This window comes from Xenopus laevis, chromosome 5L (genome assembly GCF_017654675.1).
Source record: "Xenopus laevis strain J_2021 chromosome 5L, Xenopus_laevis_v10.1, whole genome shotgun sequence".
In the NCBI taxonomy this organism is placed as follows: Eukaryota; Metazoa; Chordata; class Amphibia; order Anura; family Pipidae; genus Xenopus; species Xenopus laevis.
Window position 1 is genome coordinate 24,415,856 of NC_054379.1, and position 72,089 is coordinate 24,487,944.

At 41.7% G+C, this 72,089-nt stretch overlaps 1 protein-coding gene across 9 annotated transcripts; it reads right to left on the reverse strand.

The window, feature by feature from the left end:
* Window positions 1-4,722: 4,722 nt before the first annotated feature.
* On the reverse strand, window positions 4,723-31,644 carry vegfa.L (vascular endothelial growth factor A L homeolog). Of its 9 annotated transcripts, none has more exons than XM_018261604.2 (9): window positions 31,153-31,644; window positions 23,527-23,578; window positions 19,572-19,768; window positions 17,813-17,889; window positions 17,575-17,607; window positions 13,575-13,622; window positions 10,138-10,275; window positions 8,594-8,690; window positions 4,723-7,264 (listed from the first exon to the last, which is right to left on the reverse strand). In XM_018261604.2, exons 1-8 carry the CDS (start codon window positions 31,216-31,218, stop codon window positions 8,636-8,638), a joined length of 666 nt encoding a protein of 221 aa, XP_018117093.1. In that variant the 5' UTR covers window positions 31,219-31,644; the 3' UTR covers window positions 4,723-7,264; window positions 8,594-8,635.
* Between the last annotated feature and the right edge of the window lie 40,445 nt (window positions 31,645-72,089).

The following is a 72,089-nucleotide window of genomic DNA, read 5'->3' on the forward strand; positions in this document are numbered from 1 at the left end:
ACCCAGTTAAATCTCCCAGGACCCCTAGCTGCACCCTTTAACTGCCAAACCCTCTAGCTGCACCCTTTAACTCCCATGCCCTCATCATCATCATCAGTCATCTCTCAGTATTCCATTTGAACTACATAGATCAACCCTGTACCATCACCCATCCTTACCTACCCCTGTGTCTCTCATAATTCTTCTCTGTACCCCCTCCATACTGATTTACTAAGAACCTCATTGTGTTTCCTTCTACCTTCATCCCCTCAAATATCTCTTCTGGAAAAACCTGTAACCCATATATGTACCTCATCCACATCATAAGTGTCCCAGGCAATGGAACTAGACATCACTAGTGTCTCAGACAACAAGACTAGCCATCACCAGTGCCTCTGGCAACAGAACTGGAGATCACTATTGTACCAGACAATAGGAATTGCCATCACCAGTGCCCCTGGTAACAGAACTGGACATGAGTATTCCACCAGACAACAAGATTAGCCAAACAAGTTTCCTATAGTGAGTATTGAGTCTCTAATGTTAGATTTCAACATAAAAATTAGGGAAGATGTGAGTTCTCTCCCCCCATGAACCCACAAAACTCTCGTCCGTGGGTCTATAAATCACTTGTGATGGGTGTGTCGGGAATTTTAAATATCAAAGTGATTAACTGGACTTCCCTCCCTTGCCACCGGCCAAATTGTGTCCGCCAGATATCTTCCCTTTAAGCTACAGTTACAGGAGGCTGATCCTTGGCCTGTGGATAAATGCACAACTAGACATTTTCATACCAAAATCCTCTCTGTGTATCTGCACCAAGGCCAACACAGTGCCTTTCGCTGCAGACACAGGGGCCAGTGTAGGCCGCAGATTGACCGATTCTCGGTATGCAGATAGCCGTGTCTGGTATTAGAAGTGAGGCTACTCACGGTTGTGGTGGTTGCACACCCATAATGCCTTGCAGATTGGAATGAGGGGCGCAGAAAGAGGAAACCTATGTATAGACTACAGAGCTTGGAGACCTGGTTGTAACCCTAGAAATCTGGAATGCATGTCTGACTGAAAGTGAATAAGAGTTTGGCAGCGAGAGACAGTTGCACACAATCAGGTCTAATGGCTACTTTGTGTCCACTGTCCAACATAAAATGGAAAATTAAGTGCAACTTGGAGTATTATCTGCACTGAATTATATGTTGCAATATATAGAACCCTACCTAAATGAGGGGATGGAGTGTATGGTCATTACCTTACTGATAGAAAGGGATGCAAGGCCTCTACCTTACTGAGGAGACAGGGTGCATTGCCCCTAGATTACTGTGGAGACAGGGAACATGGCTCCTACCTTACTGAGGGAACACGGCCCCTACCTTACTCAAGGAACAGGTTGCAGGAATGTGGAACATGGCCACTACTTTACTCAAGGAACAGGTTTCAGGTCCCCTACCTTACTGAATGGACAGAGTGCAGAGCTCCTACCGTATTATGTGAAAATACTATTAGAGAATATTCCTCTTAGTGTTGCTTCCAAGAAGAGATGTTACTTGAGTTCAGCTCACATTGAGATGAGTTTTCAGTGCCATAGATTGTATGTAGATTCCTGTTATTGGAATCCCACATTGTGGGCAAATCATATAGACTTCCCTGCAGCAGTTGTGGGTACTGAGGAAGAGGAGAGGCAGGTTTAAGTGTATAGGCTAGTGGCGCTTCCATGTAACAGCCCTGCTTTATATTGGTGACACAATGAACATTATAGGCCAGTGAGCCACTTGTAACCCAGCCTAAATCTCACTTATCCTCTAATCTCACCCTATCTCTGATGCTATTTGCTCCCCATGAGGCTGTTACACCATGCCAGTACGTGTGCCAATTGACCTTTCAACATAAACTTGTTTCTTGCCAACTCACAAAAGTGTCCCCTGCTCGGGCCCTAACATGAACTGCCCTAATAAACTCTCACACACCATACACTGAGCTATAAAAGGTCAATAAATACGCCTCGATAAGAAGGTAACTGCTGCAATGTTTGCTTATAAGCCAGTCCTTACTTAATAGGCCAGGTCATTGCATTCTTTGCCATTAACAAGCCACCATCATCAGATTAGACTGACATAAAAAAAATTAGTTTTCTCATTTATTGTTTTTGTTATTGTTTTAGATAAAAAAAAAAATAGTTGATGTCACAGGCTAACAAATGAAACCTTGATAGCTTGTTAGATATACTTTGTAGACTAATGAGGTAATCGAAATTTTATGAAACGATATACTACAAGTAAAGCAAATATACAGTACATATATTCATCTAACAAAAGACGCCATAATCTGTGGTTCACAGCCCCCCAAGCAGACAAAGGGATCCATGCATTCATTTTCATGACAGTTTTTAATAAAAACAATAAGCAACAGAACATTTTAAATGATATATTTATACTTTAGTTTAAAAATAAATATTTCTAGAGGATATTCTTAAAAGAAAGTGTTAATGACTTTTTTTGTATCTTTTTACAATTACAAATCAAAGCACCAATAAATAAAGAGACAATATTACAATTAAAAAAAAATTGTTAGGCACAATTATTTCATTAATTTTTTGTCTTTTTATTACTTTATTTACAAAAAAAAAACTAGTTCTTCCTAATTACACAAATATACATATATGAATCCCCCCAGCCCTAGCAGAGCTCTAGAAGCAAGGGGGCTAATGATTCAATCTATTGGTTAGTAAGATAGTGGTAAAATAGTCAGTAGCAGCATTAATGTACCAATCAGTTCCATGGAACCGCTGCACGTTCACATGCCTTGGCCAATAGCAAGCGACACCAGACATCCTTGCACCAGAGGGGGGCGTCCCTGGTGCTGTGGGAGTATTACACTTACAGGGCATTTATATCTGGGAATTTGTGGATAAATTAATAATTTTCACAAGAGGTCGTGGACACAAGAGGTCAGAGGCTGATTCATATACAGGTAACTCCCGTCATGCTCCCCATGGTACACCATGCTCCAGTTTGGCTGCCTCACTTTTTGCCAAAATATTTATTGCAGACCAGTTTTGTGGTTTTTCTTGGCATTCTAATCTGCCCAAACCAAACCAAATCCCATCTATAGGCAGAACCCAATTTATATACTACATACATGACCTCTCCTATACATGGTCGTATGGGGCCACTGCATAATAGACACATCCTTTCTTTCCTCCAGGTACAGCACCCTTATCACCTTATCATTCAGACAAAAGGCTGGGCTTTAGAGAAGCCCCAGGTACAGGGGAGTCCAATCAGGAAGAAAGCCCATACACTTGCTGGCAGGTCCCTTCTCACCTGTAGGACAATTCCACCCGACCAGGCTGCTTGATTCTCCATTAATGCTGCACAAGACCATTTATATCCACAATAAGTTTGAATGGACCAGGTTCTCATGTCTATGAGCTCTAGTGCTGGAGAAGTACAGAGGCTACACTCAATCTCACACATAACACCACCCTTAGTAACGCTATGATTTACTCTTCCAAAGAGCTGCAAATCACCATTAAGCACACTTGGTTATATTCTTTCTGCTTCCTAATATGCCTGGGATGCCTTGCCCTTTGTGCCTCTACAGTGACTCGAGGGATAGATGCCCCCATGCCACCACTTGGGAAGTGGCATGTGGCACAAAGGGAAGGAATGTGGGTCATTCCTATGGATATTTAAACCACTGGTTGGGTTGCACGGCAGTGGATATTAACATTCAGAGGAGACGTTATTCATTGGACTAGAGCACTTGGTACAATGGACCCCCCAAGCTGCACCAAGACTTGCTGTTGACACCGTTGGCTTAGAAGCATCAACCAATCATAACAGTAAATATAATGATTTTTGGGCTACATTAATTAAATTTTTACATTACAAAAACATTTCAAGTTTCTTTCATGGAATGGGCTTGTTTTATATATATATATATATATATGTGTATGTATGTATGTATGTATGTATGTATGTATGTATGTATGTATGTATGTATGTATGTATGTATGTATGTATGTATGTATGTATGTATGTATATATGTATATGTATATATGTATATATATATATATATATATATATATATATATATATATATATATATAAAATAGGACATGTCACTCCTGTAGGGCTAGGGGAATTTATTTCAACAGAACAGACTTTATGAGTCTTTATATTTTACACAATCGAATAAATCATCTGTTTTAGAGAATAAGTAGCTTTTTTTTGGGCCAGGAGATGTATAGTAAATTTTTGTGAGAAAAGGCTCTGTCAGTACAATGTGGAACGCAAGACACGAAATGGCATTTTGGTGCTACTCGAATCGTTTATCTGATTCCACATTATGGATTTCACAACACCCCAATTACTAATAACACTAGGGAAAGGTTTCTCTATTAAAGCCAACAGAAAAATGGAGATTTGGGGAAATTGCAGGCGGAGGGAATTATTGCCTTTAACTGGTTTGGTTCCTGTGGTACCAAGACAATCCATCCTACAACACTTTTGTGTGTCATGCAAAAGCACTGGGTTACTAGTAGTAGGGTGGAGTCCTGCAAAGCCCCCCGGTGCAATGAAATGTGTAACAGGTTTCGGCACAGAAGGTGAAGTCGATGAAGGAGATAGAAACCCATGGATCTGTGAAAGCCTCCAACACTAAAACCCATCTGCCTCAATGATCTTGGTGCCTCCCAGTACCCCAACCATAAGAGAAATGAAATGACCACCAGAGAGAACAGATAAAAACATCAAACAATTTATGAAATTCTTTTATAAATAAGCTTAAATTTAAATATGACAAATACTGAACCCTCCCAACACTTGATATTAAATTACCAGCATTAACATTAAATAAAAGTATGTTGTGATGCACTGCACTGATGTATACATATACACACACCCTGCCGCCTGCTCGTGGGAGAACCCAATGGATCATGATCAGTGTTGGGAAATGGCTACTATTTACATTAGTATTGTAAGTTCAGATCCGCACAAAGACACAGGATCATTAGGTTGTGTATGAACTATAGCGACACTCTCTCTCTCGCACATACACACACAGGTCATTATAAATATATATATATATACACACACACACACACACGAACATCCACACGTACAATCCCATTCAATGGAGGACTTGGTGCATTCCTGAAATAGTCTTAATCAGACAAATCTACTTAGTGCCGAATTCTCCACCAACGCAGGACTCTGCCCTGAGCTACAGCTTTTGGATAAACTTTGCCCACATTACAGTAGTTTCTTTAATGATAAACTCCTCAAACTATGAAAGGCACTTACACGTTTCAGGACCCAGTAAAATGAATTCTCAGTATTTGGCACAGGGGGATTCATTGGAGGATACAAATTTGTTAGGAAGGGTGCAGGCAGCCAGGCACAGCTTGCTTTGTGTGTGGAGGGAGTTAAAGGACTTGTTAGAAGTGGGGGAGCCATATTAATGCAACAGAAATACATGGCAAGTACACAAGTATGAAAGGGCATTAACTCGTTAAAAGTACCTCCCCAAAGGCAGAGCTATGAATCTGTTAGGCTGATGCCACACCACGCTTTATAAATGCAAGTGGAAAAAAAGCTGATCCGCTCCCATCCACTCCATGGTATAAGTGAATCCCGGCCCCCCTGGAATTGACTTCCACCAAGGAGCAGATCAGCTTTTTCTCCACTTGGTTTATACAGAGTTGTGTGGCATTAGCCTTAGCGAAAGGGGCTTTAAGTAACACTGATTAATGGTAGATACACCCTGCTATATTCTCTTAATATACAGACAGATACCCATAATGTTCGGCTGCAGAGGCTCATGCTCAGAATATCTTTAGATTCGTTTGGCAGACACTGCTTTTTTCTTCATTCCAAGCCTTTTGCTGTGAAACAAGCAAATCACCACAGGTAGTGGTGTTCACACGGGTTTATTTTGGCTGCCCCGAAGTGCAAAAACAAGTGCTGGTGACCTCCCTAGGCTGCATATTCACTAACCCTCGCTCGGCTAGCACATAGAAGGCATGCTTGCTTAGGTATGTTCAGAGCCTGAAATAGTATCATCCCAACAGGTGTATGTGTCTGTATACATGAGTTACAAACGCAAGGTTACAGTGAATATGTCTTCAAGGACTCCAGTGACACCACAAAGCAGAAAGCCGCAGGACTCAGATCTCTATTTTATGAGCATTGTTTTGATTTAAATATATATATATATGTGGTGCAGGGACAAGGTAGCTACAGATTCTCAGACAGGCTTAGCCAGTCCTCGTTCTATCATTTGATTAACTGCAACTAAATTGAGAGTCTGAAACCTCACCCACTGGAAGGCAGCCTCACTCAACACAGGCAAGTCTCATTTGAAGGAAAGTAGACTGCACTCACTATGAGTGCATTCCACTTGCATTACGGTACTTCCACTCATTATGAGTGAGTCTTCCTCAATGAGGTGAGAATGAATTCATTGTATCAGTTCCACCAAATGGCCTTTACTTTACAGCTCACACCCTGTTCCCGCTTTTCTCCTGGGTTTCCATGTTGTGCAAAGACAACAGAGATAACATGGGCACTGGCTATGCACGTGTCTGATAAACTGGAGCCAAAAGGTCATAGAATGTCTAATATTTATCATTACTCTATGTCTCTGTCATTCTTGCAGAGAGCATCAAAATAAAAAGCCACAAGGACAGTGTTCCTTTCTGCGAGAGAATGGGCTTTAGCTTTGCAGTACTCCAAATACACAGATGATTAAGTACAGTATCTAAGTCAGTGAAACACTCTCGGAACCTTTCCGAGTTCTTAGCAAGTTGCTCGAGGGCACAGACACCTTATATTCTTTACAGCAGGGTGAATTTTAGAAGGATGGAAGCTTGCTGTAGAGCAGGTCTAAACCATTCTCATAAGCAGGAGATATCAATGGAGCACACAATATCCACCGGTCATTCGAAAAGGTTGTATTGCTAAAATGCAAATTCGATGGAAAAAAATCTTATAGTAAGAGAGTTCATTGTCCCAAGACGTCTGGTTAAGTATATGTGTCCTTGTGTACAGATTTTTAACTGATATTTCTCCAGAAACAAAAGATGAATGAAGCCCATGGGGTTCGTGTTGCTTGGTGTTTAGCAGCATTAAACATGTGGAAGAAAAGGAGAATCTGTAAAGGTGTACTTGTCCTGTCCCTCTTCTCGGAATGCTTAAAACCAAAGTGCTGTGCTGAGTACCGATCCTTCATATCGACTCTGTACTTAGTAGGCAGGAAGTTTCTCACCGTCGTGGCTTTTCACATCTGAGCACACATTGAGGGAGAGGAGAAAAAAGATCTAATTACACTTCAGTATAAAATAAGTTCACAAATATCTTACTTATAAAAAAACCCCCACACATTTCTTTATATAAAAATACCAGAAACCTATCCATCGCTGGATAAGAATGGAAGACAAAGAACATCTAAGGACCAGAGAATGTGAACATTGTACAGACTAATGGGACTACACACTAGTGGGAACAAGCTCTTCGTGTTCACTAGGAAGATACTCATACATGCCACTAAGCTTCTGACATGGATCCCTGTGGCATGTATGTGCACTAACTAAACAGAATCACTGCCAAGCGGATTATACATTTGCTCACGATTTGCTACAAGTAGTAGGGATCACGCACCCCGTCCAGGGTGCACCTTTATGTTAAAGGGATTCTGTCATGATTTTTATGATGTAGTTTTTATTTCTAAATCACACAGTTTACACTGCAAATAATTCACTCTACAATATAAAATTTCATTCCGAGCAAGTGTATTTTATTTTAGTTGTAATATTGGTGTGTAGACAGCTGTCTTAGGTCATTTTGCCTGGTCATGTGCTTTCAGAAACAGCCAGCACTTTAGGCTGTTGTTTCTCCTAGACAATATGTCTAGCCCCATGTCAGATTTCAAAATTAAATACAAAAAAAATCTGTTTGCTCTTGTGAGAAACGGATTTCAGTGCAGAATTCTGCTGGATGCATTTTGAAAAAAACATTTTTTCCCATGACAGTATCCCTTTAAACTCTCACCATTCCTATTGGATATGCTAAATGCCATAACGTTGCCCTTGTGTGGCCCTGGTGTTATTGTTAGGTCACACATTAATGCATGATAAATGGATGTATGCTTACACATATACAAACTTGTGATACAGACATATACACAAAAAAAGTATCTATTCTCCATTTAACTGATTTAAATGAAGTACCAGAATGCCCCTTGTTGTATTTATTATGAAAAACACAAAGTACAGGGCAGCTGGGGCAAGGCACTGGTCACAAGCACACCCTCTAGGACAGGATGATCCAACTGTACAACTTCTACTGCCACTGGGGCCTCTAACACGCTGTAAGCCAAGTTCAATTCCTCAAGGGTAATACCCGGGTGGGACAATTTGAATCAGATAATGACTATTATCAGACCCTGACTCCCTTAAATTCCTAAAGATAAAAAGATAGATAGTTAACTAGAAACTAAACTAAAATACTGGTCCAGGATCCTATAAGGGATCTGGACCCCTCTGGTGGTAACACAACACTAACATATGAAAAGAGAAAAAAGGTCAAAGGCAGTTGTTACTTGGGGGTCACTTACATTGCTGTATAGAGGTGTCAGAGCGCATGTTAGTGAGCGAGGTCAACAGAAAGAGTGGCCCCCGTATAAATGGATGGCTTTAGGCTCCTTCCCTCTCCTAGTGAAAGACAACACACTGCTCTAATTGTTATTCTGGAGGTTACTGTTTCCCAGTACCTTCTCCGAATCTCAAGCAGAAACCAGAAGAAGGAGTTCCAGTGGTTCTGTACTATAACAGCCTTTAGGAAAGCATGCTTACTTGGAGAATGGTAGCGGTTTCTAAACTGCTGCTGGCTAATAGAGTTCCCATGGGATGGAAGGAGGAAATGCAGCTACGCTATACATTTGCTATTCTCCTACACACTGGTATGTTGCCAGTACCTGGAATAAATGTTTTGCAGTCAATCTGCTGGAGTTCATTTTCCTTTCAATCTTTGATGTTTTATCTATTCTCCTACACCCTGGGCCCGGAACGTGCATCTCACCTACGCTGTGGCAAGCAGTTGCAACTCACCTACATGCTGTGGCTGTTAAGCGCAATATCTACTGCATCAGTGAAGTGCACACCCTAAGCATGTAATGTGTACCTACACAGCGACATATAAAATGTATATTTTACCTACAAGCTGTGTCTATTGAGGGTCAACTAATATACACACTGCCCCAGTGAAAATGTAACTCATGCACGCACTAAGCTTGTTAAATGTAGCCCACCTACACACAAACCTGAGTAAATGCATCAACCTTTCACACTGTGCTCATAATGTCAAACCATCCTACACACAGTAGTCAGATTTTTAAAGATGTGAAAAAAAAAAGAAAGAAATGCATTTGTCAGTGCATAGCAGCAGTGCTACTAAACACAGTACAAATAATACTTACATGTGAATTAAACATTTACAATACAATAGCACACAAGGTTGATGAACCTATTTTTCCCTATAGACATGTAGGCTTGCTGTGCACCTTAGAGCTATAAGGAGCTACAGAGTTTTTGTCTTGCTATTGTTACACTTGGATTATTGAAAGCCTGTAAAACTAAAATGTTATGGAACAAATGACTAAACATTAATTTCCTTCAGTTTTCCTTTGGCACCTAAGTGCTCCAGTGATGAATCTTATCCACAGCTTGACTTGGGCCGTGGGAACCAGAGAGAAAAATGAGGAGTGGATATGACATGCCTAGTTGGGTGATTGAGAGAAGGTGATTGAGAGAATTGAGAAGTTGCAGTACTAAAATTACTATTCCAGATCAACTAAGTAGCATCTCTCAAACACTCAGGCTCAATGAAGAGACTGTTGTCACTATGTGTATGGGAAGTCCATGAGTGTAGAGTTGGGCTCTGTTACCACAAATAAAGAAAATGTCTGACTAACAGTAGGTCACACAAGAAAACATTGAAAAGGGAGAGCTCCAAGGAATGTGTTTAGCATGACAACATCAACCTAGGCCTGAAAGAAAGAATACCCAGCAAGTCAGCAGGAAGAAGCAGCTCTATCTTTGAATGGCATATATTTGTGATATTATTATTGATGTACATGTCCCACGTGTAATAGGAACCAACCTGCAAGTCCTCTCGTTTAACTCTAGCTGCCTCGTTTTGCAACGTGAGTCTGTGTTTTTACAGGAGCATTTACATGTCTGGGGATCTTGGACAAACAAGTGTTTTCTCTGGGATTTCTCTGTGCAAGGCTCACAATGACTGCAAAAAGCAAAAAGGAAAAAAAGAGAGTTCTAAGCTACAGCGCATAGGCAAGAGAAATGTCAACATGCATGACTCCTGAATACATTACAAGAAATCCCACGTCCCACCCCCCACACACCCACTACGTTATACTTTCTCACATTATATAATAAACAATAAAAAGCAACAACGGAGAGAGTCTAGCAGAAGCTGTCCTGGACACCTAGGCTACTGAGAACAGTAGCATAGATCCAAGTTGCCCAGGACAAAGATGGCCACCATATCTCAGACAGCCTTGGATTCTTGTCCTGTCTTCTTATTGCTGCATAATGTCAGCCCTAAGGGAAATTTGGTTCAGTTGCAAAGGACAGGAGACCCAAGTACCTCTAGCCATGGTGATCAACCAGCAACCAGTAGTCTCTCTCCAACTCCCACATCCCAAAGAGCCCAGAGTGCAAAATAGAGCGGACACAGCATAGCACTAGGAACAACACTGCATTTGGAAGGTGTGAAATATTCATCAACTATCATGCAATCAACAAATGTTGCAAATCTGTTCATTTCGAAGAAGTGCAGGGATATGACAGGACACAATCCAGACAATCTAAAACTTTACTTTATGTAGGGTTATTACAGTATTAGGGATAGGCTCAGGCAGGGCTGGGGTTGTATATAATGTAAGGGAACCATTGGCTGCACAGTATTAGGGACAGGATCAGGCAGGGCGGGCTTACTATCTAATGTAGGGGAACCAATGACTGCACAATATGAGGGACAGGCTCCACCAGAACAGATCAGGGACAGATTCTGGGGTTCTAGGTGATTTAAGTCCTTACTGCTGAAGGTCCTGCACGAGATATATATATATATCATTAACACATTCAGGCCCACTTATCTGCAGGAAATCTTAAATTAAGAAAATGTTAATTCTCTCACAGGCAGCAGTGAGGGTTAAGAGGCAAAAGAAGTTTCCCAATTATACAGCCTTCCAAATGCAGGATGTACCATTGGAAAGAGAAAGTAGTGAGAATTAGTGGAGGATAATGAAGAGGAGACAGTTAAACAAAGAAACTCCCAAAGACGGACAGACAACATGCTAATGAAGCACATTGTAGGAGACATAGGGAACACAGACACCTCTCAAAATCAGACTCCGATTATTCCAACCTACAAATGTGGGGGGCTGAAAGAAAGAATTTGCTCAAGCATCTATATCAGTGAAAGTTCTGCGTGCAGAATGATGGAAGCAATGGGAGCAATATATATCTATATATCTATATATATATATATATATCTATATCTATATCTATATATCTATATATCTATATATCTATATATATATATATATATGTGTGTGTGTGTGTTATAATTAGAATACTAGTTATGCACCGATATTACATCCTCTGAATAACGAACATTGGTAAGAGAATTAAGAGAGAATGAATTAGAACAGACGAGTGCTGAACTAGTGTGAGTGTTTCATGGAAATGAACGTATGTGAAATATATTGTGCTCACTAATACCGTCCCCTCATTCTGGTTGCCCACACAGTATGTGCCATGCAATTGGCCGTCAAAGAGTGGAGAGTAAATTCATCACAAACCCAATTAACTAGCATAGGATTTTTGGGGAATGTAACATCCTGCCCCCTTGGATCAATACACCCAAAAGCTCCTGTATGAAATTCTGCACCTTGGAAGGAAAAGCCCCAGAAAAGTCTATATACTACAGGTATAAGATCTATTATCTGGAATGATTGGGGGTTTCTGGGTAAGGGCTATTTCCAAAATTTGGAACCTCGCACCTTAAGTCTGCTAAGAATCATTTAAACATAAAATAAACTCAATAGGATTGTTTTGCCACCAATGTGGATCCATGCAGCTCAGTTGGGGTCAAGTACAAAGTTTTGTTTTGTTATTACAGGGAAAAAGGTATTCCGATTTAGAAAAGATAATGTTTTCCATAAAATAGACCCTATAGGAAAAGTCCTTCCTGTGATTTGGAACTTTCTGGACATCGGGTTTCCTGAAAACAGGTTCCATATAAAACCATTTATAATTCTTTGCTGCTATACAGACTAAAGGTACTGGCATGCTTCCTAATGGGAGGGGGTGTCTGTGCCAATCCAGTGACACACACACAAGCGCTTCTTGCCTGACATGTACCAAAGTACTAGTAAATACCCAGCAGTTAAAGATATAGTGTGACCTTTAACCACTTAGCCATAACCTGTGTCCATATCAAACAAAGCTTAATGCACCAACAAGCTCAGGCTATCTTGGGAGATCTGCCCATTCTCAGCATATACACAAGTGCTTCTATTAGGTACTACAATGCACTACAGCCTGGGCTAGGGCCGTGTCTAAGTTAGTAGGGCTATTAGTAGGTGGTCAGTGGCACAGTCAGTATTGGTTTGGCCTGTGGGGACAGTTTCAGTGCTCACATCATTTATTCAATATAAGCAACATTAATGTAGTTCTACTGTAAAACAGGGCACCAAGGAGTTCAGTGACTATAAATATATAAGGCCATGGAGTTCCAAGGCCAAGTTTTCATGAGACATAACACAAGTGACATCACTAAGCTCTGCTGATGTCATAAATAAGCACCTTGAACTGATTTTAAAGGTTCGTCGTGAATTACACAGGGAATAAGGTATCCCCTGCTGCAAAGGATTTGCATTAGACAAACACTGGTGCCATCATTAGAATGGTGTAGAAGGATATATATTATGGGTTATATATATATATTATATAGTATTATCATGGACATGGACCATGGCCAAGGAAAGTTAATGTCTTTGGGTAAAACAGCCATCCCATGAGAATAAAGATTAGTAGAGATGGACGCCACCAAGCAAAAACATCAGTCAAAGATCCACCAGTAATGTCATGTCATGAACAACCAACTCAATGCAATCATGAGATTTTTAGGAAAAGGGTGTGAAGGTCAGTTATGGCAATTATATTCATTATTTTAGAGCCCTCGGCTGTTCTCCAGATCATACAAATATAATATTATCTTTATATATTGTCTATAATGCCTTATATTCCTTTTTCATGATACATATATACACACACTCCTAGCATGCATCGGACTGCAACACATGACATATACATGTGCCATATATAAATCTCATGATGACATTAAATTGGGGTAATCAGGTGCCATAAACTGCCCATGAGAGCTCTCCCTTAATTATTAGCCGTGAGTTAATTCATGTGCTTCATTAGTGTGATGTAGACCAATAGATTGGAGGCGCCTGATTGGATTTGAGCAAGCATACGATACAAACGTACAAGCGCTTTGGTTTGTACCGGATTTTCTTGCGCTTTCGTTTAAGGCCCTTCCCTCGTTTTGCTTTTCTGAAAGAAAAAAATAAAAGAAGGAGAAACAGAGAGAGAAAACCGAGGGAAGACTAAAGCAGTGAAAGGAAAGAGACTGCACAGGCAGCGGCCATGTTGTTACCCCTCCTTGGGGTACTTTATGAAAGGGCAAGTTCATGTGAATATATAAGATCATTGGATCCGCTTGTCTGGAATGATGTAGAATATACTGTACTGGTTTCTGTATCTTTGCTAACTGTAAAGGCGGCCATATTTAAGATGTCGATTCGGGCCCTTTAGATAGATTCAACAGATTATCTCTCCATGTCTGCCCATGTATGGGGCCCTCTGATGGGCCCACACGACTGATATCTGGCCATTGTAGGGTATAGTGGATGCTAGAAAGCCAGACCAAGCATGATTAGCAGTTAACTCTAGTCCCAGTGAAGCCTTGTTTGAGCAACAACTTGGCCTTGATAAGTGTAAACACTGACACAGAGTGAAATAAAGTTCCCCTCCGTCCAGATGCGGAAAAACATTTTAGTGCTTACATTCGTGCCCAGTTATACAGTGACTCCTCTGAATAACCTGGCTACATTTCTCCGGAAACTAGAAGGGGTGGGGGCCCTCAGATGTAGCGCTTCACAGCACTTTTATTTGAGGTGTTTGGTTCAAGTTCCCATTTGAGGTCCAACATTTAATCAAACTGTTCCTTAGCTTAGGGCATGGTGACAGTTATATGAATACATTACTGTCAGCCATTTGGGGGCGGAAATTAACCTGGAGCCCAATGTGACTGAAAATGCAGGGAGAAGGCAGGCGGGCACAATGAGACGAGAGTGGGGCTCAGATTTGCAGCAAATCCATGGGGAATATGAAGGGTAACACAAGCTGGTAGCTGCAAGTCAGCAGCATGCACCTCTCTGACAGGGACTGTCTCATTATGAAAAGCATCTGGACAGCAGAGGTGACCTTTCCCACACGTGGCTGGGTATAAATAGAAATCTAGCAGCAATAACATTGCTCTACCATATGCCCTTCCCACTGTGCTGCACTGGACTGTGGGAGCAGAATAATGACACTATATTGGGAAGCTACTATATTGTGCTATTCATACAGTCCCTTTGCTTTGCTGCTGATCTCACAAGGTTATCCAAAAAATGAGTCTCCTAAATCACCCACATTAATGTCCTGCCACATGGGCAAAAAATGCGGCCTTTAACTTCCTAATGACAGCAAATTTTTTTGCATAAGTCACCAATTCTACATTCCAAAGCCACATGCTGTACAAAATTAATTTAGGCCAGCCCCTGCTCCTGTGGGAGTATCCAGGCTGTGCAAGTCACTTTCTCCAAGTCACAGGCTGGCCATATACAAACTGGGGAAATGGATAATAAATGGGTGGGGGCATACTCCCAAAAAAATGCTTGTCTGTAGCTGTACAGACTGTATATTAATAGATTATAAATAAAGTGTGCACACATTCCTGAGTGGCTTCATAGCCCTTACTACAGGGCAGGCTAAATGCAGACACAATTGGGCTGTAGTGCAGCAGGCAATTATCTATGTGTGGGCTGCTCCTCTCCAGTAACCTTGGCATACCATTGCTATTTGGCAATATTCTTAGTACTGTCCCTGATCTTGGCACATGACAGTCACAGGTCTGAGCTGCCCTGTATCTGTTCAGCATTAAACTTTTCCAACCAGTAGCGTATTCAGGTCCGGTGCTGCCCTATGCTCACCTGCATGACTTTGATGGATGTGATCTCACAGCGCAATGTGCATGTTTGTGACATCACTTCCACTGCAAACGCTACAGGGACCCCCTACCCACTGCCAGATTTGATATCTGGCAGCAGGGTAAGCTGGAGTTTTTTTCTTTTTGGAATGGTGTTTTTTTTTTTAACATATAGGCATATAAGCTGCCGCCCCTTGGCATATGCCCATGAGTGCCTATATGGTAAATACGCCTCTGTTTCCAACCACATCCAGGAAAAAAAATAGCATGCTTAACCCTGAAGGGGTGGGGGGCTACATCATATCTCAAAATCAGATCCATTCATAGCAAACAGTGACTGCCACAAGCATAATAAAAATGTTCTGATATTTGTCATAACTAGGGTTCCAGAATGGGAGAGACTCCGGTCTGTCTAGGACTCAACTTAGTTCAAGGAGATCTGACTTTCAGCTGACCGCTGGGCTGCACAAGCCAACACGGTGATAAAACCCAAGCCTGGCCCCTAGTTCTGAGAAGGATTCACTTTCCCTTTCTTAACAACGAGGCCTGACAGATATATCTGCAACATGTAGCTATGGAGAGCTTTGTTCTGGATGCCTCTGCAGCTCCTCTAAGGTTGCCTGCATCAGAATACATGCTGCAGCAGGAGCGGCTGTTTGGGCAAAATCATTTACTGCTTCAGTGGAAACCAACAGGTCTGAGCAGGGTTTGTATGTACATTTAACCTCAATGGAACAATGAAAGGGGATGCCTGCAAATGTGATGCAAAAGAAACATTTCCACAAGTCTACAATATATTTAGAAAAGTCCAAAAGAGTTAATAAGTAAGAGGTAGAACAGGCAGGGGATACAAAGATGGAACCTTTGTACAGTTAGAATGAGCTGCAAGGATGTAAATAGAAAGGAAGCAGAACCTGAGGTTGAAGGGGGGTCCAGAAGTGTAGAGGGCCCAGTAAGGCCCTAATTAATGAACAACTTCAATAGACTTGGGCAACTTTTTGGGACTCAAACTGAATTTGCTGTGGGGCCCATGAAAAATCTAGTTATGTCACTGGTAGGCTGGAATAGGAGAGCTTTGTATGCTTTGTTGTATTCTGTAACCCTTGTTTGTTAGATTTTTGTAAGACCCTCTGAACGTAAAGTGCTGTGTAACTTGCTGGCACTATATAAAAAATGATGATGAGATTCCAGGGTAGCCTTTGGTTTTGTTGCACAAGGGTTACAGAAAATGGCTTTGCACCCCTATTAAAGTACATATCTATAAGATCACATCTTTCAGCAGTTGGTAGGTTTGCACCAACAGTGGGTGCTGTGCGAGAGGAGGGGTAAAGCAATGGGGTAACACTGTTAGTAAATGAGTATTTCATTCCAGGGAGGTTTGTAGTGACCTATCTGAAGGGACCATTGCGGTTCAAAATAACGGTGAGCAATACAATTTTAGAAAATTAAATAATTTCAGCCTGGATATGCCCCTTCTTAACAGAAAACATGATGCATTTCCATTTTCCAAATCTATTGCTTCCCATCACACATCAAGCTGCATATATTTCATACTCCCCCCACACCAGAGCTGAGTGCTCACGCAGGATTAAACACAAAGCCGTCACAACCACCACCACCACCAAGTTACTGCCCTGACACATAACCAGCCTAGCACCTAGGGGAGTGGGGTGATGCAGGTGCATTGCCTAGCACAGTATAAAAAATGTATACGAAGATTACACCAAGGACATCAGAACACAATGGAACAAAAAATGCTGGTTTGGCCAAAGTGAAGAGAAGAACCCAAAGGCAAGCATTGACCTTGACCCTCTAGTTCAATGTACAGTATATGTGTGCGCTCATATCACAAAGTTCCACTCTGTGGCATGAAAAGAGTAAGCTCTGGGCACTAGAGACTGGGATATGCAGCCTTATATAGCTGCTGGCCACATATGTAGGTCAGCAGTGATTCCCAGCATTCTCTGCCTCCTAAGGTTTCCAGGCTGTTTCATAAATTTGCTTTAGCAAAGAATAAAGGCATTTTTGTTTCCATGTATGGTCTGATGTTACCAGAGACTGGCCCAACACAGATTCAAAGAGAAAGATCAGGAACCTTTACATCTCTATTATCCCCAAGCATTGCTATAGGCCTTGCAGAAACTATGGGACTGACACAATGATATAGACGTCCCACAGCTGTTTAACATGCCTCTCAATATAACTCAAATAGACTGTATGGGGTGAAATGATAATGTAAAAGGAAGCACTTACTTTTCCTGCTTGCTCTTTACTTCTTTCTTTGGTCTGAAAGTAAAATAAAATGATTTATGAAAAAAAAAAAAACGGTAAAAAGTGACAAATCTGGGCAAAAAGACATTCTGAATGGCTTTTCAACGGCTTTCAGTAAGTATAAAAAGCACAGGTACATGGAAACCCATGAAACAGGGAATTCATGCCTAGCCCAGTAATAAATCTCATTGAATCTAGCTGCATAGGTATCAAATCTCACCTGCATTCACACTGACTGTGCTGCTGAAAGCTCATATCCATTATATGTTGGCTTATATGAGGCTTGATTTTCATTATCTGTAGGGCAGACAAAAAAACAATGTTAGTGTTGGCTTTGTGTTCATTAAGATCTCTTGGGTAGAAAGAAATGCGCAGGGAAGGCATATCACACATTGGGGGCAGTTCCTTTCCACAAAATATTTGGTTTTGCTGTACAAGGCTTACAGAAAATAGCATACAGGGTCTGGCTATTAACTGCCATGAGAAACATTACACCTAATTTATCAGGATTTGTATTTTACTTGGAAGTGATGGGTTGCTTTGCAAAGGCCTGGTCGATATGAGCACAAGTCTGTGCACCTATAATCATTTCCAAAGTTAATAATTGTTAAAAGGGGTTGTTCACCTTTAAATTAACTTTTAATATGATGTAGAGAGTGATATTCCGAGACAATTGGCAATTGTTTTTTTATTTTTTATGGTTATTTAGCTTTTTATTCAGCAGCTCTTCAGTTTGCAGTTTCAGCAATCAGTTTGCTAGGGTCCAAATTACCCTGGCAACCATGTATTGATTTGAATAAGAGACTGGAATATGAGTAGGAGAGGGGCTGTATAGAATGATTAGAAATAAAAAGTAGCTTTACAGAGCATTTATTTTTAAATGGGGTCAGTGACCCCCATTTGAAGGCTGGAAAGGGAAAATTATTCAGAAACTATAAAAAAGAAGAAATGAAGGCCAATTGAAAAGTTGCTTAGAATTAGCCATTCTATAACATACTAAAAGTTAATGTAAAAGTTAACCACCCCTTTAAGCCTGTATCCCGCAAGTGTGGGTGGCAAAGCTATCCCGACTGCTAGAGCTCACACTGCGCAAACTCCAAGATAAAGGTTTGCCATATATATGAATGTCATATTTTGTAACACCTTATAGAAGTGGTGGCAGTTGGAATTAGGGTTATTGGTCGACACAGGGAGTGGATTTGAGAAAAAGCAGACAGACTGGAATGATTGCCTCTGAGGTGCCGCCAACACACAGACAAAAAAAAGAAAGGTTACTGAAGTGTAGGAAAACATGACAAGTTTGACACATAGCGTTCTCACAAAAAAGCTCAATTTCTCTTTTCACACTTGGCAAAAATGAGCTTGTGGCACACAACTTCTTGGGGGGTAGGATTTTTTGAGAGAGAATATGAGGAATGGGAAAGCCAGTTTGGAAAGAAAAATAATGGTAAATATTTAATAAGAAACTGAAGCATTATGATATTCCTTTAGAAATGTGTGTTTGGAAGTGGCAAGCAGAGTCCATCCTATAATATAATCCATGTTAGACTAACCAGAGAAGGTTCACCAGCTGGATAAACATCACACTTGCTGGGGGTGATACGCTGCATTAAACAGATCATCCATATACATCTGACTGTCTATCTATATCTATCCTTACTAATTTCTATCCACAAAATGAAACAAGCTATGCTAGCACAAAGTAGCCCATGACACAAAGGAAGATTAGCCACGGGTATTTGCCACTGGCAACAAAAAGGCGGAGTTATTTTCTGTAGGTCATGCAGTCTACTATGCCTATGTAGCAACTACTGATTTCACTGTGTGACATAGGCCCTAGGCTTCCACCAATAAATCACTGGGTTATTCATATTGAATACAATCAGGAGTCATATCAGAATGCATAAAGGCAGAGATTATCAATTACTGAATATAGATCAGGTCCAATTAGTGTGCAAGCTCCACATACTTGTCCGTACCTGCATGGTGATGTTGTAACATTCTGTGGGAACACATTCTAAGCTCTCGTCATTGCAGCAACCCGCACATCTCATCAGGGGCACACAGGATGGTTTGAAGATATACTCCACCTCATCTGGGTATTCCTGGAATATATCCACCAGAATCTCCCGCACCTGGCACATGCTGCGTTCGTACACTTTTAAGAACTTCACCACTGCACTCGGGAGAGAAAAGAGAGGAAAAGTTTAATGGCATTCCAAAATAACTTAAATGACTTTAAGAGAGCGGCTATGTTCTTTGGAGCAGGGGGCATCAGTAGTCACTGAGTCAACTGAGATGTTTCTCCTCTTCTGATTTTGGCCACCACAGCAGCCAATCAGATGATGCCTATCATTGTTCTAAACACTTACAACAAATGTAATTTTTTGATTGGTGACTGTGTATAACCCTGTTAAGACAGCTCAACAACTCTAACTTAGAGACTGAGCTTGAGAAATATGTTGGCTATTGGATTGTGGTTAATTAGAAGAACTGTGTTATATATACAACCATAAATACTTTCTTACAACCTGCTCTGTTATTTCATTGACAAGCTAGAGGAAACATGTTCCTACAATCAAACAAATAGAATTAATGAAAGAAGGGACTAGGATGATTCCCTTGTAATTACACTTTGTTACACCCATGAGTTGAATGAGTCTATATATTAAATGTATCTTGATGAAACAAGCAGTCGAGTCACACAGCCATTTGTACAATAACTTGATCTTTGGGGCAAATAAAGTGGGATTCCCTTCTCTGCGCATGGGAGCTGATTAGATCGGCATTTCTTAGGACAAAGGCCGCTAGTCAAGATGTTTTTAGCCACATGGCGTCTGGATTAGTAGAAAAAATCCAATCTTAGTCACCGCATCCAAGTGTGACTGTTTTACCGGCTGCAAGGATTAGTATATAAAGCTCTGAAATATGTCAGCGGCATTTGTAAAGTGTTTTACTTACAAGAGACATAACCCTAGAACACCCTATTAATGTTTCCTTTCCAGAAACCAGAGAAGCATCACTTTACACTCGTGAAACCAATTGGTTTGCTCCAGTGCCCCAATTCTATTTAAGGGGACACGCTAAGGGGCAATATATCCTTGTCAAATCATTTACAGAAGAAATCCCCCCTTTAAAATGGAAGGAAAAATGAAAGCAATCTGTTTATAACAAACTGAAGAGGGCTGGTACTGGCAGGAGTCCTCATTTAACTCCTGTGTGCACCGAACTCCCCCCAAACGTTCCCCTCTCACTTCTAAAGAAATGTAAGCCTGTGCCAAAATGACCCTAAACTGAAGACCACCAGGGAAGTTGATGCAGAGCTACTCCCCAGCCATGCAATGCACCTCAGCCACTGCTGCACTTTATTACTGCCTCTCTTTCTATCGCACCCACCCCATATATCCTTCAGGCAGGCTTATCTCTCTTTCTGTACTGCCAAACATAAACTGGCACTAAAAAAATGACATTTAGTATTTATATTGGTAAAGCAAAATCTGCAAATTTCTGCTATTTCTATTATAATCTGTTTCTTTGTCTTTTAGTATGTGTATATTTTGCAAAAGAACATTTTATATTGCTCTTTAGTCTCAAGATCCCATGCAAAATAATTAAAAAAACAAACAAATTTCACAGAAAAGTAGCATGGAAACATTTAATCTACACAAATATTATGATCCTTGGGCTGAGGAGCTTTCAGACAGCAGTGTGACACTTGGGCAAAGGGCTTTACGTTAGCCTGTTAAAGAGCTAATTATAAAGAAACCAACAGACACGTACCATACAAAATATTGGATTAATCCCACAGGAATCCAGTAAACCTTAAAGCTGTGAAAAGTAAAGATCTGTAATCCTTGAGCTGAGTTTGAGCGAGTTGCAGGCCGTGCCCGCTGAATCTACCAGCTGTTTCCAGGTACATTGAGGAGACCTGTAGTGCAAGTTAATAACTGCCTGATAAGAAAACCTGTTGCATCATGGAAAAATCTACCTCCACTAAATGCTCCATGAGTAGCTGCGGACTTCAGACAGAGGCAAAGCCATAGGGTTTCACATAACCAGAACACAACACAGTACATAATGTAAGACTTTTATAGGCAAATGTGCCTTTAGTGGTGTTTAATTACTGCACAAATGTGTTTCTGTTTGATAGAAGCTGCAGATTATTCGCAAACATATGGACCATGAGCCTAGCCTCACACCTACACCGATGCAGAAGTCCTTCCTCAGCACCCCAAGCGTTTCCCAGAGAGGCACAGATCAGATCGTGACTGTGTTATAATATGCTTGGGGGGGGGGAGAGCTCCATTCTCGCTTGCTTGCACTGCACGCTCCCCACGTTTCAGCAGCTTAAAATAAAAGGGCTGAGTAATGTTGAGCTGGTGGCAAGCAGGATAATAATAGAATAGGAAAAAAGTAACAAGGAGAAATATTATCATGTACCCACAAGCACAAAACCGCTTTCTAAATTCCCCTAACACCAGATTTCAGCAGATTTCCTCCTTCATCAAAGCAGAATAAAAGGAGCAGGGACTTCCCATACAGGAGTTCCACATTACCCTGCCCACTAGCCACTGAACTGAACTGCCTGCGCTCTATTACTGCCTTAACCCAAGGGCTCAGGGTGCACACTTGAGGAGATATATGGGGGGGGGGGGATTTGAGGGCTGTGCTCTCATGTCTGCAATTCTAATGTTTGGAAGCTGCTCATTTACAGGTCAATGGTGCGTCTCAAAGTCAGAAAAGCACTTAGAGATAAGGTCTGTACAATGTGAGACGTGATCTGCTGATGTGGACGAGTTCCCAAAGTGCTGAATATGAACATCCATTTTTATATGTCTCCCATATCCTAGTGCAAGCAGACAGGGCAAACACGGGCACCAACACAAAGCTATATGGCAGATAATGATGTGGAAAGAAGCAGACATTAAGCGTAAGACCATCCAAGCCCTATCAGCCTCACGGAAGTAAATGAAACAGAATTGAGGATAGATACAAAAACTATTCTATTCAATCTGTTTTAAAAAGAAGACGTGCAAACCATGACATTTAGTGTTCAAAAGGCGATTGCTGGAAACTGCCTACATGGGCTTATCTGGCAGTTTTTCTAGAAAACCCTAGAAATATACCATACTATTAAAACTCCAAACCAACTGTAGTAACCATCATTTAGTAACAATCATTTAACCCACTGCTAACCAAGCAGTTTATCACAGCAACCCGTATCATTTAAAAGCCTAAAGCAATGGCAAGCTGTGCAAGTGACGTGTGTGTCCTATTCTTTTGGCTGAACTGCTGCAATTGATGCAGGGCATTGGAGGAACCCTGGAGCCACCAAGTGGTCCAGAGGTGGCTGTAGCTCCAGGGTTCCACTGCATCAACAGGCTTAGCAACACTCAATTCAGAACAGAAGGCAGGAAAAATGAGCTTCACGGAGCACGGCTATAGGAAAGGACAAGGAGTGTGTTGTATCTTTAATGAAAGGGCTGCAACTGCACTTGTGGAAGTACGTGAACCCTAATGTTTTTGGTGGTCCTAAATACCACCACTTTGATTATACACACCATAAAGGAGAGTGCAGCATATAACTGAAGAGGTTATTTAATAGACTGCTACATAAGGTAACCCTAGCAGTGTGAGAAAAACCTTGAAGGCTGGCTTTATTACCAAGTACCAAATTTTGCTGGTTATATGTATGCACTGTACAGCAAATGGCTGAAAAAACATGGTGGGCTTATGGTGCTGGTGGCAGTAGGACAGAAAAAAAACATTTCTAGCTGGGACTCATTTTATCAGCTTAGCTCAGGTGAGGTTTGACAGAAATATTATGCTTGGATTGGAAGGGTGGAAGAAAGTAGGATCCAAGCCTGGCACTTAAGTCCAATATGTGCATTTAAATTAAATAAATACAATAATTACAAATTTATAGGTCCTTACCTTCTGTTGGTTTATGGTCTCCCTCTCCTGGCATAGGGGCTGCCCCGGACAACTGAGAAAGACACAGGAAGAAAAAGAAGAGTGAACAAAACAAGTAAAATCACACCAGCAGCGTTGCAAGAAGTCATCCATACATTATCGCCATGCATATCACGGCCATGGTAGTAAGGCGTATACACAACAATCCCCAGTTCTACACAGAGACACGGTGCATACACAAATACATAATATATAGCATTTCCTTGCTCTTCCTACAATGCACTCAGTATAAGAGCAGGGCTACATTGTATAATAGCAAAGGTTCAGTGCCTATGGTAAATAAAGACCATGCTGGAGAGAAGGCTGCTCTACCATGTCCAGTAACTGAATGCGTTCTGCTACAGAGAATAGTGTCAAGACAAGGGAGTGGGATGCATTTGAACACAAGGAATAGCTATGAACCTGCTGGGATATATCCTGCCAGCTTTCCTGAGAGGGCTTTAATGAAATCCAGAAGACATAGAGGGGTGCGGGTGGGAAAGAGTGAGGCACTCACAGGTTAACATGGAAATATACCATATGCTTTCATTTACTGGATGTCTAATTAGACCTTCTGTCTGTTTATCCTTTGTTCTACATATTTATTTAGATATTAACCCTTTCTGTTCCATAAGAAAGACACAACGGGTCAGTACCAAGGTCAGATTTAATGGACTGGAAGTAGGGACTTCTAATTTACGATGAACAAAATCTACAAGTTTTTATTTTATGTGACATGAAAAAGGAAAGCACAGGTGGAGAAACTTCCATTGCCCCAGTTTTGTTTGCTGCTCTTTTGAATTTGAAGCTGAAGGTCAGTCAGCAGTAAAACAAACATGGGCTGCAGAGGCCTCAGAGATTGGATTTTGGCCTGGTGTAGCTACAAAGGTAAAGCCCCGCTGTGCTGAGTTCAAAGTCTACGCTCCAACATACAAACAAGGCCGGGCCAGCCAGGGCTAAAACAACAGGGACATTGTGCAACAAGGCATGGCTACTGAGGTACATTATACAGAATATGCCTGTAAGCGTCTGTACACACCGTGGTTTGCGTGGCTATCTGACCTATACATCTTACACCAACCTTCTTATTTAGAGTAAAAACAACATAATTACATCAAAAGAAGAAAATCAAAATCTGCAAGATGGTTGAAATGTTGCGCAGTATGAAAATAAAATTAGCTAGTGACCACCCCCCCCCCCAATCAAGGACTCTCTGTTCTCATCCAGGCCTTGGGCCAAGGGTTCTGAATCCAAGGGCTGTCAGGTTGTGTTGCCATAGTAACCATCACCGAGTGTTTCATCCAATCAATCAGAAACATTGATTAATGGGGTAAGTGGGTGTCCCCCCACCCCAGGAAATGATTCCAATACACAGAAATCCTGGGAGAAGTACATTACTATTAATTCAAGCAGAAATTAACTCAAGCAGAAGAAATAAAAACACAAGTTTTCTTGGTATCTCTGTGTTGAATCGCTTAACTGTCGGCCTATGGATAGGAGCTGGGTAAGGAGGGAAAAATACAAAACCATCATGCTAAACAGTACCTTCTGGGAGGAAGATTGGTTGCATGCAAGTTTGCAAGCTTTTGGGAAAAGGTGGGAAGAATAATTCTGAGCCGCCCCCCCCCTTCACACACTGAGCATTTGTTACATTTTACACAAACATCTTGACAGTGAAGTCATACAGATACTGTCAACTTGCCCTATGAAAAAGCATCAAGGGGCACTTGGAGTCAAAGGGTGAGAAGAGAACAAAGCAAGCAAAGATCACTGGCCGGGGACCATGGAAAGAGCACACACGTAGCAGAGTAAACAAGGTTCTAACAAATGGGTGATACAGGGTGTAGGGGGTACCGGGCTTGTAAAGTAGTAGAGAAGTCTGGTCACACCAAAAAATGAGACACTCTGTTGGCAGCTCAGAGCTATTATTAAGGCAGGAGATATGGATGGAAAGAAGCACACCCCATTTGGGTAGCACCCTGATCACACCTCACTGCCACTGGCTATACTAAGATAATGATGGCTGCAATTTAGTTGCTCAGTGAATGACTGTTGGAATCGCCATGATTTCTACGTCACGGTGAACACCCCACTCAAGATTGCCACCCCATACCTTCCAGTACGAGCAGTTTACATCAAAGGATGTTTTAACTGTGCCTAAACAGTTGACCTGAACGTACGTTTAGTCTCTAGCCATTACACGTGGCACTAAACACTGGAGATAGAAAGGAACAAGTAGTAGTAAAACGTCATGCCTTCCATCAAGCTGAGAACTTTGACAAGACCACTCTATATTGGTGCACTGTGTTGTGACCTCGGCTTTGATCTAAGGTGGTGGCACCCTGCTAAGGGCCGCAACTGGCATCCGACCTGTCAGAAATAATTGGCCAAAGCAACAGCAGAGGAAAACAAAGTAGATTTAAATACTTCATAAAGTGCCCACAAGCTTAAAATAAGAATCTCCTCAGACTAGGGATGCAACAAACCAATCACTTCTGGATTCGAACTGGAAATCAAAACAAATAAAAGGACCTAATTTGCATATTTAAAACTGGAAAAAAAAAACACTATGTTGCACCATTAGACCTTTGTGTGGTGTGATGACAGACAGCCCAATGCCATTGGGCTGGGCTTCTCTCCAGGGCAGTTATACTGAGAACAAGGTTCTGTGTGTATTGCCCAGCTGGCATTAAGTATAGCTCCTTCCTGATGCTCCATCTGCATCTTATCCCATGTGCGCCAATCTAGTCCCAGAACATACATATCAATAACAACCAATCAGATCTTTGCTTTCATTTTCTAACCTGTGATAGACTTATCAAAGTGATTAACTGCATGGTTGCTACTGGCAACTGAGCTGGTGCAATTCATCGACTATGTAAGCATGCAGCCCTGCAGTCTGGGCCATTTTTTGCATTTATGGTCTAGCACTGATTTGTTTTCCTTTTTGTTGGCATGAGGCACTGTTTTTTTGGGGGGGGACATTATATAATGTTTGCATGCTTCAGTCAATCATTTGCTATCTACCCTTTTCCTCTGCTCCTTTCAAACCCCAGGTGAGCAAGCAAGTGCCTCCCACTGGGCCCCAGCTGTGCAAGCAATGGCTCCTACCCGCCCTGAGCTACGCAAGCGAGCAGCTCGTGTTAGGCCTAGGCGCTGCAATATAATCTGCATGACGTATGACTCACACAATGCGGAAAGGTCCCCGACGCTTGCTTTGTGGGTTAGTCAGACAATATCTCGGCACATGCTCCTTTCTCCTTCATCTGTGCTCTCATTTGTTGCAAGTCTGCCTCTATCTGCCCCATCCCCCCCCCCCCACTGTACTGGCCTCGCAGTTAGCAGTGCTGTGTGGCCTGCGGCAGCCAGAAAGCCCTGGCATAATTCAAGGGCTGAAGTATTTTCCTTTGATGATTTAAAGTTAGAAATCTATAAATGTTCCAGCATTAGTAACAATTTCTAGGGCTCCCCGACTGCTCCACATATTGTAGCTTCCGCTTGCAGTTTTTTTGAAATACATTTGGAAGCATGTGATTAGGAAAAGCAGGCCTGGAACTGCACAAAAACCAGCAGCTCTGTTCCAATAGAACTAGGTGCCCTTATGTTCTAGGGAGGAATTTCCATGCAACACGTAACATTAACACTTGGCAGCCAGAGTGATAGCTCGGGAAAAGAGTGCACGAGACTGAGAGACAGAGGCAGACGGGGCCCCCAGTGCTCATTGCAGGATAAAGGCCACTAAGATTTCATTCCTAAAGCTCTTATTAGCTGAACTTCATGCAACTTGGCTACAATGTCAGAGAACATTCAGTATAGCCATGTCACAACCACAAGACATTCTGCGGAGAAATGTGCAGCCGGCGACAGTCTGTCTACTTTAGGCACACAGGGCTGTGCGGGGGTTAAGTTCATCTCAAGTCACACATGTGACACTTGCTTAAGGCCCTTGAAAGGTAAAATAGTAGTTTCCAGAGGAAAGATATATGACCTTCCTGTGCCTTGTGAAGGTCACTTCCATACTGCTCAATTTGCTTTCTCCCCGCCTCCCTCCCCCCTCCACTGCCCATGTTTCATTAAATATTTCCACCTAACTCCCGGCCTCTCCCTTTTATCTGCCTGTCTCTCCTCCTCCAAGCCTTACCCCTTCTTTTACGAAGTGAGCACATGACAGGATTTGGCAGTGTTTGCTGGGTGTAACTGGGGAAGACAGGGTTAAGCAGCAGCGGCGCTTCTAAAGAGAGGTGACATAGGGCTGATATAACCAACACCCACATTCTAATGGCTAGTTAATGTCTGACACAGATGGGGTTAAACAGACAAGGTGTAAGAAAGTGTGAGACTTGCAGGTAACTGCCAGTCCCGACCCAGCATGTCCCTTTAAGAAAGAACTTTTTACGTGGAACACAATCTGTCTTTTTCTCGTTAATGCATGAGAATGAATTGAGTGTGCAAGGCAATATTACATCTTATTTAGAGAAAGAGACAGACTAGCGCAGAAGTACTTTTACACCTATTCTGGAGATCTTCAGTGATAGTGAAAGGGTTAAATACTCAGCCACCCTTTGTGCAAACTCCAATTTCTCGTTAGTGTCTTTGTAACTGTAATAGGGTGGAAAAACAATGAAGGGAACTTGTGAAAAACTGGCTGGCTGAATACAAGAGGGCCCTCCACAAACAGTGCTGCTGGGCGAGTGGGCAAAGAAGAAAGCCCTAATAAAGGCCAGAAAGAGCCTGGCAGTCTGAAGAAGGGACTATTGAGTCTGTGTTGCTACTCCTTTCAGGAATTCATTGCCACTTCCAGTGCATATTATGGGTTAGAGCCTATTTAGCACTGGAAATAATTGAAGCGAGGGAGGAGGGAAACTCAGGCAAGTCACATGAATGAGATTTAAGGGCCTTTCGTCTCTCTCAGGCTGGTTAACATTTGGAAAAAGTCTATGTGCGGTATGAAAAGCTTTCCTAGAACCAGCCTACACATCTGTCGTCACACTATAAAGGGGAGCCGGTGGAAAACAGGGGCCAAACCGGCCACCAGATAGAAGCAGTAAACTGAAGTGACCCATTAAGAGTCTGGTCACACACCGCCTGCTCACTTCTCCTGCCCTTGTATCTATGGAAATAAAGCAAGAGGGGAATCATTCTCCCCAGGGGTAAATATCCTGCCACCGTCTAGCCTGCTTCTTTGAAAATCAGTTTATTATTGGGGGGGGGGGGGATACATTTTCCAAGAGACAAATGTTTGTTTCCAGTATTACACATAATAATAATAATAATAATAATAATAATAATAATAATAATAAAGGGTACATATAGCCATAGGAAATAGTATACATAGGCACCAGCACACTTAAGCACACATACGCAGATCACAGACTAAACAACCTGTATAGACTTTTCCATAACAAATCCTCTAAAGGCCAGACTCATTTAAAATAATTAGAATAGAGGACAAGGCTGCATCTTCCCGGCTCAAACTTGCTTCATTCAGTAAAATCCATTCAGTATTTTTGCCCGTTCATGCTTTGAGAGGCCCAAAGTGGCAGAACTGCCCTCAGAATGACTCCCCCCCCCCATGCTCCAGCTATGAGCGGTACCATATTACAGGCAAATGAATTTATTGTTAGCGTTTGATTTTATGTAACCGGCTATAATCGCTCATTTTCTCCTTCACCCACTGTTGCCATTCCTACATTCTCCTTGCTTCCCAATTAATGAACAAGTAATATAACACAGACACTGAGCGGAATAAAGAGCAGGGTAGGAAGGAGTCGCTATAAAGTAGCACATCATATAGCACACAATTTAAATAAAGGATACGTTTTTTGGTCAGCCAGCAGCGGCATACTTGCAGGGAACAAGAGACCACACACTGTATGAAGGTGTATATATAGCTTATAACAGTGTCTGGCAGCAACAAACTAAGGGGCAGTGTATTAGCCCTAATGATAACTCAATTTGTAGGGGCTCATTATTTAAAGACTGTTTTATCTGTTTAAGACTGTTCAATGAAAAATAAATGTGCACAAGCAGAGTAAAGGTAACACTAACACAAAATATATAATACCTGTCTGGTATTTACAAAGGCTCTGTTCCATCCATACTGTGACTATAGGTGCTCATATATAGTATTGTTACTATAGGTACCGCTGTGCATTAATCCTCACTGTAACTACTGCTAATGCTGTGTTACTATCCCATTGTTATTATAGGTGCTATTGTCCTATACGTGCTGCTGCCAGTATAAACTATTGGGCCCCACATTGAAATAATTATAAGGACCCCCAAGCTTTGGAATTTTTTTTTCATAAATAGCTTATATAAAAGTCAGTGCCCCATATAACACCTGGGGCCCTTAGTAGTTACAGGGACTGTTCCCTTACACCTCTATAGCTAAGCCCCTGACTGCTGTCTTATAACTCCCACTATTAATATAGATACTGCTGTTCTTCCATGGGACTTGATGTTCATCTGTTCTATATTACTGAAATTTTCACGCTCGTTTTACCCACAACTACTTTTCTGCAGGACCCAACAAACTATAATCTCCCCCACCTCCAAAGTCAGGCCTGATTCTTTGATATTTATGTGCACATTGGCAGCATTTAACTCATTACAGTGCCTAAGAATAGCAGTGCCGCTGCAACCCGGCACAGGCACATTAGTAATCACTCTTCCCAATGTTAGACAAAAGTCTGATATCCGCAGAATTTTTTCCTTTGTCAAGAGATAATGATAAAGAGGCGGAAAATGCTTTGTCTTTGTACAAGTGCCCTAGGGCAAACGGAACAAGTTCAAATGTACCTTTGGCTGAGATTTTATTGATAACGGTGCGAATGATCCAAGGCCCCATTCACTGTCAAATAAAGAGGCAGTGCCATAATATACCTCAGCCAAATACCTGAAAGTCACAACTATAACTCAACCTATACCAGTACAGGATAAAAGAATTAACCAGACATGCCATGCTTTCAGTGCCACATTGCCTGGGACAAGAACTGAATGGTGGCACTATAAACTAGGAACAACGAGGCTCACACATGCCATCTGTTCATAGATCAATTGCCCGTCTTACTTAATACCACCTGGAGATGCCACCAAACACATCTTACCAACTGCCCCTCTATATGTCTTATCGGCATTCACTAATCACATCTGCTAGGGGGCGATCCCCACAAGCAAATCCTGATGCAATCTGATCCCTTATTGCAGTTACTTGCCCAATGTTTCGTCTCTCTCTCTGGCTCCTCACAGGCTGCCAACCACAGCCGTGCCCTCTAACCATTTCCAAAGGAGTCTCACCCCTAATGACATTATTAACCATAGCCTTATTTTTTTTATTCTTGATATAAGCACACATATTATTACCCTTTAGTAAATTGAGATTAATTATAATAGCAACCCTACTAATAGCCACAATAACAACAAATAATAATAGGGGAGCTTAGATAACTGAAGGGTATTTTATAGTAATGCACTATTACTCGAATTGGTATTTTATTATCTGGTCCATTCTGTAAATGATATAAAATCTCTAGTGAAACACAGAAAGGAATAACAATAGGACACATCTCTTATTAGAAACAGGTATTGGCAGCTCTTGGCACTTACCTGGGCATGGGGGATGTAGAGCAGTACAGCCAAGCCCCAGTGGATCCAGCTCGGCAGAAAGTTCATGATTTTCCGGTGAGGGGCTCAGGGAGTGGGGGGAACCCAAGATTAGGGAGAAGTCCCGGCTCCCCCAGTAGGTAAATGAGCAACGATTGGACGGGCCCTCACTCAGCCCCCAGAGCAGGAAGCAGCGGCCACATAATCCTTTTGGGTAAAACCTACGGCTCCACTGGTTGATACAACGTAACAGACACGGATACAATGTAACAAGATCCCAGGAAAGTTCCGCCAACTCTCAATGCATCGCGCGTAAATGCCCCGGTCCCGATCTCCAGCACTCAGTGCCTGCTCTATATGCCAACCGTGAGTGAATAATCCTGCTGTGCCCTGTAGCCTTGTACCGTCCTATACAACGGCAATTCAGCCCTTCCCTGTTCCCGGGTCTCTCTTCTTACACTGCGTTCTTCTGTCTGTGTCAGCTCCGGTTCTGCTCACAGGCTAGCCAATTGAGCAAAGCCCCGCCCTCACTGAAGCCACTCCCTCGCCGCCGCCCCTAGTTATGTGACACTGAGGCTGCAGCCTGCCTTCTCTATAGAGATGAAGCATCTTGAGAAAGGCTTAAACCAGGAATCGAATCGTCGATGTGATGTTTCATTAATTATTTTTCTAATAAATCTTAAAAGAGAATTGCTTCGGTGTGCGTGTAACTTTTGGATAATATATATATAATTATATATATATATATAGATAGATATATATAGATATATATATAGATATATATATATATATATATGATCCTTGAAAAGGTCCCAGGAGGGACAGAAACGTTGGAGCACTGTAATGTGTGTAAAATAATAATAGAAAGACACTTGTTTCACAAGGGAAGTGCTGGCCTGGGAATATTTTATTCCAAATTGTGAGTATATGAATTGGAATTGGCCGTGCACCCCTGAAATCGCTTGATTGGAGTGTGGATACTGAAGATATATCAATATATATATAAATATAGACGAGCACTCACAGGTCTTACTATGCAAAAAACAGTGAAATTTATTAAAGTGAAAAAGTAACTGACGTTTCGGCCAGCCTTCTAGCCTTTCTCAAAAGAGAAATTACTTGAATAAATTTCACTATTTTTTGCATTTTAAGACCTGTGAGTTCACACAGGCACCAAACACTCTCAATACTAGTAGTGCCGGCCCTATACAAACTCAGTAGATATATATATATATATATATATATATATATATATATATATATATATATATATATATATATATATATATATATATATAGTACTCCAAAAGTTACACACATATACACATATATAGTAAAATTAAGGATGTCATAACAATAATAATAGCTTTTGGGAAAAGACTGGCTGTGGGATAGCAGGTATATTAGGGTAAGCCAGTGCCTATAGCATACCTCCCAACTGTCCCTTTTTGGGAGGGACAGTCCCTCTTTTGACAGCTCAACCCGCAGTCCCTCATTTGTACTGGAAAGTCCCTCTTTTCTCTGTACTGAACAGCCAGAAAAAGAAACAAAGTTTCTCACTTAATTGGCTTTTAGCAGAGAGCCCAGAACAGCTAACAGGTGCAAATAAGATGCTTTGTAACAATTTTGAGACACAAAAACACAGTTTAGATAAGGAGAAATATTTTCAAACTTTCATAACCTGCCAAATTTTGTAAAACAAACATGGTAATTAGGGGGTGTGGCAACAGAAAGGGTGTGGTCAAAAAATTGCTGCGCTACATGCGGAAAAAAATCTTTTGTCCCTCTGTTTACTTCCAAAATGTTGGGAGGTATGCTATAGTAGCAGTGGGATAATAGTCTCTAGGAAGGGAGTGTGGCTGTGGGATAGCAGGTATAGTAGGGAGAGATGGAGTCTATAGTAACAGTGGATAATAGTCTCTGGGAAGGGAGTGTGACTGTGGGATTAGCAGGTATAGTAGGGAGAGATGGTGCCTATAGTAACAGTGGGATAATAGTCTCTGGGAAGGGAGTGTGACTGTGGGATAGCAGGTATAGTAGGGAGAGATTGTGTCAATAGTAACAGTGGGCTAATAGTCTCTGGGAAGGGAGTGTGACTGTGGGATAGCAGGTATAGTAGGGAGAGATGGTGTCTATAGTAACAGTGGGATAATAGTCTCTGGGAAGGGAGTGTGACTGTGGGATAGCAGGTATAGTAGGGAGAGATGGTGTCTATAGTAACAGTGGATAATAGTCTCTGGGAAGGGAGTGTGACTGTGGGATAGCAGGTATAGTATGGAGAGATGGTGTCTATAGTAACAGTGGGATAATAGTCTCTGGGAAGGGACTGTGACTCTGGGATAGCAGGTATAGTAGGGAAAGATTGTGCCTATAGTAACAGTGGGATAATATTGCAAAGAAACTATGGCTGTGGGAAAGAAGGTATAGTAGAGAGGGATTTTGCCTATACCAAGATAATGTAACTGCCTTCAGCCTAGAGAAATACTTATTGTTTAATGGGCACATTACTTACAGACAGATCCCATCCACATTTTAAGACCACTTAGGACTATTTCTTTGTTTCACTCTCACTAACTTTGTATAAACAATCTGAGCAAAAAAGTAGATTTTGCCCACCCATGAGGCCTGCCTTCTTTCCTTCATAGGGTGGTTAGAGGTAGAAACAACAGCAGTGCTGCTATATCTATACATCTCCTATCTGAATGTGCTCCCTCTTTACACTGCACATAACAGCGGCTGCCATGTGCTTTGGGTGCCTCTTGTCTTCTCCTTTGTGCCATTGTGAATATGTTGAGGTGTTGAGCCTTAATGGTGGTGGGAATAAGAAGCCTTTATTTGCCCTATGGTAACTGCACATAATGGTGAGTGTGGAATGCTAGCTGAGCCTGGCTGAGGAAATGAGATGTAATCACCTGGAACACTAGAGATTAGGCAAGAATGGGCAAAGGGCCACACTGCTCTTCTCATGAAAGGAAAGACTCCTGATGAGCTGGTTATCAGCATGCGATTACATGGAGACAAATAACTGCCATTGTTCAAACGCATTCCCCATCCTCTCATACCCCCTCACATTTCCCTTTGCTGCTGCACACTGGCAACACCTTCTGTTTGCTTAGCCTCTCCATTGTTCCTTTTAAAGGGGACATGTAGGGTTTTTTGACAATCCCGCTCATCATGTAGGCTGCATTTACTGAGCTTTAGGGATCCTTTAAAAATTAAACCTTTAAAAATTAACCCTTTATTGGAGTTTCCCATAGATCTTCTCTGGTCCATGAGTTACAAATGGGTGGTGGGCGTGTCCTACGAGTCTTTGTGGGTAGACAATCACAGCTCTGACTTTACATAGTAAACAATGAACTGCAGTCCTGTTAGGTCTGCCTAGCTGTTAATTGGCTGCCACTTGTTCTCTTGCAAAGCCTTGAAAAGCAGCTCATAATGTTACATTTCTTCTATAATTGTTCTTGATCCGATATATCCCTTCTTGTTTACACCCTCCATTTCTACAGGTAACCCCCTCCTTGAACTCCATAAAACTTACACTATATTGCCTTCTACTGGCCAATATAACCCTCCCAGTAACTACTCCTATTGCTCTAGATAAGTCTAGCCTATGTATAACCAAATCCTATAAAGCATCCCCTATAGCGTAGCCTGAACTGATCGTGCTGTGAATACACTGTACATTTCTTATTGTTTCCCATGCAGAAAAAGCTGTTGTAAAAGTGAAATATACACGTTACTTACACAAAGGGAGGATCAAATTCTGATAAATAACCATCTCAATACCTGACATCCCAAAGACATACTGAGATACATTTAACCTATACAGTGCGCCACAGCTGAAACACCAGGGAAAAGCATGAAGAAAGTGGCCCCAGGGAGCAGAGGGACAGAAAAGCAAGCAGTCTCCTGGTGCATAAAACAGTGTATAATGTATGGAAGAAGGTCAGGCTTTAAAGCATGTGGAGTATTTTAGAGCGCCAAGAAGGGAAATTGTGCTCACTATGCAATTAATAGCTCTGGGACGGCACCTGCTGGCCGCTGGACTCAGCAAGTGTATTTATTGGGTCCCAACAATGTAACTTTCTTGGCATGTTATTTCATGGTTTATAAAGCTCATACATAAATATAGGAAAAAGCCAAGTGTGCATTTTTTTGTAAGCATTAAAGAAGAACTGAAGGTATAATCACTAGGGTGATAAAATCCAGATCAGCAAAATCCGATGGCACACAGGACTACAGGAATTCTTCCAAATTTTTTATTATAAAACGGATTGCAAATGCAACGTTTCGGGGAATAAAAATCCACTTTGTCAAGTGTTTTTATTCCCCGAAATGTTGCATTTGCAATCCGTTTTATAATAAAAAATTTGGAAGAATTCCTGTAGTCCTGTGTGCCATCGGATTTTGCTGATTTGTATCCTGTTGTGAGGTGGCCGAGCCTCTACCCTTGTGCACCAGGCGTCTCTTATCTTCTACAGGGTGTGCGTGGTCCTGCACTGCTTTGAACCGTGATAAAATCCAGGACACTGAGAAAAAAACTGAAAAGAAAATTTTTTATAGTAATCTCCAGAAAGCTGCTAGACACCTCAGCCCTAGCAATTGCTCTGACTCCATGTACCTACCACATCTGCATTCTGTGATATCCTGCCTTACAGGCTAAATTCACATAATCTTTTATTTTTTTTAGCAGGGTGCCATCAGTAATCTTGGGGTCCCATACTACTAATTGTGGCTCACTGGAGGTTAGCACCCCCTCACTGTGCCACAGAATAATGATGTAATGAAACAATGTCTTGAGCTTAATGCCGCCCTTGATAATTTGTGGGGCACTAACACCTGAGGCAAGATTCTTACCTTGTCTCATGGTAGAAGCACACCTGACCCCAAAAAGAGGAACAGTTTAGAGTCTACCCCTGTATTACTGAACTGCCACACTGAAACCTTAGAGAGAGATAAACAGTTAAGTGTCTGCCTATGGATTGCTGAACTGCCACACTGAAACACCAGAGAGAAGAACAGTTCAGTGTTTGCCCATGGATTACTAAAACTTCAGAATGAAACACAAGAGACAGGAACAGTTCAGAGTCTGCCCCTAGAATATGGAACTGCCATACTGAAACCCCAGAGACAGGAACAGTTTAGAGTCTGCACCTGGATTACTAAACTGTCAGACTGAAACACCAGAGAGAGGAATAGTTCAGAGTATGACTCTGGATTACTGAGCTGTCAGACTGAAACCCCAAAGATAGTAACAGTTCAGAGTTTGTCCTGGATTACTAAACTGCCAAATTGAAACACAAGAGAGAGAGGAACAGTATAGAGTAGTCCCCCCTTGGATTACACAGCTGTCAGTCTGAAACACTAGAGAGAGGAACATTTCTGCACCTGGATTTCTGATCTGTTAGATTGAAACACCAGAGAGAGGAACAGTTTCAATTTTGGATTACTGAGTTGACAGACTGAAACACCAGAAAGAGAAACAGTCTGCACCTGGATTACTGAGCCATCAAACAGAAACACCAAAGACAGGAACAGTTCTGCCCCTGGTTTACAGAGCTGTCAGACTAAAACTCCAGGGAGAGAAATAGTTCATAATCTGGATTATTTATTTGGCAGACTGAAATGCCAGAAAAATAAACAGTCCAGAGTCTGCCCCTGGATTACTAAATTATCAGACTGAAACACCTAAAACAGCAACAGTTTTGTGCAGAAACCTAACTGGAGGGGAGCCCCCTCCATACCAGATTATCTGCGCCGAAATCGGCCGATGCGGCCGGAAATCGCCAGTGCTCGAGCTGCCGGGGGCCCTGAGGGGGGTGCACCCCCTGCTCCCCCGGTAGTTCCGCCACTGGTTTTGCCCCTGGATTACAGATCTTCCAGACTGAAACACAGTTCTGCTCCTAGATTACTGAGCTATCAGACTGAAACATCAGAGAGAGGAAAAGTTCAGAATCTGAATTACTGAGTTGGCAGACTGAAAAACCAGATAGAGGAACAGTTCTGTCCCTGGATTACTGAGCTATCAGACTGAAACCCTAGAGTGAGGGACAGTTCAGTCTGCCCTTGAATTACTGAGCCTTACACTGAAACACCAAATACAGGAACAGTTCAGAATCTGGATTATGAAGCTGTAAAACTGAAACACCAGAAAGAGGAACAGTTCAGAATCTGGATTATGAAGCTGGAAGACTGAAACACCAGAGAGATGGAGGATCAGTTCAGTGTCTGTCCCATGATTAGACCTGCCAGATTTAAAAACCAGAGAGAGGCACAGTTATGGACCTGGATTACTGAGCGGTCAGACTGAAACACGAGAGAGAGGAACTGTTCAGAAACTGGACTATTGATCTGGCAGACTGAAACACCAGAGAGAGAGGAACAGTTCACAGCCTGTCCCTGGATTATTGAGCTGTCAGGGTGAAACATCAAAGAGAGATTAACAGTTTAGAGTCTGGATTACTGAGTTACCAGATTGAAACCCCATTGAGAAATAGCTCAGAGTCTGCCCCTGGATTAGACCTGCCAGACTGAAAAAACAGAGAAAGGAACATTCAACTTTCAGTTTCAATAAAAAAAAGAAAACAGTCACAAATAAAAGGTAAAAAGCAGTTTAAAAATCTGGAGCAGGGAATGTGCATTGAGCCCATTTTTTTGTATGGTTGTAGTTAATTTGGCCAAATTAGTTGCACACTATTGTAGCTGTATGTTTTACCTAGTCTTGGAGTGATCCAACAACCATACTTTTCATGTATCTTTGAAATCAGGGTAGAACCAGGAACTGCAAGGAGGAGGGGTGCAGGGGTACAAAAAGTTCAAACAGGTTTATTTTATGCATAATTTTAACATGCATAAACTTGTGTGTACAATACAAATATGATTTACAAGGTTTGCAAGGGGCAGGGACTGATGGAAATGTGATAGGGCCCTTAGATTGTTATCTCACTGAGGCAGTGACTGATGGGAATGTGATAATGACCATAGATTGTAAGCTCAGTTGGGCAGGACTGATGGAAATGGGATAGGGACCTTAGATTGTAAACTTATTGGGGCAAGGTCTGATGGGAATGGGAAATTAACCTTAGATTTGCCAATCCCAAATGGTGCTGTTTTTGGAGAACAAGACCAGAAGTATATTTACTGTCTCAGATTCCAGCAAGGAGTGTGAATGTGATTTGTACCCCAGGTTACCCACCATAAAACATTCCAACATTTAAAACAATACAACATTTATGACAATGTCTTAATGACATAAACCCACTCAAAGAAGCGCAGCATGAAATATATCGAGGGACATTTTCTAACCTTTTTTATAGTTTTCAAACTACGTATTAGCTTTCCTTTTTAACAAGTCATGAAATAATAAGTTATCAGGGTCAGTGACACCAGCAACTAGTAACAGTTTTTATTTTTATTAGTTACATTTCAGTTTGGGTGGTTCTGCATTGCTTATGCTACTAATGCTCGTGTGCACAATATAAATAAATCTTTAGACACATACAAATGGGACATATTGCCTTTTTTTAAAATCACACATAAAGAACAATATATATGGAGTCTTATTTAAATTTAGGCTAAAATGGATAGTTACCTTTGAAACATACACCTTTATGGGAGCTTCCTATAGATCCCCTCTTGTCTACAAATCAGAGAGGGGGATGTCTTAGTGGTCCTTGCCCAGAAGCAAAGATGTGTAAAGCCAATCACAAATCTGCTTTGACACAGGGAGATTTATAGCCTGTAGTTTCCTGTTGTGCCCATCTAGCTGCTGATTGGCTGGCTTGCTCTTCTGCACAACCTGGGAAAGCAGTCAACAGGAAGTGGAATGGCTGGTAGGTGCTAGCAAGATTTTTAAAGAGATTGTCATTAAAGCACTACTGTAAGGCCCAGACCTAGCGTTTTAATAAACTGTGAAAAATAAGATTAAATAAAGTTGCTTGAGACAATTCTCAATTATTTCTAAAGAGAAAACAGCTTTTATTTGCCAAGTTTTTCGGGTGACTTTTTGCATATTTTTTTAATTCTAGACAACTCTAGAAGTTTTATCTGCAAGGGTGTGTCTTTGGAGGTATGAGCTCCTACTACTCTCTCTAAGATTATTTTGTCCCCTTTTTCTCAACTATTTTCCAAGTGTTTTAATCAAGCTACAAACACGAGTACAAACAACTAATTCTATGGTGGCTTTTCATAATCAAGGATGTTAAAGGCTCTGTTGCTTCCTGTTCTATTTGTGCCTTCTCTAAAGCCTCTTATTCCTTACCCTTGCAAGAACCCTTGCCAGTACCATCTTATACCTGGACTGATTTAGCCATGGACTTCATTGTTGACCTATCCAACCACATTTGGGAGGTTATCAAGAATTTTGGTAAGATAGCCAACTTGTGTGGTCTTCATTTAGAGATTATCTCATATTTCTATTTATCTATATTAGGATGGCTCTTCGAAGAAGCTTTGTAAGCAAATGTCAGATTCCTCTGCCCCAATTAAATGGATCTGTATAAAAAAAGTTTCCATTTCACTGGATAACTAAACTTAATTCCTGGATTTAATTGGCCATAATGCGCCCAGTAACTTCAGTAGTAAATCCCCTTTGTTTTGTGTATAGAGACAGCATCCAACATCCTTCTCCTAGGATTTTATTTTCTCTCATGTTCTCAATGATAATCCTGCTGTTATATCTGCCATCTGGTAGGCTACGAAAAACAATTTAAAGAAATCATCTCTCACCCAAAAGCCTTTTACTGATAGAAGAAGCCAATCCTCATCCCAAAACTTTATTGGCTGTCCACTAATAACATTCATCTATGAGTTTCTATTGCTAACTTGTTCCCAATTTTATTGGTAATTCTCCTAGCATAATAATACTTTCCATTCTAGCTAATGTATGCTTTCCACTGATAGGTGCTCTCAATAGGTACATTGTAGTACTGTTCAATCATAATTACAAATATTTTATCACAAAAATATCTTAAGCAAAACAAGCAGCATAACCAGTGGCATAACTAGATATTACTGGGCCCCACAGCAAATTTCTTTTCAGCCCCCAAAATGTCTAGAGATTGACCTGTTTGACCAATATTTATTGAAATTGTATATGAATTATATACAATACTGCCTGGGCCCCCCTGCAACCGCTGGGTCTGCTTCCTCTGTAGTTACGCCCCTGAGCATAACTGCAAGGTATAATCTCTTATCGAAAGAGCAAGTGCACAGCTATATTAAGGCCTGTAGGTCTGACACAGTTTGGAAAGTTATGAATCCAAAAGGACTGTCTTTGCTGCAGATATTTATCAACATGTCCCCCTCTGCTAGGTGTCAAATCATGTTCAGCTGGTATAAAACAAAAGGCAGAAGCAGAATGTTAATTTTCCAACAATTTATGTACTCAATGCACCCTTATAATATGCTTGTGGAATAATTGTTTCAAAACAGTTTTTATATCCCAAGCAGATTTAAAAGAGGTTGAGGTTCATACCCCCCCATTAAATTTCAACAGCAACATTTTCATTCATACAATTCATTGGAGTAAGCATTTTTTTTTTCAGTTTGAGTATTTTTACATTATTTAAAATTATTTTGAGATGGCAAAGAAAGGCATGTTTATTTAGCAGACACAGATGAAATCATACAAGAAAATCTCAATTTGGCTTCATAAATTCTCACTGTGGATGCCGTTGGGAAACTAGTACATGGCAAGAAAAAACCTGTTGTCCAGAATACTTGGAACCTGGGGTACTCTGGATAACAGATCTTTCCATAATTTTGATCTTCATACCTTAAGTCTGCCAGAAAATTATGTAATCATTAAATAAACCCAATAGGTTGGTTCTGCTTCTAATGCGGATTAATTATATCTAAGTTTAAAAGGATAAAATACATTCAAGTTAAGATGGCTGCTTTGGAGCATACCTAGAAAAGTGACTGGTTCTTGTGTTACTACTCATCCATCCACCTGCGATCCTTCATGCCTAACCTAATGCTGTGAAGTGCAAGGACTATTTGCAAACTCTGTGCCATAGTTGGGGGAACCAGCTATGAAGAGCAGGGGAGGCTCCTTCCCCTATTACAGTACAGCTTGCTTCCGCTAACTAGAAAATATCTATAGTCATTCTCCAGGTGGACTTTTCAGGATTCCTTCATTGGAAATGGGTGAGACTGACTTTTTTTTCTGCTGGACATGCAGACAAAATAGTAGCTGCTGAGGCTCTCTGTTTCGTCTGGTGCTGGGAAGATTCAGCTGTTCCTCTGCACTCGCTATGACCTTTTGGCAGTGTCAGTGACTTTCGGTAAATGTCCTCAGCCGCACTCCGGCTGGCATCTTACTTGTGACCTCTTCTTACTGCCAAAACACTAAAAACTAGCGCTTGGCCAACTACAGGAAAGAAACTCTTGTCACGCCTTCCTTCTAGAGACTGACTTGACTGCTCTCCATGTATTCTTGGACATTGGACCTTCAGCATTGTAAACAGATACACCAGGTCATTTGAAAAATCAAGGACATGTCCAATAAATGCTGGTTTCAATGCAGCTCCAATTACATCTTATTTGAATACAACCAATGCAGCCCCTGCACCAGAGTTTTCTAGATGTGTCTCTGATTTACAATAATATGCTGAACGCAAACCAAGACAGCCTCTCTGCCTCTTTGGAAACCACAAAGAATAAACTGCAGCTCCATAAAAAGTGTTCAATTAGTAACATGGGGTAAAGAGTTGACTGATTTACATTTAGTCTAAATTATACAATTTATGTTTATGTGAGAAAAAAGATCTTTGTATGCTTTTGAATTGGAGCCAGCTGGATCCCAATGCAACAGCTGCAGCCTCATGTTTAGATCTTAGCCTGGGTATGTACCTCATTCTATATAGCAGTTGGTGGAGGAGATGAATGTTGCTAACAGCTTCAGAACATACACAGTGAAATATCCCAGTTTAAAGGAAAAATACCCCCCCCCTTATTTCACATGAGCTCATTCAGTTGGGGTATGTAGAAAAGGTGCATAAACACTGTCTGACATGCCAGAGAGAAATAGAAGGCATATAAGGCTAATGCCAGACATGGCTGTTTCTTGGCCTGTATATAAATTGTTGAGAAACAACCGATACGCTCTCCTCCGTTGGCCTTTGTGCAGACACACAGAGTGGATTTCAGTGTGAAAATACATAATCGTGTTTTTTAAATGGAATCCTCTCCATGTGCCTGTAAATGCAGCCTGAGAAACAGCCAGGCTTGCATTAGTCTTAATATAGTTTTATTAAATAGATGTATCTGAATCCTCAGAAGTTAAGGAAAACCGGATAGTCTAATGAACCATTTCCCAACCCCCTTAGGCTCAAAGTGTCATGCAATCACTCCCTCACCTTGTTCCATTGTGAAGTGAGGGATTCTGGGACTTGAAGTTCCTATGCTTTCCAGAGAATCAGTGTGCCACCTACTATGGAAAGTACAGTTGACCACTACCTCTTAATGCAAATTCTGTATTCGCTTGGTATCCATAAATAGACTGCATCTTGGCACTCTTCTAACCTCTCTAATGGTTCATTCACTGTCTCTTACAGGGTCTGCAGTCCAGGGCCCCCTACAGGCCCCCCGTCCCCCTGCTATGCACACCGTGAGGCGCTATGCTCTGCTGTGCGCCATCCCCTTGGTGTGCATGCGCACATGGCGCCCCCGGCGCATATACGCACAAGACGCCCCATCGGCGCGCAGGCGCACCGCGAAGATCCTTTTTAAAAAAAAAACGATCAACAGGAGAGGGGGTCTGGCCCGGCAGGGGCCCATGTGGGTCAGGCCCACCGGGTTTTTTCCCGGTGTCCAGTCCGACACTGGTCTCTTCTGCTAATGTAACGCCAATCTGGGCTATCCACACCACAGCTAGTGGTGCAGAGCATGGTTACATTTGGACTCACACTTCAGGATCAGGGCCTTTGCTAAGTGGAAGCATTCCCTCTAAGGTGTAGTGCAACTACAACACTCAGGCTACTGTGCATACAAAACATACAAAATGATTGGGTGCCAGGAGGTTCTTATGATGAAAACAAGAAACAGTTTATTAGTCTAAATGACAATATCCCCAGGTTTACTCATGTAAACAGATGAGGTGTTAGCACATGACACACAGTCACATCAGGTAATAGGCAATTGCAGTATTCAGTACGCCATTCCCATACAGTGCACTGTTCAGGAAGCTGACAGCTAACCTAACACCCTCTTCACTGAGGTCCCTGCAGTAGAGGCAACACACAGAGCCTCTGGGAAGATACTCCTTGCTGCAAATCTTTGTTGGAGCTTCAACTGCTCTTTCTCTTTACCCTATCTACCTTTCTCTCCTAGAGAGACTATTACAAGTCTGCCCTACTATAGCTAAACCTCATTCACGGGGTTTCCTGGCCCCTGACTTCTCTCAAGAACACTTGCTTATCTGGGCCTTGCTGCACTCAGGCTCTCCTAGGCACACCCAGCTGGATCACCATCCAGCAGTCAAAGAGGAAGAGGCCACTCCTTACACACAATATAGTGCAGTGCGGCAGGAAGTTGTCATTACACCTCTTGGCCGATAACACGGAAATGGATATCCACTCAAATGGATACATAGGCTTTTGCCTAGTAACTAAGGAAAAGGGTAGGGCCTTAAAGCCATAGGGGATTAACCCCTATGGGCCACCTACACTAACAAACCCTCAACTTCAGTTCCACTTAATGTAGGGGTGCTGCAAGGCTCTGTATTTGGTCTGTTGTTGTTCTCCCTGTACACTCTGTCATTGGGAGATCTCATCCGCTCATTTGGCTTGAATTATAATCTGTATGCTGATGATACCCAAATATATTTATCCACCCCTTCATTAACAGTTGAAACGGGGGAAGAGAGAGTGAAGCCAGATATAGGGGAACAGTGATAGGCAGGAAAGAGTGAGGGGTAGATAGGAAAAGTCAGGAGAGAGGGGCACAGTGATGCAGGAGAGCATAAGGACAGATAGGGTACAGTGAAAGGCAGGAGAAAATGAGCGTCAGAAAGGGTACAGTAAGGGGCAGATAGGAAAAGTCAAGAAATAGAGGCAGATAGGGCAGAGTGAGAGGCGGGAGAGAGTAAGGGCAGATAGGGTACAGTGAGAGGTAAGCTAGAGTGAGGGGTAAATAGGGCACAATGAGAAGCAAGGGAGAGTGAGGGGTGAATATGGCACAGTTAGAGGCAGAGAGAGTGAGGGATCAGTAGGGTATAGTGAAGCAGGGGATTGGGTACAATAGGAAGCAGCAAAAGACAGGGAGGGGCTGATATTGCACAGGGAGGGTAGGGGCAGATAGGTTACAGTGAGACAGGAGATGCTGAGGGCAGATAGGGTACAATGAGAGGCAGGAGATAGTGAGTTGTAAATAGAGCACAGTAAGAGGCAAAGAGAAAAAGAGGGCAGATTGGGTACAACAAGGAGACAGTGAGGGGCTGATATTGTACAGGGAGGGTAAGAGAAGACATGGGACAGGGACAGGGCACTGTGAGGGACAAGAGACATAGCGCAGAGGGAAAGCAAAGCCAATAGCATAGGGCACTGTTAGAGGCAGGAAACAATGACGTGCAAATGGCCTACAGTGAAGGGGCAAGAGGACCAATAGGGCAGTCAGGGTGCAGCTAAATTACCATGAAGTGCAGGAAGGGATTACCCGGTGGGTTATGTCAGAGTGCGTGTGCGCAGGGGTTTATGGAAAAGCCGCACTGCAAGACAAAGTGACCCACCCACCTGCTCTCACTTCGCACTAGGATATTCCTGCAAGTCGGATTCAGAGAAACCACTTATTGTCAACCCCATAGCATCCCCTCGGGCCTATGCAATCTTCATCCCTGGCTTCACAGTCTCTCTAGACCAATAGTATGATTTATTGTCCTCCTGCTTCATTTTTCGGACTAATTGGAAGCCTGATGTGTGACCTGCCTTGCTAAAGCATATATGGCCTCATATCCACACTGACCAATAGGAAGGCTTATGAACGTGCCTTCCATTTGCTTTGCTGTCAAGTCTGAGGTAAAGAAATGTCTCAATTTGGCTCAATGGTAATAACAGGAGAGTCGAAGGACTCTGCTCTAATGCTAGCATGTTTAGACTTGGACAGAGAGGGACTTGCACAAAAAGTGCCTCAAAGGGGTGAAAGTAGATGCAAAGTGTCACGTTTCTCTGTACTATGGCACTACACCCTGCATTGATAAATGGGCCCACTTGGAAGATGGTAACTACTGTGCAAAGTGAGAAAACCAATGTCCACAGGGCTACATGATCCCGTGCAGGGAAAATGTGCAGGAAAAATGGTGAACACAAGTGTCTCACCATCTGTTGCCCAGATGCCTTGGAACTCCTTAAACCAAAGCCATTCATCAGTGTGAGAAATAAAGCAGCTGCATGTATATATTGCTACTCAGCGCCTGCCACAAGGTAAGATATAGTTGTCTACTTTTTATATTGATGCCAAATCTATACTTTCTTTTATATGGCAGCACTTATCTCACTTCTGTGCCCTCATGAATACACTGAATGTTGTGCCAATGCAGCTTATTATGAATAGATTAAGGAAAATTCTTTAGTTGTGAGTATCCTTAGTGTCAGCCCATGGTTTCAAATTGACACTTTAATCTCAGTGCTTCCCCGGAGAGGGACTTGCTCTTGTTAAATTTCATTTCTTTTCATTTGCACAGGAAGATGGGTCTTCATTGTCCCAGGTCTGACACTTCCACAGGCATTGCCTCAGAATCATGTAGATGTTCTGTCCGTCCCCTCTCTGAAATATAATAAGTCTGCTGCCACTTTCAAGTCAAAATATAAACCAGTGGAAGTGAGTCTACCAGTCCCATACCATTCTATATACCTAGGGCAGTCATTCTTCATACCTGTACCTATCTATATAACTAGGGCGTCATTTTGCAGTCCAGTAACTTTCTATATACCTAGGGCAGTAATTATGCAGTTCTGTACCTATCTATATACATATGGCAGTAATTATCCAATCCCTTACCTATATCTATATACAGTAATTCTATCATTCTATCATTATTGTAGCCATATGCAAGAGTGTGATGTCTATTAGTTACTGTATCTACCTAGTCATATAACAAGGGCAGTATTTCTATTAGTCCAGGTATATTTATAATTCCATTGAGAACAACAAATGTTCACATATGCTCAGCCTTTCCCCTCTACATATTTTTGCAGCTACCTGTGCTGTTCTTGCAGGCTCCTTGCTGAAATGAACTCTCTTATTTCTTGAGATATATTTTGCCTTTACTTGTATCTGTACAGTTTAGCAGCAGACTAGTGAGAGCAGCCTGATAAATGCTCAGATCGCGTGCTAGAGTAAGAAGGGATAAGGGCAGTGCGAGGGGCTTGCATGCATTTAGCTAAGATGTAAAGACTATTTGCATCCAGTGCTAGACATTCCCATGTCTTATAAATAAGCAGCTCAAACCGCAGAACTTCCTTGCTGTTTATTTGTTGAATCGATGTTTTACCAAGAAATCGACATGATGAATATCTTGTTTTCCAGCTTGTTCTGTGTTTAATTACCCTGACTTTCTCCACGCAAACACTGCACAAACCAGAATCAACACTTACAGTTACAGGCATGCCTTTTGCATGGCATCAATGCCAGAAGCCCCAAAATCTCCCACTTCAAAAGGCTAAAACTTCCATTAGAATGTGCAGCGACGTACAAATTCACTACAATATTCCCTGTGTTACCATGTTACTGTTGCAATACATGTAGGTATGCATGACTTTGTTTATATAGTGCTTCTCAAATGTGCAATATTGCACAATCTTACAGAAAACACAAGGAGGACATGCATTGAAATAAACAAGACTAAATATGCAGGGATTAAATGCCATGTGGTAAGAGATACAGTAGGGAAGTGCTTAAAGTCTAAGTGGTTGGATAACAGACAGGCAAATATAGGAGAGCAAAAGGTTTGGGCAGAGTGTTCTCAATATTCCCAGTATGTTCAGTTTCACAAACCAGTTACTATATTTCCTGTGTGCTGCAATATGTATATTTGATATAGTTATAGCAACTTGAGTGAGCAAATCAGGCAATGTACAATTTATATGCTGACCTTGCCAAAAGAGGGGAGATGGGGGACCATTCCTTTCCAGGGGAAGGGCACATCTGTGTTGCCCACTGCATATGCATAGTTACGGGGATGTAAATATAGTCTTGAGAATAGTGGGTTAACCCTAGAGATTGCATGGTATTTACTCCATTAAATAAATCAGTCTTGCCCCTGATCTCTTTCTGTCATAGTTATGGCCAGTAGAACACCTCAGTGGCACATGGGAACAATTATCCCCCAAGCACAGTACCGAAATGCTGATATTATGGCAGATTTCCTGCCTTCTGTGTCTCTCCTAATAACACTGCACTCTTGGTGGTGGATAGAAGCAAAGTTTGTGTGTGTGGTGTGTGTTAGCAGAGGTCAGTAGTCATGAGTCTCCCAAATCACTGCTAATCAATGTTAAACCATGGCACATCATCATGTGCTTATGCCTGGATAGCAAATAATTTTGCTGACATTTGCTAAACTAAGTCTGTGCAAAACATATAATTGTTCATTTCGAGGATGCAGTTCCCAAACTAGGGTGAACCAAATACACTTAATGGGGGGGGGGGGCTTTTGTGAATGGCAGTCAGGATATGTTTGATGTTCAGACTGACTTGTATGACGAATATATTTATATGTAACCTTGTTATGCACTAAGGGGCCTAAGGGGCAAATGGTGGAAAATCTGGGTCATAGGGTTCCCACTAACCCTGTTGGAATCATAACTAGGAGCAGAAGCCATATGCTCTCCTTTTGTAGAGAGTCTCTCCTTACAAATATATTTTGATTAAAAAGAAACAGTTTGTCCAGGTGAAATGCAATATAATCTTCTATAGTATTACTTCTCTCTGTAGAGATGGATAAAATAAAGTCTATATTGCTGTTGTACTGAGAAATACGACCCCACTGGAGTTTATTATGTGCTTTCCTACAAAAACTGTCTTTTTAGTCTTGTTTGATGATCCGGCAGAGAGGATGTTAAGAGGAACTACCTGTATTGTTTGACAAGAGTTGTTATCTTGCAGCAGCTCCAAATGAATGAACTGCTTGTTTGTGCAGGCATAAAAAATTTACTTTGTAACAGTTACACATCAAGCATTCAAGGCACAACACATCATTCTCTAACGTTCCTTTACAATGAGATGCACCAACTGTAGGAGAGAACCAAGTCTGATTAGTGCTTTTCCCTGAAGACATGCTCCATTCATCACTGTGTTTAGTTAGGTGTATGGCAGGCTGCTATTCTGCATTATTACTATATATATATTACTCTTGGTGGAAACACTTCTCTATCAGGCCTTACAACAGAGGTACCCAAAAGGCAACTGGTAGAGCATGGCAATGGAGTAATGCCTACTAACACTGCTACTTAATGAACCTTTAGTTACATTTATACAAATAGCTTTAGAGATGGATGTTAATTTTAACAAAACATATTGTTTGTTTTTCCACAATGTAATTAAGTTTCATTTTCTATGGCTCTGTAACAGTATTGGGGCAGCAGAGCTACATTGTATATCTTAATGCTTTAACTTCACTGGAATTAGGCTCTGCACTATCCATGATTTGGCATTAGCTCATAAGGCCAGTGATATCCTTATTATATGCCAGTTCCAGGACACCAAGGACTCCCGCAGCCTCTTTGAATTACTCCTGTAGTGCATTGTGACATTCTAGATCCCAAGTAAAGGTGAACCTTTTTATCTATTGTACGTAGGTTGTATGCAGTTAACTAAATTACCCTGGATACCATGCACTGATTTGAATAAGAGACTTGAATATGAATAGGAGGGGGCCTGAACAGAAAGGTGAGTAATAAATTTGCAGCCTTACAGAGCTTTTGTTTTTTAGATGGGGTCGATGACCCTCATTTGAAAGTTGGAAAGAGTCAAATAGAGGCAAATAATTCAAAAACTATTAAAAAGAAAAAAATGAAGACCAATTAAATAGTTGCTTAGAATTAGCCATTCTTTAATATACTAAAAGTTGACTTAAAGGTGAACCACCCCTTTAATCGGCATTCTAGGTAGACTTATCTAGGTTTCTACCTTGTCAGGGTAGCCCGATCATAGAAATGTCGATTTGCAGGGTACAGGTTACTGAGCTGCGAGACCCTCAGGTGTGTTGTACTTAGGTATCACCCTAAAGGGAAATCATATTAATGGCAGAAACCCCCCTTGAACTGTTCTGTTCTGCTGAACCCTCTCTCAGGGCTGCCAGACAAAACAAACAAAAACAAAATCCAGTGCTGTAATCTCCTTTGTGGGCAGGTCAGGACTGGGAATCATAGTAGGTCCTGGTATTTCAAGTACACAGAGGTCCAAACAGACCCCACTAGCCTGCTAAATATTGACTTTCTATTGAATTTTACAGCAGCCCCTCTGGCATTTGCCAGAATCCACATATTGTCAGTTCGGGCCTGCCTTTGGGCAGAGGCCTCCGTTCTCTTGTCTCTCACCATTCCTGACTCCTAAACTCTGCTTTATTGCACACTGTGTTTCTTTACTGCACCCTGATCACCATTTCCATGACTGTGTCATAAATATATTGTAAAGTATAGTTCTGCATTCCTTAAGCTGGCCGTACGAATCGAGGATTCATATGATTTTCGGACCGTGTGGAGAGTCCCGACATTTTTCATCCCATGAAGATCGGTCGTTTGGTCGATCGGACAGGTTAAAAGATTTCTGTCGGCTGCCGATAATATCTCTGCATGTATTGCCGATCGTACGACAGAGGGAGACTGTCACTAGCTTTTGTCAGACATAACTTTCGTACGGTTGCTGTCAGGGGCAGAACATCGGGTGATCTGTTCTTTTGTACTTTATTTGATCGGAATGGTTAGTGGCAGGTCGGGAGATGGGGAAGTCCGATTGTACGATGATTGGTACAATCAGATCTTTGCGTCTATGGCCAGCTTTAGTGACACTATACATAAATATACACATATACATATCTTCATACTGTTATGTTACTTTCCAATTCTGTCATGTGTCTACTTTGCTAACAGGCTTCTTTTAGGTTTTATTTACAACACCCATTCAATTTGTAAAAAAACTTTTTGTGTTACGTGTGCTCCCCCATTACAATAAGATGAACCCACATAGTAATTCTGCTAGTGAGGCTCATACCACATGGAAACAGTGTGGTTTATTGGAAGGAACTCACAGTTTGTGTGATTCACAGCAGGAAAGCAGTTACATGGCAGTCAGTTACAGTGACTCTGCCCATACATATCCTGTATACGGAAAGTGGCAGTTACATTGCACAGTCTGTTATTACTACTGCATCACCTAAAATAGAGATTACCCAATGGGCACCATTCACGCCTGTCAGCAGTTTAGCTCTTGGTCCTGTTCCCATGTATAATCAGTATGAAATCTGAGAATAAGCTACAGCAATTTTTATTATGAATGATTGAAGACCTTGTGAATCTCTGTTACTCTTCATATTAATCAATCAAATGAAACTTCTCAGCAGTACTAGATGTTAGACAGACTTAATCACTACTGGAAGCTTCTAGTTTCTACGGGGTGTGTACTGTATAAAGTATTACCATCTGGGCTTAAAATGTAGTCCATTGATCATCATTTTATACCCATTTCTGATACCTGAAATACATTTTATTGCCCCAAAATTATCCAATATACTGTCTGTTCCCAAGTCTGAAGTGTAATGCTTAGATAGTCCAAGGCAGGCACTGCTGTGGGCATGTGGTCATTCCTATGTAAAAGCATAAACCCATCGCTATCATCACATGACTATTCTCTGCCATCTGAAAAAAGTACTAATCCGCTCTGTGCGTTTTCAACAGACAGACCCAAAAATACACACTTGTATGTTTTTGGGGCAGAATTCACTTGGGACAGAAAACATGTCACATGTTACATTAGGCTGCATTGCATTGTCTAATTATCCAACCAATTTGGTTAGACATGTGGATGTGGTTCTCACGGAAGCAGGAAAGTAATGGAGTGGGGGTAGGCCATTGTGCCAACCGGAGGCATTGGCTAGAGTTTCTGTCTGGCCAGACCAAATGCAATCCAGGAAGAATTATGTTAAAACTGCATGAGAAGGTCAATGCACCTTGATCAATCCAGTCTGTACCAAATATTGAAAGAAGAAAAAGGTGAGCACGTTAGTCAAGGTTACTCATAATGGAACGATAAAGGAGGCATAAGAGCATCAGAGGCAACGGCACCTGGGTGGCTTTATCTGATCTATGAGTTGTAAGGTAATGTAGGGCAGTATTGTTAAACATACCAGCCGAGTCTTGTATTTTTACAGATGTCAGAATGCTAAGAACACAGGGAAGATAAATGATCTACGTATATTTGCTTACAGTAAATCACAAATGAGTTGTTTCTGTAGATCTGTCTGATAGCGTGGAATCCTATAAACTCATTTGCTGGACTCACATGGGAGCATTTGTGCCATGTGCGTGTAATACAGACACAGGCAACATGCAGTGACGATGAGGGATGTGACATGCAAACGGTGCATCTCTCAGTGTCAGAGAAATACCATCAGTATGGCAACCACAAATACTGCCCTACACCAAATCATTATGTTACCATCCCACCCACCATAGATGTATATAAACCACTACATGTAATACCAACTGGCAGAAGAGAGAAAGTAGTTTGTATTTTTCCTGATTTGGACAACTAATTGGGGAAGGCCCCCCTCATAAGGTCCTTACAGAATTGGTTTGTTGGGACTTGATTGACCTGCATAGAGCCCTAACGTCAAACCAAATGAGCATCCATGGGGTGAATTGGACTGCAAGCCAAGCCTTATTCCCAACCTGGTAGTCTGACCTAATAAATTCAACTTTTCAATTTTTCAAAACAAAGAGGTGCTGCTATTTTTCCTAGTATGTGTATTTAACCCCGGCAAGGGTTTCTGGGCAGCTTTGCACAAACTACCTTGTATAACCTAACCACAAGGTTATACAAGGTAGTTGAAGTACATACAACTTCTATTATTGTAAGCCTTATCCCCAACATCCTTGCCGAACCTCAAAAGCTCTTGTGGATGAATGGAAGAAATTCTCTCCAACAATGTTCCAACATGTTCCAGCAAAGTGAGGGGCAACTTTATGTTGATCCCTAAGGTTTTGGAAGGAGATGTTGGGCAAGCCAGATAGTTTTGAGCATGCTACTGATTTCAATCTCCTTTCTTCCAGTCTAAGTGGTGGTGTCTCCATGTGAATAATAGTTTCATAATACTACATAAACTATGGGTTTCTAAATGTTGTTTGCACATAACCCTCAACCAAGTCTATCAATGTCCAGTACCCCCCTGTCACCTTCTAATACTGTGCAAGCTCTATTTGTTTCTGCAGGAGAACAGAAGTGCAGAGGTGCAGATTAAGGTTTACCCCATTGAGCTAGCCAAAACGGTCTAATGGAGCCTTCAGTTTTGCTGTTGCTTGAAATTCTCTGTATAACCCCCAGACAGATGTCTAGTACACAATGGCCACCATCTGCTTCTTGTGTCAATAAGTCTAGGGGACCCAACTGAAATATACCTCACATTTCTTCTGACATGCCCCCTCCTATTACATTTTTGCTTAGTCCTCTCTCATCTTCCTCTCATTTCATTCCCAGGAACCTGCTTTCCCTCCACAATATACTGCAAGTCTGGAGATGCCTCAGCATCCACTTGATAAATGGGAAGAAGAAGCATAAATTAAATCCCTTAATTGTGCCTGAAATGTGCCAGAGGAGGTAGAAATATGGATTTCCCCTACAGCAACAGACAGTTGTTACCCACTTGGGGCAACCCAATTTGTTGTGTTATAGCTCCCTCAATGTTGGCTTTCTATACCAGATATCTGTGACTGCCATGCTTTATTACATTTTTATTCAGAAGAAAGGCCATTGGCTATTATCATTTAAATTGCTACTAAGCATTCGGCTGTGCGCCATGCTTTGAAGATTTACACCCAAATAACCAGGCATTCTTTGCACTGTGGCACAGATACACCCCCATACTGGGACCACTTGTCTCACTAGCTTAGCAAGATTCAAAAGCTGACACTTATTGTAACCAAGGGCAACTGAATTTCAGTGAGTGATACTTATTGTAATCAAAGGCAGCAAGTGGGACATTGTATCTAAGGGCAACTGACTTTCGGTGAGTAAGACTTATTGTAACCAACGTCAACTAAACTTCAGGGAGTGAGACTTATTGTAACCAAGGCAACTGAATTTCAGTGAGTGAAACTTATTGTGCCAAAGGCAGTGAGTCAGACATTGTATCTAATAGCAACAGAATTTCAGTAAGACTTATTGTAACCAAGGGCAACTAAACTTCAGGGAGTGAGAAAAATTGTAACCAAGGGCAACTGTATTTTTACTATGGGCAACTGAACTGGACATACTGTATCTAAGGGCAGCTAGTGAGATCTATTGTATCTAAAGGCAACTGAATTTCTACTTGTCAGACCTAGAGTAGTAAAGGTCTAAAAAGCTGTGTAATATATCACATGGTATGTGTAATTTTACGCCATATGAATTCCAGATTTGTCGCCGTTATTTTCCATTGCTTCTGGTGGAAGTCATAAAAAACTCATAAGAATTTTAAGCAGTTCTTTTCATGGCGAAGCATGGCGATGTGTGGTGTATTATTCTGCCATTTTTTACACAGCATAATAAATATGCCCCTTATTGTAACCAAGGGCAACTGAATCTCAGGGAGTGAGTTGTATTGTTACCACGGGTAACTGAACTTCAGGGAGTGAGAAATATTGTAACTAAAGGCAACTGAACTTTAGGGAGTGAGAAAGCCTGGGGCCCATTGAGTATACATATGGAGTATAATTGAATGAAATGTCCTTCCTTCCTCCGACAAGAAAACATTATGGCAGCCATCAGTCATGTTAATCAATAGGGAGATGCAGTTAAATTGGGCGGAACAGCTGTATCATTAATACCCATTGCATGAGACTCTTCCCTATGGAATGTTTCCACCTGTCAGGGAATGATGTATTTTCCAATGGAATGTGGGTGAATTTCAGTACATTACCTACATTATCAGAGAGCTGAGCTGCTTTTCCTTGATGATGTCTCTATCCTGTTGCGAGCCACTCTAGGGAGCAATCTCATGTAATGGGTGCTACTGGCACACCATGGCTGTTACATTTAAGCTCTTGCTGAACAACATCCTCCAGAATCCAAGATGCAAGAGGGAAGGATTTTCAGGAAGGAGACACTGGGGGCCCTGTACATCAGGGTAAAGTTCGCATAGAATTTCAGTGACGCCTATGGGGTAGAGTTGACAGCTTTTCTGTATTTTTATCTTTCTTCCATATTAATTAAATTGGCACTGAACATCATTTTTACTGTCCAGGCTGATAAAATACAGACCAGATGACACCCCTACTCAAGGCCCAGTTTTACTCTTTGCTCTAAAGGAGAGTGAGTGGGGGTTGGGATGGGGGTGCAGTATAAGATGACACCGTTTCCATGGTTGCAGAACACTATGTATATCCCATGTTCCCTCAGTCTTCATGTGCCAAATTCATTTAGCAGGTCAACTGCATGATTAACCCCTTCTAAGCTGGGGTTGGTAGCAGCCTAATTCAGAGATATGAATGGTTACTTACTCTGTCCTCATTTCTTCTGCCCATTCAGCAAGTGATTGTTATCCCAGCAAGAATTCATTGTAGCCTTTTTCTAACGACAAACCCTCCCAAGTCTCGGAGAATTAATTTTGTAATGTGTCTTCTCTGGTCCAGTCAGTTCTCAGCTGGCCTTGTCTGGGGCAATAAAGGCTCACCTAACCATGCCTGGGACAATAAACATTTAGCTGGTCATTTCTGGGGCAATACATTCTCAGTTGATCATGTCAGCGAACACCTATGCATGCCGAGTTTGCAGATTTTTCTGTCGGGGGAAGCCTGGCGTGCTCTTATTACCCCCTTCTCAGCTGGTCTTGTCTGGAGCAATACATGCTCAGCTACTCGTGCTTGGTGCAATAAACATTCAGTTGGTCTTGCCTGGGACAATACATTATTAACCAGTCTTGTCTGGAGCAATAAATGCTCGGCTGATCTTGTCTGGGGCAATGCATTCTCAACTGGTCTTGACTGGGGCAATAAATGCTCAGCTAATCATGCCTGAGGCAATAAACATTAATATGGTCTTGTCTGGGGCTATAAACACTCAGCTAGTCTTGTCTGGGACAATAAATGCTCAGCTAGTCTTGTCTGGGGCAACACATCCTCTGCTGATCTTGTCTTGGGCAATGCATGCTCAACTGTACTTGTTGGGACAATACATGCTCAGCTGATCTTTTTTGGGCAATACATTATCAGCTAATAGTTCCTGGGGCAGTAAACTCCAAGCTGAACATGTCTGGAACAATGCATTATAAATTAATCTTGACTGTGGGCAAAAAACTCTCAGCTGATGATGTCTGGGACAATGATTTCTCAGCTACTCGTGCCTTGGAGCTGTACAGTTTCAGATCTTGTCTGGGCTGCAATCAGTATATTCTAAGCTGAGGTTTCTTTGGGTGAGTAAAGCACCAATGCCCCTGTGTTTGGGGCACAGCTTTTTCTCTTTGCTACATACTTGTTCATCCCTCATTGTGCAAACTAAGGAGAAACAGTAAAAACCACACAACAAAACAGCGGAAAGGTTAAAAAAAATGACTTAAAATTGAGAAAGAAATGTGTGAAAACAAAAGACTAAACCCCAGGACATGCTGCATTTCCTCACTTTGCCATACCATCGGTGGTGGGCATTCTGCAATTAGACAGGGCATAAACACTGGTAGGGGATGCTGGGGTTTCTAGCTTGCCACAATTATTTTTGGGGGGCTTCTCCCTCCGCATTGTGTTTGCGAGCTAGCAGATTTTTGGTGCCTGAACATCTGACACATTCAGTGGCACAGGAGCATATGGTCATGCTTATTATCGGGGAGATGTACTGGGGCTTCTGTTCAGCTGACAAAGGGAATATAAATTTGTACTTCATTAGTAATTTATGCCTTTATGTCTATAGGGATCCTGATTCCCTTCCTTTCTCTATGTCACTCTCTGCTGGCCCCTGCCATACTCATTCACTTGTGTTTGCTGGAGATAATGTCACATACAAGTATGTCCTGTATGGTGGAAATAGCTCTGATAAACAAGGTAGATCGCAAGCTCTCCTGGCAATTGCATTATTTTTAACTGCACTTCCATATTTAATTGTATTTCTATGCACAAAGAACAGTATGCTTTCTTATAGTTGCACCATGGTCTGGGGTACTTTCAGCACCAAAATACTATCTGCATTGTTAGAGTTCACCTGCTATAGGAGAAGGCGAAGTCAGTTAATTTTCCCTTTCTGTCTGTCTAGAACAGTGATTTCCAAAACAGGGTTACAGATATATATATAGAAATACTGATGGTAACTGTCCCCATGCTATAGTTCCAGGCCAGGGGTACCTATGGAACACAAGCATTCACCCCAAATCTCCGACTGGCCTCCTTAGCTCATTACAAGGTTACAGATATATAGAAATATTGGGGGTACAGTCACCCTGCTATAGTTCCAGAGGCACCCTTAGCTCAGCGATCCCCAACCAGTGGCTCATGAGCAACATGTTGCACTCAGACCCCTTGGATGTTGCTCCCAGTGGCATTAAAGCCAAACAGAGCCTCCTGTAACCTCACCGTCCACATATGGGCTACAATATAGCCATAACAGTTCATATTTGGCACTCCCCAGAACTTTTAGCATGCTTGTGTTGCTCTCAGACTTTTTTTACATTTAAATGTGACTCACCGGCAAACGTTGAAGACCCCTGCCTTAGCTCATAACAAGGTTACAGATATATAGAAACACTGGGGGTAATAATCATCCTGCTACTGTTCCAGGGGTGGACAGGGCACAAATAAGAACTCACCCCAAATCTCACCCTAAATGCCCCCCAGGTTGCAATAATATAGTGGCCATTAACTGAAAATAAAGAACTTGTAGACTCCTTCATCTATGTAACTTAAGAAAAGAAATTTGGATGCAGAAAGCAATGAGATACAAAGAATCTAGGGAGCTTGTGAATGAGATAATATTCTCTCCCAGGCACAATAAGTGGAGATGCAGCAAGAGATACAAGGGATATAGAGGCGATAGGAATGGCACAGAGAGATACAAGAGACACATTCCAATTCTAGACATGAAACAAAGAATTAACCCAAACAAATAAAGAGCAACAGGAGGCATTTGAAGGCAGTGACTGAAGAACCCTGAGAAGTGACAATAATTAACCTGCCACCCTACATTTTGGGAAAGAAACATACACACAGGTGCTGTTTGCACCAGCATCTGTTAACTTGTTTGATCTTATAAAGTGTAGAAGCCAGTGACATGAAGAACACATCTCAGATGTTTATTGCAAGTTTTTCCAGAAGAAGGTAACCAGTGTAGAAACATTGTAGACATGAACAAAACAGTTAATTTGGCTCAGAAAAAGTACTAGCATTGTGCTATTCGTGAATTTCTTCCCATTTATACAGTATTTCCTATTGATATGCCACAAAGAAAAGAATAAGTAACATACAGTACACATAGTGGAACACAATGGAGGTGGAACATCTCCCCACAATATGGCCTTGAGGGCAGATACCAGATGATGATATGTTATTTCACCTATAAAACATTCTGGTTTCAAATTTAGGTTTCTAGCAGAAAGCAGTATTGCTTAACAGGAATATAATTGACTGAATAATTCCACTTTTTCTAATCACACATTTTCGGTGTACATCACTTGCATTTCATTTCTGTATCTGTGATTGTGGGATAGCAGCTATAGTTGGAGAGATGGTGCCTATAGTAACAGTGGGATAATAGTCTCTGGGAAGGGAGTGTGGCTGTGGGATAGCAGGTATAGTAGGGAGAGATGGTGTCTATAGTAACAGTCGAATAATTGTCTCTGGGAAGGGAGTGTGACTGTGGGATAGCAGGTATAGTAGGGAGAGATGGTGTCTATAGTAACAGTGGGATAATAGTCTCTGGGAAGGGAGTGTGACTGTGGGATAGCAGGTATAGTAGGGAGAGATGGTGTCTATAGTAACAGTGGGATAATAGTCTCTGGGAAGGGAGTGTGACTGTGGGATAGCAGGTATAGTAGGGAGAGATGGTGTCTATAGTAACAGTCGAATAATTGTCTCTGGGAAGGGACTGTGGCTGTGGGATAGCAGGTATAGTAGGGAGAGATGGTGCCTATAGTAGCAGTGGGATAATAGTCTCTGGGAAGGGACCGTGGCTGTGGCATAGCAGGTATAGTAGGGAGAGAAGGTGCTTATAGTAGCAGTGGGGATAATAGCTTCTGTGAAGGGACTGTGGGACAGCAGGTATAGTAGGGAAAGATGGCGACTATAGTAGTAGTGGGGATAATAATTTCTGGGAAGGGACTGTGGCTATGGGATAGCAGGTATAGTAGGGTAAAATGGTGCCCATAGTAGCAGGGGGGGGGGATAATAACCTCTGTGAAGGGACTGTAGGATAGCAGGTATAGTAGGGAGAGATGGCCACTATAGTAGCAGTGGGAATAGCCTCTGTGAAGGGACTGTAGCTGTGGGATAGCAGGTATGGTAGGGAGAGATGTTGCCTATAGTAGCAGTAAGATAATAGTCTCTGGGAAGCAACTGTTGGGTAGTAGGTATAGTAGGGAGAGATGGTGTCTATAGTAACAGTGGGATAATAGTCTCTGGGAAGGGACTGTGGCTCTGGGAAAGCAGGTATAGTAGGGAGAGAAGGTGCCTATAGTAGCAGTGGGGGTAATAGTCTCTGGGAAGGGACTATGGCTGTGGAATAGCAGGTGTAGTAGGGAGAGATGGTGCCTATAGTAGCAGTTGGATAATAGTCTCTGGTAAGGGACGGATAGCAGGTATAGTAGGGGAGATGGTGCCTATAGTAACAGTTGGATAATATTCTCTGGGAAGGGACTATGGCTGTGGAATAGCAGGTGTAGTAGGGAGAGATGGTGCCTATAGTAGCAGTGGGATAATAGTCCTCCAGTTGCTGTGTATGTCCTGCAGTAACACAGAGGTAGAAGGGATCTGCTGACTTCCTTCTGGTTCATGTGCATCTGACCCCTGGCATCAATCACTCCCATTCTCTGCAGTGAGTCAGGCAGGAGGTTTGGCTACTGACACACTAGACTTTCACCTAGAAACTAGTACTGGAGGACATGGCTGTTTCTTGGCTTGTAATATATAATTCTGTCAGGCAGGGAAGCATCCTAGAACATCGTTCTCACTTTCCAAACAACAACTGCACATATGGTGCCAAGTGCCATCTGTGCCATGATTTATAGTGATATGTAGCGGATATAGGGAGAGGGCATCTAAATGTACCTACGTGTCCTACAGTCTGTGTCCTTAATAAATTGCTGAAGTCAGCAGTCTGGGCTCTGTGTACTTATAACAATATAACAATGAAGGATCCTAAGGACACATTATCCTGGTCCGATCCCTTATCAATAAAACAATACTTGACCCACTATTATGATTTATAATCCAATAAAAATCCTCAATAAGTGCAATATAAGAATAGTCATATGGGCAAAATCTGCCATATTGATTCCCTAGGCACTACAGTATGAGAGTACATTTTACTGAGTGCAAAATGGGCTGGGGAGTAAACAAATTTACAGTATATCATTATAAGGCTAGTTGGAAGTTATTTGGGGATATCAGTCAGTGTGTGGTGAGGGGCAGAAGAGGGGCAATAAAAGATGAATAGAGGGATCTCTGGGAGTAGTAATAAGAAAAAGAATGTGGCAAGAGAAGTCATGATGCTGGGCATGACAGTATTGCAACAGCTGGAGGGGAACCCTCCATATTAAAATGAAGCTCATGGTGGCCCCCTGGTGCTGGAACCCAGTAGACACCCTCTCTGGGAGGCCATTACATTCATGCCCAATAGGACTACCAATGGATTCTGATATGGATTCATTGTTTGTTGCCTGTATATATTTACAGTAATGTGTCTCCTTGTCTAATTCCCAAGGAAAGGAAATGTGCTTCATACATACACTAAGGGTTGAGAATAACAACATGCTATCCATTAGCATTGGTTGTCTTTATAGAGACCCGCCTCACTTCACTATCTGCCAACTACCTGCCAACTACCTGTCAACATCTTTGACCAAAAAGTCAGGTGCTTCTCCCAACCTGCCTCTCATGAATACAGTGCTGCTGAATGAAGGCAGTGCTGTATTCATGGGGCAGATAATGGTTTTCTCCATTATTGAGAGCAAGGCTGGATGCAAAAGTGCAAAAACATGGCAGTTTGAGTCCGCTTGCTGCACTGTGCACACTCCACTTTGTGCATGAGGTTTCTAATACTCCGTTATACCAAACCCTAAGCATTCTGTTGAATCTGGTACTAACTGCTGAGAGCTGGTTAAATCCCAAACATAATCCTGGACTGAGTGCATCCCTATTACGAGTATAGATTCCTGCTTTCAATTTTGCCTGCATCTTCATCATCATCATCATCATCATCATAGTCATCATCATTTATTTGTTTATTTATATAGTGCCAGCAAGTTACCTAATGCTTTACATTAATTTATAACAACCTGGGGTTTAACAAACTAGAGTTACAGAGTAAAATTAGCATCAGAGGGCCCTACTCACAAGAGCTTACAATCCAAAGAGTTAGGGTACATGCATTCAATACAAATGTTCCATGGTTTAAAAGTTATGGGTAAATGTGTTTGAAAGAAGTGTTTTTTTCTGCCTTTGTGCTACTAGCAGGTCAGGTCAGTTCTCCTCCAAATCTGTTAATCAGCTGGCTTCTGCTAAATCGTTTCACGTCTATGCCAATTGCATTTACAAATTTAAATTGCATTTGAAGCCCTCTGAAAAATGTTAAGAAACATATATTGGAATGCTGCTTACAATTATATATTTTTTCATTATACAAAAACAATTTTTGGGTGGAATTCCCTAGACAGATTCTAGCTGAGCAGAGTCAGAGCAAACAAAACAACTGAATATATGAAATCAAACCCTCTAAAACAAGGCTGTCCAACTGGAGGTCAGTGGGCCAGATGTGGCAATCAAAAGCATTTTTATATCCTCCAGTCTGTTTCTAGGCTCCATAGACTTCACTCATACATTTTAATTTAAACCAGCCCTTGGACATGTTATGTGAGAACTAATCGACCCACTACATGAAATAAATTGGGCAGCACTACATAGGAAACATGTACATAGGAAAACAATTATAAAAAGGAGGTTAATGGTGCATTACAGACAAATCTGATAAAATGCAAAAAAATCTTAGCTCCCTAAATGTGTACACATTCTATTTTGTACCAACGCCCCCATAATCATACACAGCGCATACTGTAGCAGCACCCCCATAATGATACACTTTATATACTGTACCAGTGGCCCATAATGATACACATTATATACTATACCAGCGTTAATGATACATATATACTGTACAAGCACCCCCATAATGATATACAGTATATATACGGTACCAGCACCCATCCATAATGTTACACAGTCTTTAGCATACTTCCCTAATGTCCCGTTTTTAGAGGGACAGTCCCTCTTTTGACAGCTCAACCTGCAGTCCCTCATTTGTACTGGAAAGTCCCGTTTAGAAACAAAGTTTCTAGCTTAGTTGGCTTTTGGCAGAGAGCCCAGAACAGCCACAGCAGCAGATAATACTTTTGTAACAATTTCTAGATGAGCAAATAAGTAATTGTAACAATATACGATAACAGGTCCCTTGAGAAAATTCAGACTCACAGCTTAAAGGGCTATTCACCTTCATTAGCAAAACTGTAATAACTGGAAAAAAACCACAAAAATATGTTCAAACTTTCATAACCTGCCAAATTTTGCAAAATTAACATGGTAATTAGGGGGTGTGGCCACAAAATGGGCGTGGTCAAAGCACATTTTTTTCCACGTTATGCACGACAACTTTTCTGTCCCTCTTTTTATTTCCAAAATGTTGGGAGGTATGCTATGGTGTATCAGTGGCCCCAAAATAATTCACTTTATATACTGTACCAGGGCCCCCATAATGATACACATTATATACTGTACCAATGGCGCCCCGTAATGATACACATTATATACAATACCTGAGCCCCCATAATGATACACATTATATACTGCACCAGCACCCCATAATGATGCACATATACTGTACCCCTTCCCCAAAATTATCCATGTTATATACTGTACCAGCACCCCCAAAATGAGCTTTTACAAAATGAAAAAAGACACATTGATACTGTGACAAAGTTGTGCAACATCCAGGTACCGGGGAGATGGATCGGAGCCTTCTTCCCCCACCCAGACCCATGTTTACACATAGAAGGCGGGTGCAATTAACCGCGACACATGGGTAGCGTTAGGCAACTTTGATCTTCTGCCTCAGGGTAAACAAAGGGGCAAATAGTTTAGCGAATGGAATGACAAAACGCACTGCTGTCCGGTTTCAGGTGCAGAACAAAAAATGAAACTGTCTGTGTTGCACTTTCTTAGGAATCACAAGTCAAGTGATAAATTAGCTCAGGTAGTTGTGCTCTATGAGGCTCAGTGAGACAGGCCTGTGCATAATGAAGGGGGGCAAAATCCCTCTGCATGTCGGCCTGACCTCTGTTAATCATATTTTGTAAAGTTTTCAATAAGCAAGCAAAAAAAACCCCCAATCCCTTTAATGTAAACTTCTGGTTGAAGGCATGGGGCATTTGTTTTTTGATGGCTCTCTACTGATTCCATCGATCTATCCCAGTCAAGTTGGAATTTCTCTAAGCCTTGGTGCTTCCCATAGGAGTCAGGCAGTTCAGTACATGATACCATAAGTAGCTGCTGCATAGAGAGTGCACTGGGGCCCAGTTTCATCAGTTATAATGTCTCAGTAGTCAAACCAACTCTCCATTTGTAAATATGTATAACTAGGTGCCTACCCTGGGTCTCTGTGGAAGCTGTATAAAACTAGATGCCTGTTGTGGGTCTTGGAGTGGCTTCCCTCTCACAAGTTCACAACCATTATTTTAGGGTCGGACTGAAGCAATCGAGGCCCACCGGGACTGCCACATGAAGGCCCCTCCAGTCAGTCACCGGGGGCTCCCTCCCGGCTTCCCTCTGCTTGCCTGTCAATGCAACGCGCGCCTGTGTGAATGCCAGTGTGCCGAATGCCTGAGCGAACACCGGTGTGGCGGGCGCCTGCACTAACGCTATCACTACGTGTGCTGAGGCGCAACGGTGCAGTGTTGTTTTTAGGGGGAGCAAGTCTGGCCCGGGGGTCAGGGCCCACCCGATTTTTTCCCGGTGTCCCTCCGGCCCAGTCCGACTCTATTATATTGACATAGAGACCAAGAGTTTTTTTAAACATATAACAATGTGATTGGCTGTTGCTACTGATTGTAGTAGAGTTAGATTTGTATCAGGCTGGACCTTTATCCATTTTAACTCCAACAGCTGAGACTTCTATGGTTTAGGTTACTTTTCATGTATAAACACAGGTTTTAAATGGGTGCTTCACCTTTTAAACTCTGAACCTAACTTTTAGGGGCAGATTTATCAAGGGCCGAATTTTAAATTTGAATTGTTAAATTGGAATTTTGAGATTATTTTAGTGTAATTTGACAAGGGAAAAGTCCAAATTCAATTTGAGTTCGAAATTTATCATGTACTGTCCCTTTAAGAATTCAAATTTGACTATTCGCCATCTAAAATCTTCTGAATTGGTGTTTTAGCCTATGGGGGACCTCCTACAATCAATTTGGAGTAGTTTGGTGGACTTTTGAAAATCACATTTTTTTCATAAAAAAAAATTCGAATTTTGAATCGAATTGGATCTAATTTGATTTGACTTCAATTCGAGTTTTCGGCCGATCCTATTCACCCAAATTTTAAAATTAGATGTTTTAAATACATTTCGATTGGTCTGGGTTTTTTTCAAATTTCGAGTTTATGGGAGTTTATGGGAATTTTGAAAAACTCTCCCATAAACTGTCAATTCTAACCCTTGATAAATATGCCCCTTAGAGTGTCATAGAATGCCCTATTCCTAGTAACTTTGTAATTGGTTTTCATTATTTGTTTGTTATAGTTTTTGATTTATTTACACTGACCCCAGCAGCCAAAAACAGATGCTTTGTGATGCTACAAATTTATTTTTATTGTTACATTTTGTTACTTATATTTTTATACAGGGCCAGTTCTATTTATATTCCCATCTTTTGCTCAAACCAATGCCTGGTTGCTAGGGTAAGAACCTAGTAACCAGCTGCTGAAATACCAAACAGGAGAGCTGCTGAACAGAAAGCTAAATCACTAAAAAAACGTAAAAAGTAAACAATGAATACTAGTTACACATTATCTCAGAATATCAATATCTATATCATAATGAAAGTTGATTTAAAGGGGACCTGTCACCTTAATAAAGAATTCCAAATCCTATTTTATCATATTAGTCAAGCAAAATAAACTTTATTTACAGTACATAAATTATTTAAATGTTTTTCTTACATCTGGGAATTCCTAATTACAGCAAGCAGATGCCATTTTGTGGGCACTTTTATTAAGGCAAGCTTTGCGTCATCTCCAGATCTTGTTTGTGCACTTGTAGTGGACCTGATGCACATACGTTGGCTACATAATTAAATAGTAAGGCGAGAGGAGGGTAATATCTAGGAAGGGCTGAATGGAAAGTGAAAGTAATTGCCTGCCTAAGGCATAAAGAAGGGGCAGGCAAAATATGATTGACAGCTGAGATTTTGAAATGCGTTTACAACAGGCATGGATGCTTCAATAATGAATTTGGATTTCATGTTTAATTAGAACATGACTTTTATTATACAGCTTTTTATGTGTGGGTGGCAGGTCCACTTTAAAGGGGACCTGTCACCCAAACATAAAAAGTTGCCTGATAAAAGCTCTTTTCAAATTGAACCTGTAACCTAAATTAGTTTGCAATGAAAACACCCATGCCGTTACCTCAAAATCAATATCTCAATGATATATGTATGCCTATGACATAGAGGCGGGACAGGCAATTCGATTCACATTTCATTCTACACTTCCTAAATGTCAGTGCACTCTTCACATTCCACTTCTCTTCTCACAACTAATTGTGTGGCCAGTGCATGGGCACATTCATCAAGTCCCCTATTCTGGCACATAAATAAGATTTTGGGATAATGCAAAGCTTGCCTTAATAACAGCATACCTCGCAACATTTTGGAAATAAAAAGAGGGACAAAAACATTTTCTGGGAATAGCGCGTCAAAATGTTTTGACCATGACCATTTTTTGTGGCCACACCCCCTAATTACCATGTTCATTTTACAAAATTTGGCAGTTTATGAAAGTCAGAACATATTTCTGTGTTTTGTTTTTTTTTAGTTATTACAGTTTTGCTAATGAAGGTGAATTGCCCTATAAGCTGTGAGTCTAACTTTACCAAAATTGTTATCTAAATTGTTACAATTACTTCTTTTTTTTTCTCAAAATTGTTACATAGTTGTACCTGGTGGCTGTTCTGGGCTCTCTGCCAAAAGCCAATTAAGTGAGAAGCGTTGTTTCTTTTTCCTGGCTGTTTAGTGCAGATAGGGTTGCCACCTTATAATACTATACTTAACGGCTGGCGGTGGGGGCGGGAGCAAATGGACGGGCCTTGATGTAAAAGTGGGCGGGGTGTGACAAAAAAATTGTGCGGGTGTACCGTAAAAGGGGGCATGTTGTGACGTAAAGAGGCGGGCCTAAACACGCGATGGGCCTGGAGAGAGCAAAAAAAAAGGTAACTTTTGAGTGGGTTAGGGTGCCTGAGGGCTTTTGCTAGTAGTATTACAAATTAACCGGCAGCTACATTGCCGGTAAATTTGTAATACCAGCCCCGGCCTTGGCATGTGTTTTACCGGCTGTAAAATACCGGCCGGGTGGCAACCCTAAGTGCAGATAAAGTCTGGACTTTTCAGTTCAAAAGTGGGACTGTCCAGCTTAAAACAGCAGTTGGGAGGTATGTCACAAAATGGCGGCTGCCTGCTTGATGTGATTGTGGATTTCAAGACTGAAGGAAACAAGATTTATATCATTGGTTAACACAATGGAAATATATTTCGAATAATAAAGGTGACAGGTCCCCTTTAATGGTGAACTACCCCTTTAAAGGGGACCTGTCATCATAAGAAATAATTCCAAATTATTTTATATTAGGTTTGTCAAGCAAAATTAACTTTACTTACACTATATAAATCATTTATATCTTGTTTCCTCTTGTTAGTTTTGAAATTCACAATCGTAGCCATTTTGTGAATACCAGCGCTTCCATCAGGGGGGGAAAGTTATCCCAGGCTCAGTGGGTTTTAATTTTTAAGGGGGGCCTAGCCATGTCACTCATAATTGTATCTTATGGGACCCCCTGCTGTCAGTATACTGGTTTTGGACCAATCAGCCCTTGTGTCTGCAGTTCACCTGAAACTGTGATTGACCCAGCCCACCTCCTACCCTGATTGGCTCAGCCCTCCCTAACCACATTGGTCCAGCCCACTCTAACCAGATTGGCCCAGTGAATCGGGAAAACACAGAGAAAAATGTGTCACACAGACACCACCAGAATTGTGGAGTCGGAGTCATGGAGTCAGAAGCAATTTTGGGTATCTGGAGTCAGAGTCGGAGTCGACAAAAATGTACTGACTCTGACTCCTAATAACTTTAAATACAAGTACTGAAAATAATAAAATCAGATGTAAGAGCTTCTATGAAGGAGGATATGGCAGAAACAATTGTGTTTCCAAGCCAATACTTTCGTTTATTTTGGATTGTATTTAACAGCAATTCTACAATTATATTCCAGGTTCAATTAATATAATAATAATACAGTTGTTTTAGGTTTTCCAACTGTTTTTGGTTTATGAAGTTTAACTTTGATTTTGGTTTAGAATTACCAGAGAATGAGGTTTTTATTTTTGAGCTTTGGCAGTGATAAAATGCCTTGTATGTTGTGTACTTCATTTCTTTCAATCAACAAGGAAAATACATTAGTATATATAAAGGATCAGTAATACCAAAAAGTTAAAGAGTTTTAAAGTGATTAATATATAATATACTTTTAGCAAACCCAGTGGACCTCGGCCCCGGTCCGCTCCCTCGACCAGTTGTCTCCTTAAAGTTTAAAAATCAAAGAAGGTCATTTGTTGAGACGTGCACTTTGGAGTGGATGTCAGAAGGAGGGAGACCCCTAGTGGTTGTGAGTGGGGCCCTTGGCATTGCAGCTCTGGTGGGCTCCCGATGCCCCAGTCCAAAGCTGGAATGGGGGACATGATGCCCATGCCCATGCACTGACTACACAATTATATGGTGAGAAGGGAAGGTGAATATGAGAAGTTCAGTGACATCTAATAAGTGCAGGTTGGAAAGTGAAAGCAATTGCCTGCCCAACTCTATGCCTAAAGGTGGCCATACACTCACCGATATTATCATAAATAATACATTTTGGTACGATATTCGGTGCATGTATGGCAGGAGATAAGCCGACCGATAGAATACTTGGATATTGGTCGGCTTGTTGATCGACCCAGGTGGAAAATTATATTCGGGCGCCTTTGAAGGCATCCGGCCATTGTTGGTGCTGAATTTTCAGATGCAGGTAGAATTCTACTGTTTCTACTTACAGTATCTGAAAATTCAGCTCTACAGGTGTGTATTGAAACAAATGATCTTGGAAAGATCTTTTCCAGGAAAGATCGTAATTGTTACGTCTATGGAAGGCTATATGACTGATAGCTGTGAATCCTAAATAGCTTTATAACAGGTATGTATGTTTTGAATGAAAAAAAAAACAACTTTTAGGGTAGGACTACACGGACGTTTTCAGTGCGATCCGACGCGCTGCGACAAAATGCCAGCGTCAAATCGCATACAAAGAAAATAAGGTAAGTGAATGCATTGTCGGATGAAGTCGCAGCGTTGATCCAATGCGACACGACTGTCGGATGCAGACGCTGCACGCTATAGCTAGCAAATGTGCTGCAATACAATGTTGTTTCAACCATATATGTACAGAATGTGGTGCTTTTACAGCTCATACAGCACTGCTCATAGTAACGCAGCCCAAAAATCTTTCATCGATAACCAGGAATGCAGATTTCTCTCCAAAGTGAATACCACCGTATATTTTCAGTGTACAGGTTGCGCTTACTCTCAGGGCCAGATTTTAAGTAACGACGGCCCGAGACCACATGTCCCGCCTCTGACCCTTCGCGAGCTTGTGCACGTGTGCACCCCCGCCCTCGTGTCCGCATGGTACTAGCACCGGCCATTAGAGTACAAAACTGTCCCCTGAGTGTGAGTGAGCGTGATCTCGAGCAGCGGAGCACTGGGGAGCTTTGATTCCCCAGTGCTCCTTAGGAGGCGACAGTCCCTAAATTTGCCTAGGCCGGGCCTTTGTGGCCTCGCCACAAATCCGGGCCTGCTTCCTCTTCAACCTCTGCAGTGCTTATAGCATTTCAATGTGCTCCATTAAACCCGCTTTAAAACCTCAATTTTAAATCCCCTGATTTTAAGTTTTCCCTCATTTTACTTTCTTGTTTTGTGTTCCCACCTATATATCATGCATAATACATTTCCCTGATTTTCCATTTCCCTGGATTGTACGTGTCTCTCTGCGCACGTTTCACTTGGCTGCTTCACTCAGGTCCACCACTGCAAAAATGAATTTTTTTGCCATTCTCTCTGAAACAAGATGTAGGACTGTACGGATATATGTTTCCCAACAAATATCCTTGGGAAAATGCTCATTCACAGTAACACTGTTGTTGCATTACAGGCGCTGAGATGTTGCGGTTGCACCACAGACATCCTGATGCTGTTGCGCTATATACATAGTGATGCTAAGGTTGCAATACAGACATGCTGATTCTGTTGTTACGCTACAGACGTAGTGATGCTGCGGTTGCAGTACAGACATGCTGATGCCTTTGTTGCGCTACAGACGTAGTGATGCTGCGGTTGCAGTACAGACATGCTGACATTATTGTTGCGCTGCAGCCACGGTGATGCTTCTTTTACACTACATTTTTAACATAAGAAGATGCTGGTAGTTTCAGGGCTCAAGGGATGCACTTGCACACTTGATAAAGGGCCTAGCCCGAAACATGTAGTTTGATTTTGGATATTCACTTCCCCAATAAAAGGACTTTTTCCAGTCTCAGACTACTGCTGTGGATTTGTCCTGCACTTCTTTGAGCAGGTTGCACATTCCCCTGGGGCCCTGTAGGACAATTCTGCAGAACAACCCAAGAGCCCTCAGGACATTGATCTTAACTTTCACCCTGTTTCGTTTCCAGCTCCTCTACATCCCAGCAAAACCCTCAGTCTCACCGGAAAGCAATTACTTTGAGTTACTTTGTCTGTTGTGCTTGTGCTCCCCCCCAGATGTGAGCTGCTGGCACCTACCAGCTGTGCAGGGAGTCATCCTCTTCATTTGAAAGAAACAAGCTGGCAGCCCCCAGATCAGTGGCAGGGCAGCAAGCACATAAATCCCCAAAGGCATGCGAGGGAGTCCCCCTGGGAGAAATTGCTTTACTGGCTACATCCCCCAGCAGGGAATGGAAAGCAATAACCTGGTCTCAAAGATGCGCTGACAAATTGACTCCAGACCCCACCCCAACCCATGCAAAGAATCCCTGCCATCCTCCCAGAAATCCCTTCTCAGATAAAGCCCCGGCGACACCCCCCCCTTCTTCTGCACTGTTACCCAGGGCACATACTTGATGCCAATGTTAATAACAGGGAAGAGACATGAGAGGAAGAGACCGTGTTTGTTATTTTCAATACATATAAGGGATGTTCAACCAGCAGCCCTCCAGCCTTTCATACCATACATCACAGCTTGGACACCCCTGAATTACATTGTTTGTTGTCTATAGTTTGCTCCCCCAAACACAGCAAATGGTACAGGTCAAACAAGGATTGCCGTGTGTTCTGAGCTGTAAGTCCATTGACCCTTATAGTGGACTTATTGCCCTTTATATTGAGCTGATTGTTTTTTTTATTGAGCTGATTGTCCTATAAATTGAGCTGTTTGCCCTTAACATTGAACTGATTGTCCTTACTGTGCTAATTGCCCTATAAACTGAACTAATCACCATTTATACAAAATGATTGCCCTATAAATTGAGCAGATTGCCCTTTACATTAAGCTGATTGATCTATATACTGAGCTGATTGCCCTATTAACTTTACTGGTTGCCCTAAACAGGTATGGGACCTGTTATCCAGAATGCTCGGGACCTGGGGGTTTTCTGATAATGGATCTTTCTGTAATTTGGATATTCATTCCTTAAGTCTTTTAGAAAATCATGTGAACATTAAATAAGCTCAGTAGACTGATTTTGCTTCCAATAAGAATTATATCTTAGTTGGGATCAACTACAAGCTACAGTTTTATTTTTACAGAGAAAAAGGAAATCATTTTTAAAAATTTGGATTATTTGGATAAAATAAAGTCTATGGGAAACAGCCATCCCGTAATTCAAAGCATTCTGGATAACAGGTTTCCAGATAACGGATCCCATACCTGTCTAATAAACTGATTACCCTATAATTTGAGCTTCTTGCTTCGTGATTACCCTATAAATTTGGCCTTTATATTTATCAGATTTCTCTTTATATTGAACTTAATGTCCTTAATACTAAGCCCATTGCTCTGTAAATTGTGCTGATTGCCCAAATTGCATGTCTCAGTTTTCTGTGAATTGGTTCTGCTGCTCATGATGAATGTGGCTATTAGGGGCAGTTGTGTGTGTGGCTATCAGGGGTAGTTTTGCATGTGGCTATTAGGGGCAGTTGTGTGTGTGGCTATTAGGGGCAGTTGTGTGTGTGGACATCAGGGGTAGTTTTGCATGTGGTTATCAGGGGCACTTGTGCGTGTAGCTATCAGGGGCAGTTGTGCTCTATTTTTATCGCACAGATACAGCCTAATGGTTCAGAGCCATATATCCAAACTTGCAGACAGCCTGTTTTGATCTTGTCAGATCTCATCAGTGCAAGATATTGGAACATGGCTTCTGAGGGGTAGGAGAGTAGTGAAATCAAGAACTGAACCTGATTAGGGTGAGATGGGCTAAAAGGAGCCAAAAAGCCCTTCACAAGCAACTAAATGCAAAGTGAAGCCTTCTGAAATGAAAAGGTATTTACTTGTCTCAACCCATTCACATAGCACTGCCTAAATACCAAAAATGTGAGTTTTAATTCTTCCATAAGGCTTCATCTCTAGTGGAGAAAGTCTCTTAAATATATCACAACTTCATAGCCAGGAAGAGGTTACAGTTATCCAGGGCCTCCACAGTAAATCAGGCCGCCTGCTATCTCCCCCCCCCCCAAATCTTATCTTGACATCTGTGCACTGGGAGGGAGCGGAAAGGAAGATATTTTTGAAGGGAAACAGAGCAGGCCTCTCCTGAGGGGGGCAGCCAGTCACCTCCACTGTCTCCTGACAGGCCCCAATTGACCCCTGTCAGAGTGTTACATTTGGAGTGAAAGCACAAAGGAATATCTGTAGCCCCCCACCAGCCAAATTCCCTTCTATGGCTGTGAGAAGGGAAAAGACTTGCACTGCCTCATCTTCACTATCCACCTACATCTTATTTTACTTAGCGCTGCACAACAAGACTGGGCCTAAATGATTGGCCCAAACAGAACCATGAGGGAAATTTGCCAACTAAAAGATGGGATGAGACTCTGCAGTGATTGTTTCTCTGGCAGCTGTTAGGCAGGTTTATTCTGGAGGCACCAGTATAAAGCTCTGAGTGGTGTTTCCTATCCCCGAAAAGCACTTGTCTGTCAGTGAAAACATCTGCTCCCCAAATGTTCTATCCTCTG

Bases quoted from the DNA above. Each gene is read 5' to 3' on its own strand.
- vegfa.L (XM_018261603.2), bottom strand. From the start codon at position 31,218: ATGAACTTTCTGCCGAGCTGGATCCACTGGGGCTTGGCTGTACTGCTC. The intron at 19,769-23,526 runs GTAAGGACCTAT...TCCCGAGTGCAG, and splicing joins AGACCATAAACCAACAGAAG to TGGTGAAGTTCTTAAAAGTG. The intron at 17,890-19,571 runs GTACGGACAAGT...TCTGCCCTACAG, and splicing joins GTTACAACATCACCATGCAG to ATAATGAAAATCAAGCCTCA.